Here is a 72,089-nt window from a genome sequence, read left to right on the forward strand (position 1 = left end):
TAATTTGATGAAATTTCAAATGGATTAAGAATCATCTCATTTAGACATCATTTGATTGCTCAAAAGTAAGCCCAAAATTAATATGGATTGACAATACTCATTGTGAATTGCCGGTACTCACTATGGATCGCCGGTCCCATGAAAACGATCATAATGTCATGTTACATGTTTGATTTAAGTGATTTTATACTTATTGGAAAGGTAATTTGATGAAATTTCAAATACCTTTAAAATTACCTTATTTGGATACCATTTGATTACCAAAAAATGGGCACAAATTACTTTGGATCGCCGATACTCACTATGGATTACAGATCCCAAAAAAATGGTCATCATTACATTTATCACCATATGAGATATCCAAATAGATGAACATTGGGGTCACTTTTGGGCAATAAAATAATATAAAAATGAGATAATTCTAAAGTCATTTGAAAGTTCATCAAATTAGATTTTCAACAAGTATAAAATAATCCAAATTATACGTATAATTAGGGAGTTACGATCGTTTTTATGAGATTTACGATCCACAATAATTTTAAGCCCACTTTTAGGCGATCAAATGGTGTTTAAGTGAGATAATTCTATAACCATTTAAATTTTCATTAAATTACCTTTCCAACGAGTATAAGATTACCAAAATCAGACATGTAACGAAAGAGTTATGACCGTTTTCGTGGCATTAACGATATAAAGTAATGTCCAAATGAGGTGATTTTAAATCCATTTGAAAGTTCATTAAATTACATTTCCAACAAGTAAAAGATCACCCAAATCAAACATGTAACATAAGAGTTATAACTGTTTTCATGTGATTAACGATCTACAGTAAGTATCGACGATGTACAGTGAGTATTAGCGATCAACGACAACTTTGGGCCTACTTTTGAGTAATATTCATCACATTCATATATTACAACATTCATTTTTTTCAAAATTCATTTATTACAACAATTTTCAATTACAAAATTCATCCATTTCTTAAACTCCTACCATTCATCCCATAAAAAAATTTATAAAGGGAACCACAACACTCTTCCTTTTCACAAACTCTCATAAATGATAAAAACAAAAACAAAAAAAACAAAACCCACCATTATCCTAACCAAACTTACCTTTGACGATTATGACTTTTTAAATCAGAGAGTGTGACATGAGATCTTAAAAAACAAAACTCAAAAGCTCGCTAAAATGGAGGGAATGACACCGAAGGCTCACTGGAGTAGGTCCCACGGAGGTGGCAATGGTCATAATTGCCAAATAGTTCTCATGTGAAAAAAAAAAAGCCGAAGAAGAAAAAGAAATAAAGTGTTAAATGATATTCCAGTGTAAAAACCACTTATTGAACCCATCCCACATCTTATATGGGGTTCATTGCATCGTTTCATAGTAGAGTTAAGATGTCCACATGAAATTAATTTTAATTTCATGCAATTTACCAAAGTTTAAGGGCAAAACTCATCATTGATGGACCATATTAGAGGAAACAATTCATAATTAACTCACAATGTTAATGTAGTTGTGGGCCATAGACAGCTCCAAATTTTTATGGAATGATCCTACTATGGGTTCACGACTGTTTGATTTAAGTGAACAAATCTGATCGGTTAAAGGGTGACATCAATCATTGATTTAGTGAGCCCACACTGCCATTCTTAAAAAGATCTTTTAACTTTCATGAAAAGTTGGACAGTGGGCAGAGAGGCATTATCGTCCTCCGAAAGTATAAAAAATACACAGACGGCTAAATAAATAATGGCCTTAGGGGGTGTTGCCTTACGCTTTTTTGTTTTCTCTCTATGTTTTTTTCTCTTTCTTTTAATACAATCAATGATTTTTCAATACTAATAATAATAATAATAACCTCAGATGCTGTGGACATTTTAACAGCGCATTTCAGTGCATGATCCAAAAACTGAAGTTGACCCAAATCTCAAATAAACCACACCATATCAACATTTGTGATTAATTCTATGTCATTAAAGACTTTATAAATTCCACCATAATATTTATTTGTCATTTAACCTATTGATAAGGTCACGGAAACTTAAATGAAGAGGTGAAACAAATATCATCTTGATACAAAGCTTATGTGCCCCACAACATGGCCCACAAAAAGCTTTTAATGGTTAATCACCACTATTTCATGTAGTATGCTACATCTGATATTTAGATTTGCTTCATTATTTTGGATTATACCTTAAAATGAGCTTTCAATACAGATGGACGGTGTGGATGTAGTCACATACATCAAGGTGGGCCCCATAGTCAGGCGTCCCGCCCACCTCGGTGGACACAGATATCCACCGAAGCCGCGGGCTATGCTAGAACACTTTCTTAACGGTCGAAGCTATAAATAGAGAGTTTAAATCGTCAACGTCACCGATACTTCATTGAGATAGTATGTATACGGAAATAGTGGCGCAGGTGTCGATGGATGGACTGTGAGGCCACTGTGATGTATATGCCTTAAATCCATTCCGTCCATTCATTTTTACAGATCATTTTATGGTATGTTAAAAAAGTGAAGTACATCCAAATCTCATGTGGGCCACACCACATGAAGCAGTGGTAATTGAACTCCCACCATTAACAACTTCTGGGGGCTACGAAAATTTTGGATGGAGTTGGTATTTGTATGATCCCTCCATCCAGTACTGTGTAGCCTTATCAACAGGTTGGATGGCAAATGAACATTTCGGTGGCCTCCAGGAAGGTTTTAACGGTTGACATTCAATCCCCAGATCCACGTAAAATTTGGATCTGCTTCAATTTGAGCGCAAGGCCGGGTTACAGCTTTGTGGATGAGGCCCTGACTTTGGGCCCACCTCGATGTATATACTTTATATCCATACTATCCATCCATTTTTACAGCTCATCTTAGGGCCTCATCCCAAAAATGAGTCAGATCCAAATCTTAGTTACACCACATCAAATGAAAACAGTCTTAATTGAATGCCAGCCTTTAAAAGCTTTGTAAAGCCCACTGTAATGTTTATTTGCCATTCAATCCATTGATAAGGTTATACATACATGGATGAATGGAAAAGTAAAAGTAGAAGCTTGATCTAAAAATTTCATATTCCCATAAGTTTTTAACGGTGGGAACTCAATCCCTTTGTGTGGTCCACTTGAGATTTGGATCTGCTTCATTTTTTGCACCATGTCCTGAAATGTGCTGGCAAAAAGGATGGACAGCCTGATATACAACATATACGTCCGGGTAGGCCCATGGTCAGGGCCTCACTCACTAACCTGTTAGCCTGCCCCACCTAATCCTCGTCCCTTCAATGTTGGGATCATGGCTTCAAATCAGTGGTAAAAACGGATGGACGGCGTGGATGTAAGGAACATACATCCCAGTGCCCCAGATACACGGACGTCGGTGGATCTGGGATTCATCTAAGCCGCGTACGGAAAACAGAAAACCAATGGTCTGGATCACACGGGCAAAACGGGTGTCCAGCGCAAAAAAATGCCGGGTACTACCATACAACTACTTAAACAAGAAGAACAGTCTCCCATGTAAGTTTAGAACCATTTTGAAAATGGTGGTGACTCATCCTTCTAAGTTTGGCAACAAGTACACCCATCCACACCATTAAAATTTTGGTTCACAGCTTGTCTGAATCGAATGTCTAAAATAACACTGATCAAATAATCTTAACCGTCCAAATGATGACCATTGATTAAAAGATTAAAAATAAAAAATTGAGTGGTCCAAATTAGATACGAAAAATCAGATGGACGATATTAACTTCCCATTGTAATGTTTTGGTTATCCCCCGTCCACGGATATCCGTAAATCCATCCAATGTCTACGGCTGAAGAGTCATCACCATTTATTAAATGGTGCAAAACTAACATATAATCAGACGAAAAAAAGGACAGTCCATCACGGATATGCTCGCCTCGGCTCCTCGCGTCTCCCTCGATGCCCTTTCCTTTTCTGTCTGTTTATCTTATTTCCTGTGTACTCTCTCTCTCTCTCTGAAATCTAGGGTTTCCATTTTCGTCATTCTCCCAAGACCGTGTTCCGACCTAGATCTATATGCAGTAAGTTATTCTTCAATGCTCGTATTTATATTGAATTCAATTGAAATCTAACGCTTTTGGAACGGAATTCTATTGTTTTTTTGTCTATCGGAATCGAATTCATCTGAAACCACGCAGTCGATCGTTGTTACCTCAGATCCGGCGTTCGGTGTAGCGAAATCCAGCATTAAAATAGGGCCTTTTCTCGTTTTAGTTTCGAAAATTCCGTATTTGATTTCGAGATCTTGATGATTACAGAGAAATGTGATTTTTTTTTTAAATTTTTTTTTGAAAAATTGTATATTTTAATATTTCCTAGGGTTTTGTTTTGGATAGTTTGATTTCTTCAAGATTTTTGTTTTTTTGGAGTTTTCGCCGACATTGGATTTTTATAGCACTGGCTGTGGTTAGTCTCTTTCATTGCTTTTCTGGTGAAATTTAATGCCTTGCGGTCGTCGGTGGGCAATGTTAGATTTCCTCATTTGTTTTGCTAACGTACACTTGCGGTGGGAGCTTAAATGGGGCCACCAAGTCCCAGTTTTAAAACCATGGCCTGATCGAGAAAAGTGTGATTTTCTGTACTGTACTAATTTCTACCTATGACCTTTTTTTCCCCCCTTCATTGAAGCTTATCGCATGATAATCTTATATTGATATTGAAGATTTCAGTTTTGGTGGTGGTTTTCTATCCGTATTGGGGTGGTTTTCTCATCATCTCCTCACGCTTTGATGTGTAGTTGCATCTATGTTTGGTAGATTTATAATGTTTTGATAGCCATCTGCTGTTTTCTCAGATATGCGCAGCTGATCCATTCCTGGCAATTGGTCGGGACTGGTGAGAAATGCTGGGGGGATCGAAGAGGCGCTCACTGCTTAGTTGCCAATGTGGCACATGGGTGCAAGATCTGGGTGCGAGCATATGCTTGCCCCAAAAGTAACTGATCCCCTTGTCAATATGTTGAATGTAGATAGTGGCCATTATTTTGACCACCGGGATTCGATGAGCGGGCCAGCCTGAATTTGGGCCAGGTGGCCAGATCTCTCGTGTGTGTGCCACCGATCACCTCTTCTATCATTCCCCATGTGAATTGCTTCATCCATCTCTCCTTGCTTGAATTGCCTAAGCATCTGTGTATGCTGTTTATTTGATTTAATTGGAACCGGACTTTGTTATTTCTATTTCTTTCTGAGTGTTCTAGTCTTGGTTAGTTGACAGAATGTGGGTTGGATTTTACAGGGTGGTGCTTCTATATGAGTAGTGCAAGTCTTTCTGGGATTCCCTTTTGAATTGTGCCTGGGAGGCAGAGTGTAAATTGTCAAATAAGCAGTTTTGTAAAGAGTTTTGTAGTTTCTTAGTGGCCATCTGCCACTGGTTAAGTTTTGGAAATGCTGTCCCCTTTTGTCTTCTTTTGAATGCTATAATAAAACTCAAACAGTAGCTTGGTTTGAATTTTGCGCCAAAATCATGAGGGGAAGATCAGATGGAGTCCAAAAGAAGCGATTGGTTGCTTCCTTGTGCCTTGTTGGGATTTTTCTTGCTTTTTTATTTGTATATTATGGGTCCTTTTTTGGCTCTCAACATGGTGGATCAGCCATGGATTATGGTAAAACTTTGAGAAAACTTGGGTCATCCTATTTGGGTGGTGACGAAGACGCTGAGCTTGGTGGAAAGCAAGATGACTCGTCCGCCAAGTTTGGACTGGAAGATGGAGATGATGATCTTGTGCCAAAAAGCTTTCCGGTTTGTCTTTTGACCTATCTGTTTCTGACTGAGATGATCTACGATTTTGTCATATCCTCATTGGTTCTTTCTGTTTCTGCCTCCAAAGGTTTGTGATGAACGGCATTCTGAGTTAATTCCCTGCCTAGACAGAAATCTTATATACCAACTGAGGTTGAAGCTGGATTTGTCTTTGATGGAGCACTATGAAAGGCACTGCCCTCCACCTGAAAGGCGCTACAATTGCCTGATCCCTCCACCACCAGGCTACAAGGTCATATTACCTTTATTTTTCTACCAGATACAAAATTGAACATTTTTTTTTTCCTTTTCTGGTCCCTGGTACCCACCATGTGTTTTGTTGCTGGTGCTGCAATGCTTGCTTCTAGCAGGTTCCGATTAAGTGGCCAAGGAGCAGAGATGAAGTATGGAAAGCAAATATACCTCACACTCACCTTGCACATGAGAAATCTGACCAGAATTGGATGGTAGTCAAAGGTGAACGGATTATATTTCCTGGGGGAGGCACGCATTTTCACTATGGAGCTGATAAATATATCAAGTCGCTTGCAAATGTAAGACCATGTTGCTCTCAAATGTTTTGGAAGAGAAAAGAAGGAAAATCCAGTACTATTCTTACCATGTTGCTCTTGAATGTTTTGGAAGAGAAAAGAAGGAAAATCCAGTACTGTTCTTTCTTGGTTGTTTGCTACACTTGAAAGTGCTTTCTTTTTGTGTGCAAGTAGTTTGAAATTTGAATGGTAACTTTATATAGGATTGTTAGCATGCTTTGTTGAACAACATTGCATCATTTCTGTCCCACTTGGATAATGCTGTATAGTCTATAAGTTGTAAATTTGTTGTTTACACGCTCTGGGGTTTCCTTCTTTTGCAAGGGATCTCAAGGCCTATGTTGTGTAGTGGCATTTGCTATCCATTAGCTAAAGGATAGTTGGTTTTATTTATTTATTTATTTTTAAATTTTTTTTTTAAAGGTCAAGGATAGTTGGTCTTTCCTTTTCTCTTCTCTAAGAAAGTCTGTTATGTATAAAAGTTGGTTAATTTCTTGTGCAGCATGGTTTGTTCTTGTTTTATTTATACATTTCTTGAATTTGGTTTTTTTTATTTTTTTAAGGTCAAGGATAGTTGGTCTTTCCTTTTCTCTTCTCTAAGAAAGTCTGTTATTTATAAAAGTTGGTTAATTTCTTGTGCAGCATGGTTTGTTCTTGTCTTATTTATACATGTCTTGAATTTGGTGAGTAAAATGATCAATATCGGTCCTGATTTGAATGTGCAGATGCTCAATTTCACAAACAGTAATTTAAACAATGAGGGGAGGATCCGAACGGTTCTTGATGTAGGCTGTGGAGTTGCAAGCTTTGGAGCTTATCTCCTATCATCTGACATAATCGCTATGTCTTTAGCACCGAATGATGTACATCAAAACCAGATCCAGTTTGCCCTGGAAAGGGGCATTCCTGCATTTCTCGGGGTGTTGGGGACAAAGAGGCTTCCTTACCCTAGCAGATCTTTTGAGCTTGCTCATTGTTCTCGTTGTAGGATTGATTGGCTACAAAGGGATGGGATTCTTTTGCTTGAGTTAGATAGAGTGCTTAGACCAGGAGGCTATTTTGCCTACTCGTCTCCTGAAGCATATGCACAGGATGAAGAATATCTCCGTATATGGAGAGAGATGAGTGCCCTTGTTGAACGCATGTGCTGGAAAATTGCTGCGAAAAGAAATCAAACGGTGATTTGGGTCAAACCTCTGACAAATGACTGTTACATGGAGAGAGAGCCTGGTACTCAACCTCCTCTGTGCAGATCTGATGATGATCCAGATGCTGTGTGGGGTGTGCCAATGGAAGCTTGCATCACTCCTTACTCTCAACGTGAGTTTGTATTTTGTAGTCCTTTATACCCATTTTTTGTGATATCTGTTGTTTTTTCTTTATTTTTTTTTCCAACCATTCAAAAGATTCTTGTTTATAATGCCAATGGTTTCTCTTTAGTTAATTCGACATTCACCATATTATATCTCAAATTCTAGGTACGCAGTCAACCAACGGTCTATTTTTCATTTGTTTGCAGTAAAGTTTTATATTTCCAAAAAAGTTTTACAGAATGATTTATGGTCAAGTTTTTTGTGTTAGGAGGAAATGCTCCTCAATTCTTGGTTGTCATAGTTTCTCTACATATTTTATTGAATTTACCCTCATATTTAGAGTACCTATCATATAACATGCTGTAAATCAAGATCATCATTGTCATCAAAGTTTGAATGACATAGAACAAGAAGTAAAAAATCATTCGCCGTTTGACCTATTCATTGTGATGCCTGATGTATCGAATGTCCATACACCCTAAAACTAAGAAATCATGAGTGATTTAGAAGTTCACGCTTTAGAATGTTGGGGTTGTGCCCTAGAAAACCAATGTTTAAGTGGCTCTTGGACCTAGGTATGCATGCACTTAGTTATGCATAGATCTTCATTCATACGTATGTCATGCTTATTGTATGTGGACATGTTTGTTATTCATCTAGGATTCTGAGGTGTAGCCCCCGAGTCCTTGGGCATCTTAGAGATTGGACACATCGACCAAGTGCCAAGGGAGAGATATGGTCCATGGATCTCAATGCGTAGGCCATGACCATAAAGGTACTAGGACTTGCCTTTGTTCTTCATTGATGGTCATTTGGTGTGAGGGGATCGACTTGGTATCAGGATGGACAGTCTCCAGCATTGGACCCGACTTGGTGTTTGTGTGCCTTTGCCCTACCCCACACAAGTGTGTATTTGTGAGCTGTGGATGATCAACTTGGTTGGATTGTTGGTCATTCACATTGGTAGGATCACTTGCAAATTTCTAGAATGGAAGGCCCATCATGTCCATACTAGAATAATACTTGCAGATTTGCACTAGCTTTGTCCATATTCTTAGACCTGAGGATATGTGGGCCAAGATGGCTTGATAGTAGGTGCTTTAGTTCACTTTATGAGGCCGCTACATGACCACTAGAAGTGGGTGATACTGGGTCTATTCATCAAGTTCGTTAAAGACCACACGATCCAACATGGGATTTACTTGGTTTACTTCTGATCTCATGTTTTTTTTTTTTTTTGAAAGATCACTGAATTATAATAAAGAAAACAAAGAAACAAAAGGAGAAGAAGGGAAGCTGGAAAGCAAGCCCATCTAAACTTCGAGAAACAAAAGATTGCAGCCCTTAACACTGTCTACACCAGTGGCCCATTCAATGATAGTGCGCTTGGCCTTACTAGCTACACTCTCAGCTGAGTGCTCCCTGTCCTGAAAACATCTTTCATTCCTTTCTTCCCAAACACACCACCAGATAGCAATTATGGCTATTCTCCAAATCCACATTTTCTGTTTATCAAATATGATCCCGTGCCAAGCTTTTAACAGGAGATCCATTGACTCCGAAAAACACCAGCTTGTTCCGAACCGAGAGAGAAAATCTGTCCAAATAAGGCTGATAAAAGGACAGTGAATGAGCAAATGGTCCACCGATTCCTCTTGTTTCATGCAATACAGGCATACATTCACCAAAGTCATGCCCCTTTTCTAAGATTGTCTACCGTAAGGATTTTCTTCCTACCCACCAACCACCCAAAAGTAACGAACTTGGGGGGAATCGACAGCTTCCAAATATGACTGATCAGAGGATCAGGGAGGGGAGAAGGGCTGCTAACCGGTTGATTGAATAAGGACTTTGCCGTGAATGCATTGGATTTATCTGGTCTCTAGATAATTTTATCATCCCTAGATAGGTCTGGCAATGCTCTGAAGATGCGATCCACGAGCGAAGCATACTTGTTGATTTCCCAGTCTTGAAGATTTCTTCTGCTGTCCACGAACCAAACAGTTTTGCCTCCTTGAGTCGAAAAGAAATTGTTCACTGTAGCAGATTGGCAAGGGCTGAGGAGATAAATGTTACAAAATTCATCTTTCAATGCCGTGTCCCCTATCCATAAGTCTTCCCAAAACCTGATTTTATCCCCTTTTCCTAGCTCATAACCGACCCCTTTAAAGACTATTCCTTTCCATATGGCCGAAGCCTTATATAAGGAAGAATCTTTGGTCCACCATCCTCCCTCTGAACAACCGTATTTACTTTTAATAATCTTGTTCCACATAGCCCCGTTCTCGAAAACTAACCTCCATATCCACTTACCTAGAAGAGCCCCGATTCATAATTTTGAGGCCCTTGATGCCAGCGCCACCCTCCTGATATTTTTTGCAAACCTGCTTCCAGTCAACTAGGCGGAACTTTTTTATTTTCCTCCTTACCTTGCCAAAGAAAATTTTGCCTTAGTTTTTCGAGTCATGTCAGCATTGAAGACGGGCATTTAAATAGAGACAAAGTATAGGGGAAGATTGGAAAGGGCGGCCTTGATGAGAGTGAGTCTTCCTCCCAACGATAAATATCTGTATTTCCAAGAGGCTAGATATTTTTCAAACCTTTCAATGACCTTGTCCCATAGATACTTAGGGGGTCTACCAATACACAGGGGGAGCCCAACAAAAGTGGTCGGCAAAGTAGCTGCAGAATATTCCAACTCTTCCGTGTAACTCCTCAACTCTTCTTCCTCCATGTTAACTCCGAGCATCGTAGATTTAGACATGTTAACTCTAAGGCCCGAGACAGCTTCAAAACAATGAATAGTAGTGCGAAGATTGTTAACCTTGACAATATTGGCTTAACTAAAAAGGAGAGTATTGTCCGCAAACTGGATATGAGAGATCGGCACGGCCATCCCTTGCACCATAATACCACTTAGGATTCCAACTTCTTGTCCTTTTTGGAGCATTCTTGAGAGGGCCTCGCTGACTATGAGTAATAACAAAGGAGAGAGAGGGTCTCCTTGCTGCAAGCCCCTAGAGCTTTTGAAGAAACCTTTTGTGAAACCATTTAGGAGGATTGAAAAGTAAGCCGTGCCCACACATTCTCGAATCCACCCTCTCCATTTGGCTCCGAACCCCATCCTCCTTAGCATATATTGCAAAAAGCCCCAATCCACATGATCGTAGGCCTTTTCAATATCCAACTTGCAGAAAATACCTTTATTCCTTGATATATGACTCGAATGCAAGCATTCATTAGCTATGAGAGCGCAGTCTAGAATCTGCCTTCCTTGGATAAACGCACTTTGATTTTCAGAAATTATCTTCTCCATAACTTCTTTAAGCAGGAGGCTAAAACCTTGGCCAGAATCTTGTAGGGCCTGCCTAAAACACTGATCGGACGAAAGTCTTTAAAAGAGGAAGCACCTGGAGTTTTTGGGATAAGAGCAATAAATGAGGCACCTAGACCTTTAGAAAGTCTACCTCTATCATAGAATTCCTTGAGAAAACTCATGACATCCCCTTGAATGATCTCCCAAAATTTTTGAAAGAAAATCATAGGGAAACCGTCAGGCCCAGGAGCCTTATCACCACTTAGAGAATCCATGGCCATCTTCACTTCATCGGGGCTAAAGGCGGCTTCCATTATGATAGCATCTTCAGCAGAAATGCTCTCCACATGGAGATTGTCCAGCTTAGGTCTCTTTCGCTCTTCTTTCTTTAGCAACGAGCTGAAGAATGATATTGCCTCTTCCACGGTTATCTCTTTATCCTCAGATATTACACCATTAACGACCATACTGCTTATCTTGTTGCATCTTGCCCTCATACTGACAATGGAGTGAAAAACTTGTGTTCCTGTCACCTTCCTTGATCCATTTGGCCCGAGATCTTTGTTTCCAATAGACTTCTTCTTGGAGGACCCTTGCTGACAGAGATTGAATGAGCTGGATTTGCCTGACGAGGATTTCAAAAGACATCGCCCCGCCCCCAGCTCCTGAATCAATCACTTGTAACTCAGCGAGAATAGAGTCAGTTTCTGCTTCTCTTAGGATTTGTTCTTGCTGTCTCCAAACTTTAATTTTTTACTTCAGAAATCTGACTTTACTACAAAGCTTGTAGCCAGCAAAACCATCTACCTGGCATTCATTCCACCAATCGATGATATTCTGTTGAAACCTGTCAATCTTTAGCCAAGAGATCTCAAACCTGAAAGGTTTCGGCCCCCAGTTCTGCTCCTTGACTGACAGACAAATTGGACAGTGGTCGGACGTCGTTCTCGGAAGGGCTGATTGAAGGGAGGACGGAAAGGCTTCCAGCCAGTTAGGGGAAACCAAGAACTGGTCCAATCTAGAGAAGCTTGGATTCATTCTACAGTTGGTCCAAGTGAATTTAGCGCCATGCAGGGGCAAATCCACCAGCTCTTGCTCATCTATCCACCTCGAGAAAGCTTGCATTCCTGAAGTAACTCTTCTGCCATTCGATTTTTCTTCAGCATATCTGGTTATGTTAAAATCTCCTGCAATACACCACGGCCCATTAAAATGTTGTCTGACACTATTCAACTCCTCCCAAAATACTTGCCTGTTGGCCGCAATAATTGGGCCATAAACAGAAGAAAATAGGCATGAAAAACCAGAAGATTTGTCTTCCAAAATTATCGAAATCGAATAATCGCCAACCCAACTATTCTGGAGCAACCACTGGGAAGATTTCCATGCTATAAGAATGCTTCCTGCATTACCTGTTGCTTCTCAGCAAACCCACTTAACATCTGAAGCTTTCCATAGGGATCCCAACAAAGAATCAGAAAAATGATTTACCTTAGTTTCCTGAAAACATACTATATCTTCCTTACTTTACCACAGGCATCCTTAATGAGCCTCCTTTTCTGTCTCGACCCCACCCCTCTAACATTCCAAGAGAGAACTTTCATTGAGGAACTGATCTGCCCCGATTACCCTGTCGCACTCTTTCTGCCTTTCTCTTTGTGAATGAACCTGAGCCGAGGGCCAGTCGTTGTAGCTCTTTGTTGCTGCATGGAGATGTCATGTTAGTGTGCTGATCTTAAGGTTTGAACCGTCCATTAGATGCTTTAAAGGGTGGCCAACAACCCTAACTATTTTTGTTTAATTAAGTTTTTTCAACCTTTAAATGATGAGTTTTAACTGTTGATGTGTTTTAAATCAACCCCGACGGACATCCAATGGCTAAAATCTAATGGGCAACACCTTGGGGTGGCATGGGATTTGCCTAAGAATGGACACCACAGATAGTAGAAGGAAATAGATGGGGTCCATGGATTAGGAAGGTAAACAAACCTCCTTCATGGTAGGGTATACAGAGGTCCTATGGGGTGGTGGAGTACCATAATATAATGCTCTCCTAAAATCTTAAATATCCTCCCATTTAAGATCATACTGTAGTAGGGATGGAGTGAGAAGCTTTGGACATCCACCCCCCCTTGGATGTCTTCCATTTGGAGAGAGCTTAGGGGATGTTTGGCACATGGAATTATATGGTATTAAGTGGGATGGAATTGCTTTTTTGCCATAAATGCACTTGTCTGTGGACTGTCTCTTAATGCCACGGGAGTGAGCTATTCGCTTTGGTGTTTGGATCATGTCGGATGTAGGGCTTATATACGTGTTTTGATTCATGTAGTGTTTGGTTGTACATGAAAAACAACTACCAATCTCGAAAATCGTGTTTGAAAACTACACTGAGAAGTAAGGTGGGGCCCACCTTGATGTTTGTGAGTAATCCATCCATTTGTTTTGTGAGATCATTTTAGGACATGCTACCAAAAGTCAAGCAGATCCAAAACTCAAGTAGGCCATACGAGAGGAAAGAGTGGGGAAAGAATTTCCTATTGTTGAAACCTTCCCGTGCTCCACCTTGATGTTTATATGCCATCCCAACCGTTTATAAATTCATTCCTGTCGGGATGAATTGGCAACATAGAAAACTTTATCGTGATACAAAACTTTTGTGCCCGTTGAATGTTTCAATGGTGGTCACTCAATCCCCACTATTTTCTCTTGTGTGGCCCACTTGAGTTTTAAATCTATCTCATTTTTCGTCGCTTACCCTAAAATGATCTTGTAAAATAGATGGATGGGGTGAATTCCTCACAAATATCAAGGTGGACCCCACCTCCCTTCGTAGTGAAAGAAAGTCCTAGCTTGTGCTTTTAGGAGGAAATCCATGTCTTCGTTGAATTGCAGAAAGCCCTTCCTATCCCTCCCTACTCCATGCACATGATCCAATGTTGGAAATCTATGATGAACCAAAAAGGGATGATTTTTCAAACCAAGGGATTTAAAGTTCCATCCCACTCAATACCATCTAATTCCATGCGCCAAACACCCCCTTGGAGAGTGATAGGAAAAGAGAGAAGTAGAGAAGAGTAGGTGTCCTCAATTCATCTCCTCCACATGTGCACATGTCTTGGCATGCATGGCCCACTCTTGGATATCTCTGGTTTATCCTCAGCCCCTACCAAATGAATCATCTTGGTTTCTCCTTATCCTAAACCCATAGTAGATTTGGTAGTGATGATTCACTCAGGTATAATCGTGTGATTATTTTATGTTTTTTTAAACATGGCTTGATTCATGGATGGTGATCCTTAATATCAAAATTGGCAAAAAGGTTTTTAAAATTTTATCTCTGTACGATTTATTGCCATTAAAAACCAACACAAAGAGCATCAGATTCTTTTTTAACATGATTTGCTTGAGGATCTGAAAATTTTGGAACTAGCGATACCTAGTGTAGGGTAATGCCACCAATAAGTAACTACATCCATATGACTCATCTCTTGAATCATCATAAGAAAGCTGGATAATGGATAGCATCCTGTTAGTTGTCTGTTCAGATTCTAAAACCACTCATCAGTGCCACATTTTCAGCCATGAGGTTCCAGTTTTTTTTATTTTTTTTTATTTTTTTTATGTTTCTTCGCTTCCTTCTTCTTCATGCTTTTCTTTCAATTAGTGGATTGGTGGAATTCTTTTATTATAGGATGCTATTCAATAGAAAACCCTTCCATGCCATTTGGATTATCTCCGTTACTTGTATGGTAACTTCTAATCTGTATCTTCCGTTTCATATTTATGATTTTATTGCTTGAAACAAAATTGAACAATGCAGTAACTAAATTCTTTATGGCTTTATCAGAGAACCAGAGAGCCAGAGGGAGTGGATTGGTTCCTTGGCCGGCTCGATTGACTGCTGGTCCTCCTCGTCTGGCCGATTTTGATTATACCAATGATATGTTTGAAAAGGACACGGTAATCCAAAAGCCCGTTGAGCTTACATTCCTGTTCCCATTCACATGATGCAAAACAGAAGAAGCAGTGTCTGATGCTTTTAACATGGTGCAGGATATTTGGCAACGGAGGGTAAAGAGTTACTGGAATCTGTTGCAGCCAAAGATTGAGCTGGACACTCTAAGGAACGTGATGGACATGAAGGCAAACTTAGGATCATTTGCAGCTGCCCTCAGAGATAAAAATGTTTGGGTGATGAATGTAGTGCCAGAAGATGGACCAAACACACTCAAGATAATATATGACAGAGGCCTGATAGGCACTGTCCATGACTGGTAAGCAGTCTATGGCCATGAATGTTACTCTCAAGTTTGAAAACCCTAATGGCCAATTTAAATTTACCACAAAAGGAGGCGGAGTTTTGGCCGCCAAATTTGTGGGTGGATCATGATTGATCCTATCCATCTTTATCTTAAGCATGGATTGCGGCCAAAATTGTTGCAGGGACAGCTTTGCTCATCCTGCAAATGGCATTTGGAGACTGGGACAAATGGCCCCGTTTCACCAAAATGCAGATAGGTGGGAACCAGGATCCTGCCATTCACCTTTGGGGTACATTAAAAAAGGTCCGTAGTGCACCAGTAAGAATTCTTTGGAAAGGGAACTGTTTCATTGTGAAGGTGGAAAGCCGTGGAAAAGAAATCAATTGCCTACTTTCCTCTGAGAGAAAAAAGTAGGCATGGAAATTGATTTCTGTTTCCAAGGTTTCCTGAAAAATGTGGACATCTGTTGCTTCCAAAAAGCATGTTAAATGTCGATGTCCATGGTTACAAGAGACAGGTGTAGCTGTTTGGCTGTTGAACTATTAACATTTGCATAGAATACAACATCCTAAACTAGACAATGGACTGGATATGCAGTTTTTCATTTCCTGAGGATTCCATAGGGTTTCTCCATGTCCATGTTTTGGATTCTCTCATTCACAGGCCTGTGCTCTTTGGACCATTTCAGCTTACTCCAAGAGGCCGTGGGACGGCCTGTTTGCCACCAAGTAGAAGGATTGGTTGCAGAGGCCAATCCACGTCTACTCCCTCTGCGTTGTGGGGCCAAAACTATGGATAGGACTAATATGCTTGTCCAGCAAACAGCATTTGGAGATTGGGACAAATGGTCTTGTTTGCCTAAAATGCAGATTGGTGCAAGTCAGCTTCTAATGATCCACGTTTAGCTATACATTAGTTCTTCTGTTTGTGAAATGCAGATAACAAATGTTTAGGCATTTTCTTTTTGATGGATAATGGTGAAAAATTCTTTGAAAACAAGAAAGATAACATAATGAGTTCCCAACATATACAAAGAGAGACGTTCTGACACCTCTTAGGTAAGAGCAATGTTTTAAATATCGACGATATCGGCCAATATATCCCATGATATATCTTGTATCCCACCTATGCGATGCGAAACGCATAGGTAGTGCCGATATATCCTACATGTTCGATTCGGTGAGCATTTTCAATTTCCAATCCCTTTTTTTGTTGAAATTATGTTAAATAAATGTCAAATGGTTACAAATCCATTTGTTCTTCATGTTCTCCATGTTTTTTTTCAAAAAAATTCCTTTGACCAACTATCAATTGAGATTAATTTTGAAGTATTTAAGAGTATTTGATGAAATGATTATCATAAACATTTTAATTTCGAAATTTGAGTGTCTGAGGGCTGATCCACTGATTTGTTAAGTCCTTGCCAATTTTTGGAAAATAAAAATCATTTTAAAAAAATCAATAAAAAATTATTAATATATATATATATATATATATATATTTGAAATTTCCGTTCAACAAACTGTTATTTGAGAATAATTTCAAAGTATTTAGGAGTGTTTGATGAAATGATCATCACGTACACTTTTAATGTTATGCATTCAATTTGAATATAGTTACATTGGTTCAGTCAGACAACACAGCTTAGGACCCTATACAAATGAAACTTATCATGTGCACTTCTTTTTTGAGATGTTATGATTTAAAAGTGTGTATTGAGGTTTTTATTTTTTAACAATCCGTGAAGTTTCATTGAAAATTTCAATAATTTTCCCAATGTTTCCCACAAAGTGCGATAAATTATCCGATACAAACGATATATACCGTACGATAACCAATACATATCTGTATCCCAAGGATGCAATACGTAACGCGATGCCGATATTTCAAACACTGGGTAAGAGTAATGACATCAACATTACCACCCAGAAGATGAAGGAGAACAAGGTGTTTTTAGCTTTAAGAAGAGCTTTTGTCACTTATTGAAAATAAAACCAAGTGTCCTAGGAAATGTTTTCCTTATCATTGGGGGGGGGGACCCTTTTATATTGCCTACAATAGTGTCAACCTGGAGTTAGGGCGAGTCATGAGGGAGGGAGGAATTGGTGTTAGGGTGAGTCTCTCCAAGGTGAGAGAGAGGGATGGTTCTAGGAGGCAATGTTTTCCATATCGTTATCGCGTAATGTATCACACTTGTGGGATATGGATACATATCGGTTATTGCATAGGTACATATCGTTTGTATCGCATAATGTATCGTTGTTGTTGGCAAACATGGGGAAACATTGGTCAAAATTTTCAATGAAACTTTAGGGATTGTTAAAAAAGACATCAATACTCACTTAGAAATCAAAACATTACAAAAAAAAAAAGTGCAGGTTTCCTTTTTATGAGGTCCTACAAAGAACACTTGTTCCTTTGTATGTGGTCCTACAAAAAACAAGAACACTCGTTTCTTCCACTCGTTCGCTAGTGCCCGGGCAAGGGAAAATAGGATCGGGTCTTTAAATATTGATGGTTCTAATACTTCTAATCAGAATAGAATCTCTGAATCTATTACTTCTTATTTTAGAAAACCACTTTTGGCTAAAAACTGGGGAAGACTGACCCTGGATCATGTTCGATTTAGGCAGATTTCGGAGGAAGCAATTGGGTACCTTGAGAAGCCCATTCTTGAAGGCGAGGTTTAAGTAGCTTTGCAATCGATGTGTGGGAAAAAAGCCTCTAGCCCTGATGGCTTCCCCATTTTGTTTTGTTTTGTTTTGTTTTTTTTTATTTTTTTTTATTTTTTTTATCCCAAAAATTCTGGCATGTCGTTGGGAAGAATGTGATGAACTTTTTATTGGATTTTTTGAGTGGGGTCACTTATCTGCCGAAATGGGAGCCACTTTCATCATCCTGATTCCTAAGCTCGAAGGAGCCGAGCAATTGAAAGATTATAGGTCGATTAGTCTCATTGAAGCGCCTTACAAGATTCTAGCTAAGATCTTGGCGTCTAGATTCAAGGAGGTTCTCTCCAATGTGATCTTTGACAATCAATGAGCTTTTGTTGCTGGCAGACAAATCCTCGATAGCGCACTGATAGCACATGAATGCATAAATGCAAGATTTAGAGAGAAGAAAAGCGGCCTAGTTTGCAAACTTGACATCGAAAAGGCCTAAGACCATGTGGATTGGGAATTCCTGGATTACATGCTTATGAGGTTGGGTTGCGGCCAGAAGTGGAGGCGCTGTATTAGGTCTTGTGTTCATTCTCCGTCTTTCTTCATTTTGGTGAATGGGTCGCCTAAAGGTTTTTTTCGGGCCTTTAGAGGATTGAGGCAGGGGGACCCTCTATCCCCTTATTTATTTGTGGTAGTTGAGGAAGCGCTTAGTGGCATGTTATGGAGAGGCGGGGAGTTTGGGCTATTCTAGGGATTCAAGGTAGCCAGCGATGGGCCTCAAATTTCTCACCTTCAATATGCAGATGATATTCTGTGAGGCAGAGGCAAGCGCAGTGGACAATATTCGGAAGTTGACCGTCTGTTTTGGGGTAGCATTGGGTTTGAAGATTAATGTAGCAAAATCAGAACTTCTTGGCATTCACGTCGCTGAGGAAGAGCTGCAGTCCTTAGCTGATATTTTTGGGTGTAAAGTCGGTTCCTTCCTATCCACCTATCTTGGTTTGCTCCTTTCTGTTGGAAAGCCTCCTATCCATCTTTGGGACAGTGATGGAGAGGATTGAAAAGTTAAGGAGAATATTTGTGGAATGGCGCTAGTGAGGGGAAGAAATTTCACCTCCTCAAGTGGGGGGAGAGGTGTGCAAGCCGATAATTGGTGCGGGGACCAACAATTGCAGGCTTTGTTCCCTAGGATTGCTCGTCTAGCTCCAGACATATTCATTTGTATTGCCGATTGTGTCTCTTTTAGGGGACGGGACGATTTGGATGCCGCCCTACCCAGAGATCTCTTGGACGTAGATATCGACGAATATACTAGCCTCCAAAAGCTGCTAAGGAATGTGAAATTCGATCCTTAAGACGACTCTTAGGTGTGGTGTAGAAGTGCTTCCGGGCAGTTTTTTGTTAAATCATTATTTGGTGTGGTTTCGGAGACTTCGCATAGTCTCCTTGGGCATCTGTTCCATCATTGTTTTTATGGGGCTCCTCGTGTGGCAGTGTTTGTGTGGCTGGTGTGTCAGAAGCGAATCCTTACGATAGATAATCTACAGAGAAGGTCGATGATTCTTCCGAACATTTGCTTCATGTGCATGAGTAATGAGGAGATGATTGACCACATCTTTATTCATTGCCCCATAGCCTATAAGGTGTGGAGCTATTTCCTCTCGTTGATTTACTTGTCCTGGGTGATGCCGAAGTCGGTGAATGGCCTCCTTTGGGCTTGGCAATGGGGAGGAGTTGGGAGGATTGTCAAATCTACGTCAAGGCTCCTTATTATGGCAATTTTCTAGGCTATTTGGAGAGCGAGGAATGGGTGTTGTTTCAACAATATTCAGGTGAGGGTTGAGGAGGTTATTAGTAGAACCTCTTTGTATTTAGAGTCTCGGGTGTGAGCGCCTTTTGGATTTGTATTTGTTGCTTGTCTTTGGTGAGTTTTCTTAATAAAAGTTTAGTTACTTCTTAAAAAAAAATCTATGCATTATCTAACTGAACCGATACAAATATATTCAAAGTCTATTTTATATAATTTATAAATTTAAGAAGACATGTATGGAAACACAAGCAATACATTAAAAGCAAAAGAAAAATCACTAGATCAAGTTACATACATGTTTGATTTTGTGTTTGGACACAGATTGCAACTGATTTGCGAGAAATTAAGAAAATTTGATTTTTTCCAATTTTACGCAACTCAGTCCATCTCCTTCAAATCTCAAAATCGAAGCTCCAAATCCATTATTTTTCATGCAAAACATGAAGAATATGGATTTATAACCATTTGACCTTGATTTAACATTATGTACCAAAAAAGAAAAAAGAAAGGAAAAGAAAAAAAGATTGAAAACAAAAAATGCTCATCAGATCGAACACATGGGATATATCGGTACTACTTGTGCGTTTTGTATCGCATAGGTGGGATACAAGATATATCGTGGGATATATCGACTGATATCATTGATACAGAGAAAATTGATATGAGGCATAAAAGATGAACTTATAGAATTATAGATTACAAGAAGAGGGTATAAAAGATCTATAATTTCTTAGATTATAAGATATAGTACATAAAACTAATAGGAATACTCTTGTAGTAATGGAAATTACAGACTTATAGGAGTATTCTTATGGTAAACATTAGCCCATAATAGAAGGATAAATTACACCACTATTTCTTAGTGATCCCAGTCCCTCTAAAATTGTAACAATCTCTTGCTAAACTATGCAACTTGGTTTTTTTTTTTTTTCCTTTTTAAAGGTAAATCTCATTGCTTGGATGATCACAACAGTTGAGTTCACCCCATGTGCTTGTGCAAGCCACCCCCGATACTCTTGCTTCTCCTTTTTTTTTTTTTTGGGTGGAGCTGATAAGGAGTTTCAACATGATTTTCACCAACTAGGGGCCCATCATCTCGGGCCCTATCTTTTGGGATGTCTTGGATGAGGGGTTGAACTCGAAGTCGTCATCACTTAATAAAGATCATCTTTGAATATCTCCCCTGGATTTTGCAACAATGGCCTCTTTGAGCTCTTGTGAGTAGGGATGAGATGTGCCCAGTTCATTTTGCATGATAGATGCAGATCATGTCAACTATCTATATGGAGGCTATGGTCCCACTACCCGTCACTCTCAGTTGTTGAGGTATGCACTAGAGGTCTGGAGCAAGTGATGCCAGCTTTTTAAAATTCAGAATCGACTCATCTAGGGCCACATTGTTGTTAATGTGGCTCTCTAGAGATCATCATGACGTTAGGAACTCTAGGATAATTTCTTACATGATTCTATCCAAAATGACCACCACATTCATTTTTTAAGGAGAAAATAAAGTAGAACTGTAGTTATTTTGCCAAAATCCCATAAAATTGCTGGCTTCACAACATGTGCTCCTTTGGTGGAAAGTCATTTTGGAATCTTATTGTTAGGCATAATTACATAGGATGTGAAGGTCAATTCTTTAATTGTATGGCCTGCAAATAAATCAAGCATAGGAATAGGATAGCCATAAAATGAGAGTAGTTTCATCATCTTCGGATGACACAGTGACACGGGGAGCTAAGACCATGAACGTGACTTGAGGAGCTTCGAGATTGAGGTGAGACACAACGACACAAATCAAGAGATGAGGAGGCTTGGGATGCACCATAAGATCGAGTCGTCATTCCTCCAGTAGGAGGTCTGAAATACGGAGAGAGAGCTCGAGCCATGGAATCTTGCGGCAAAGAGGTAGCCATCGATCAAGCGGGAGGTCCTCAGGAGGGAGTAGTCGTTATGCTATAGACCCTTCCTCGGGGAAGGTCGACCTCAGCACGAAGAGGAACAAGCTTTAGGAGGAAATCTGGGAGCAAGGAGATTCGAGAGAAATACATCAATGCGGATAAGAAAAGCTAAGGTAGGGTAAGGGTGACAAGGATTGCTAATAGAGGTTATCTCAGAAGCTCTAGGCATTAGGGCTGAGGCTGAAGGAGGGAAACTCGACGATAAGTAGGGAGAGGATGGGAAAGGAAAGAAGTCGAGGATGGTTGATAGGAAGAGGGGTGGACTTTAGTCCAAGGAAAAGACATCTAGAAAGGGAAGAAAGGGAGCTCCTCTTACGTCCGTTGGTCTTACCTGCTCTGTTTGTCATAGGGTACCTAGAGGGATGGACAGAGACAACTTCAGAAGAGTGTTTAGGAAAGAGGCTTCGGTCAAGGAGTTGGTAATGCAAAACTCAAAGGGCAAAGCAAAGGATTCACGTTTATCCGATTTGAGAAGGAAGATAAGCTCAAAGCAACAATCAAGATCTTTAAGAGAGCTTAGTATGGCCTTGATTCAATGAACTAGCAGGTGGCAAAGAAATAAGAGAAGAAGAGCAGTAGGATTGAGTTGGGGAAGGAGAACCATAGGGTAGGGAGCCTTTGGGCTCTGCTTATGCAGGTAGGGGGGAAATGGCTTGGGGAGGGGGAGTGAGGAAGGGGTTTAGGGATGCGATATAAGGGAAGAAGGTGAGGGAGACTCTTGATTCTTAGGCCAATCGGAAAAATATGAAGAGGGGAGAGGGCAAAGGGGGAGAGGAACTATGGTTAAGAAGGGATGTTGACGAAGCTGGTTTGGTCATGAGAATTCATCCAAAGGTCATTGAGCACACCTAGGATTCCCTTTGTTGGAGTGTGGCGATGCAGGTGGTGGATGGTTCTCCTTTGGCCAGCGTACGTCGATGGCTTGAGAACGACAGAGGGGTTACGATAGATCAATGTAATCTTGAGGTCTTGTTGCCGTTGGCTGTTTGGATTGCCCTTAGTCTGGAGGTGGAGGTGAAGGTGGAGAAGTCGCTTATGGCCAGTCAAGTGCATTTGCAGATGGGCTGACTGGACGTCGTTTGGATGGAAGGAAGCTTGGTTCTCTGTACACGAATTGTCGATGGAAACCTAGTTCATGGAGGCCTTTGCTATGGTGGGTTCGTTTGTGGGAGAAGTCATAGCAATAGATTTGGAGCCTCCTGTGCTTGTTGACGAGGAGGTTTGTCTGGCGATGATTTGTGTTTGGAGGATGAAGGGTATTCCTGCCACTAAGACAATGGTCATGACTATTGGGGAAGTCAAAGTCTCTGTCTTTTTAAGGAAGTTGGAGATGGTAATGGATGGAAGATGGAAGACCAGGCAAGCTCTTGACTCTAATTATGGCGACATGATAGTTTCTGTCGGTGGTGACCCCTCGAAGGAAGATGGAGTACGATTTGCGTGCTTTCACGGAGTCTTGGAGGATAGCAGAGGCACGTGGCGAGAGGAGATGATGCAAAGGATGACAGGTGATGGATCATCGCCTCTTTGTTTGACACTTGTTGAGGCAATTAATACCTCATGTACGTTGATGCTATCTTCTGGTGGTTCGGGAGACACGAGCTTGAGGCTTTGTTCAACGAATGGCTTGGAGATCTTAAAGAAAACGTGGTGAACAATTTTGAGGCTCAGGAACCCGAAGCTAGTCACAAAGCTATCATAGGACTGACATGTATTTTGAACCTAGGTTCGTTCGAAATGCCTCTGGAAGAGGCTCGTTTCAAAACATGTGCAGAATTATGTTTCTTCGAGGTTTGGCGCCCACTAATATCAGTTGCTCGTGTAAGGAACCTTTTCTCGTTGAAGTTGAGAGTTCAACTCTCTTTCCATAAACAATCGAAGACACCCACTCCTTTTTGCATCATCCGATGGAGATTTATTTGAAGCCGGCGGAGGACACGGAGATGGATTGTTCACACCCTCCATCTATTTTCTTAGATCCAGGAGTAGAGGAGCAAGGGTTGATTATCTTGCACATGGACAAGTGCCTTCAATTAGATGATGCGGTGTAGGAGCTAAGTTTACGGTGTCCTGGAGATGTTGGCTCGGCTTTTAAGGAGCCACTGGAGGTGGCCCCTCTTCGATTGACAACCACTTCAGACAGAATTCTCGATGGTATCCAAGCCCACGCTCAAAAGCCTGGAACCTCTGTGAGCTACGTACGACATTTACAAGTTGGAGATATTGAAAGGTGGGGGATGGATCAAAGAGGCATTATGCCATGTGGTCAAGTAGATTGGCATATCATTTGGGGATAGAGATGAGGGCTGCTTTGCTTTTTTCTAATTTATTAAGCAGGGTAGGCAACTACAACAATTAACATCGCTAAGGAAGAATCAACAAACATCAAAGGGCAAAAGAGTGCTGGTCAGTTTGGATCTTAAATCTTATGGCAAAAGTAGGGGTGGCTGATGGATGTTAGCGAAAGGATCGTGGGGGTTGCTCGGTTCCCAGATGAAGATTCTATCTTGGAATGTTAGGGTTTTGGGGTGTAGTCTTAAGAAGACCCAAGTGAGGGACATCTTCAACCGATCGAAACTTCAAATTATTACTCTCCAAGATACCAAAATGCAGTCAATTGATCGTAGGTTTTTGGATTCCATTTGGGGTGTGAAATCCACGGATTGGGTTTGCTTGAATGCTTCTTACAATTCTAGAAGGATTTTAGTAGCTTGGGATTCTAATGCAGGGGCATTTTCACACCGAGCTCGAGTGGGGTGGCCTGTGGTATGCAGGGACACACTCGGGGTGGGTGGCCCGTGTGAAGTATGTGGCTCGTGTGAGGTGGCCCCACCCATGTGAAGCAAGTGGCTCGTGTGAAGCAATACCCATGTGAAGTGGGGACCACGAGGGGGGTTTGGTGGAGGTTCTAACCCATGCGATGTCGGGCCAGGGCTATGAGATAAAAGGGATTAATTCTCCATGCTCTAGCAGTTTGAGCTTTTAGAGCAAGCGGTTAATTGTCCTGCATCAGATTTGGCTTAGTGGACGAAAGAGGCGGAGGAAATTGAAGTATTTAGTGTTTTTGTGGTGCTAGTTAGTGTGGCTGATGGTTTTCATTGGACATTGTCTGCAGTTTATGGTCCAAACATGCTGACCAACAAGCTTGCTTTGTGGGAAGAATTGTTGAAGGCGCGTAATAAACTTGGAGGGTAGTGGTGCGTTGGAGGTGATGTTAACGTCACCAGGTTTGTTGGGGAAAAATCTGGGGGGGGGAACTAGCATCGTGAGGGCATTTTCTACTTGGGACACCAATGTAATGTTCTTTTCTCAAGACTGGACTGTTTTCTCCTTTCTCTAGAGTGGATGGATAGGATTTCTTTGGTGTCTCAGTGCGCCTTGCCAAGACCTATTTTAGACCATTGCCCTAATGTTCTTGAAGTGGAGGAAGAAAATTGTGGTCCTAAATCTTTTAGGTTCGAGTTATCATGGCTTAGGGTTGAAGGCTTTCCCTCCTTGGTGAGATCTTGCGGATATGGATTCTGTGTTATGTGCTATGCATGAACTTGACCTAAAAGTAGAAGGGGCAAAACTCTTCGAGGAGGAGAAGTCTTTGCAGTCTAAGTCAGCTACGGATTACACTAATTGGCTAAAAGAGGAGGAAATAAAATGGTGGAAGAGATTCCACGCTACGTGGCTTAAAGAGGGGGGAACAAAAACAATAGTTTCTATTCTACCACAACATTGCTAGTGCGGGAGCCAGAAATAACAAGATCAATAGCATAGTGGTGAACAACGAAAGGATAGAGGAGAAAGACAAGGTGTGTAAGGAAGTGGTTAACTTCCACCAAGCCCTGTTGAAAAAGGGAAATTGGAAGAGGCCTACACTGGACAATGTTCAATTCAGTTGTCTCTTGAATGAGGAATCGTCTTTGTTTGAGTGTCCCTTCGCGGAGGAAGAAGTGAAAGTTGTTTTCTCTTCGGGCCTTGACGGCTTCCCACTTGCCTTCTATTAGTTTTTTGGGGACACAATCAAAGAAGATTGAATGAACTTTATGCGCGAGTTTCTTGCTAGGGGGTGTGCCTCTCCTTCAAGATGTGTGCTTCCTTTATAGCGATTATCCATAAGATCCCGAAGTCAGAAAGACTTAAGGTTTTTTGTCCGATTAGTCTTATTCGTGGTCCTTATAAAATTCTTGCTAAAGTTCTTACTTCAAGATTTCAGTAATGTGGTTTCTAAGTATTAGGATACCTTTATTGAAGGGAGACAAATCTTGAATTGTGCCCTTGTCGCTCACGAGTGCATAGATTCAAGACATAAGGAAGACTTAAAAGAGGTGGTATGGAAAGTGGACCGAGAAAGCTTATGATCATGTGGATTGTGGCTTTTTGGATTATATGCGTGGTAGGATTGGATGCGGGGTTGCGTGGAGAGGATGGATGAAGGAATACATTAGTTTTACTAGATTCTTGGTTCTAGTAAATGGCTCCTCCAGAGGCTACATTAAAGCTTGAGAGGTATTAGACAATACCTTGTTTCTCTTTATTGTTATAGTGGAAGCTTTGGGTTGTATGCTATGCAAAGGGCACGAGGTGCATTTATTCAATGGTTTTCGAGTGGATCGAGTGAATCCCTTGATCTCCCACAATCAATTCGTGGACAATGCACTTATTTTTTGTGAGGCCGTAGTGACAAAGATCGTCAATTTGAGTGCGATCCATCGGCGTTTGGAGGCGGCTTTGGGGCAAAAGGTTAATATCAAATGTGAAATGCTAGGTGTTCACTTGGATAGGGATAAAATCGTGAGCCTTGCGGAGTCTCTCGGGTACAAGGCAGGAACTTTGTCTTATTCGGGCCTTCCTCTTTGGATTGGAAAGCCGGCCAGGCACCTTTGGAACATGATGGTGGAAAGATTCAAGAGGAAATTGGTGAGATGGTTAGGGAGGTATTTGCCGCTTGGAGGGTGGATCACACTCACAAAAATGGCTTTGTCCAATCTGCCCCTTTATTTCATGTCGCTATTCAAATGCCCAAAAGCGGTTCTTGCTCGTCTAGAGAAGCATAGATGGGATTTTCTTTGGGGCGACTTGCCTGAAAAGAAAAAGCTCCACTTGTTGGAGAAGATTGAGGTTTGCAAACCTTATGAGGAGGGAGGGGCTAATATTCTTAATCTGGATATGATGAATGAGGCCCTTTTGTTTAAATGGCGGCGGCGGTTTGGGACAGAAAGGGGAGCTCTTTGGAGAGACATTATTGCTAGTAAATATGGATGGTCGGAAGGAGGATGGTGGATGAAGGAATCATCTAACTACATAGAGTTAGCGGTATGAAAAGGCTTTTCTAGCATGAGAGATAAGTTTAGGGAAGGTTTCGCTTTCTATTTGGGCAATAGGGAGAGGATATGATTTTGGGAAGACGTGTGGAGGGGTGATTTGCCCCTTCTAACTTTAAATTCTCGGCTATAGCTGGTTTGGCTCCGGACCACTATATTATGATTGATAGATGTTATGAGCTCTGTGGTGAGACGGTTGTGTGGGCTGCACCCTGTCGCTGCTTCCTTTGACATGAGGAGGTGGATGAGTATGCAACTCTCTTAGAGTTGTTGCAGTCCTGTAGCCCTTTGGTTGGTGAAAGTGACAGAATGGGATGGATGAGAGTCCAATCAAGCTGCTTTTCGGTTAGATCCTTGTACTTCTTGCTTTGGAAAGGAGGGGGAATAGTGAAAAAACGTCTCTCATGGGGCACTATGGTGCCCCACCTAAGGTTGGGGCTTTTGGATGGCTGACGATTGACAATCTCCAAAAGTGTTCCATGATCATCCCAAATATTTGCCTTATGTGCATGTCTATTGCCGAGTTGGTTAACCATCTTTTTATCCACTGCCCCTTTGCCAGTCAATCGTGGGCTTCTCTTCTTGGGAGATTCAATTTGGCCTGGTATATGCCCTTTGATATTGGTGACCTCTTCTTGGTGTGGCATGGGGTTTCTCTTTGGAAAAAAGCTCAAGTAGTCTGGAGGCTGTGTATCCCTGTAGGTTTATGGTCCACTGGGGAGAAAGGAATGGCAGATGCTTTCATGGTGTTAGCTGAAGCATCGAGTGGTTTGTTAATAATGTCTGGGAAATTGTTATAGAATGGGCGTTAAGGGCAATGTTTTAAATATCAACGATATCGGCCGATATATTGCATGATATATCTTGTATCCCACCTGTGCGATATGAAATGCACAGGTAATGCCAATATATCCCACATGTTCAATCCGGTGAAAAATTTCAATTTCTGATCCCTTTTTTGTTGAAATTATGTTAAATAATTGTCAATGGTTATAAATCCATTGGTTCTTCATGTTTTACATGAAAAATCATAGAGTTGGAGCTTTGATTTTGATATCCATTAGTTTTTCACGTTCTCCATTTTTTTTTTCAAAAATTTCTTTCAACCAATTATCAATTGAGACTAATTTTGCAGTATTTAGAGTATTTGATGAAATGATCATCACATACACTCTAATTTTGAAATTTGAGTGTAGGTGGTCTGATTTGGGAAAATTTCAAAATTTCCCCAATTTCTCCCAAATTGCTTGCAATGTTGCACTCCAAACATGAAATCAAGCATGTATGAGGGCTGATCTACTGGTTTGTTAAGTCCTTGTCAATTTTTAGAGTATTTAGGAGTGTTTGATGAAATGATCATCACATACGCTCTAAATGTTATGCATTCAATTTGAATATAGTTGCATTAGTTCAGTCAGATAACGCATAGCTTAAGACCCTATACAAAGAAAGCCCATTATGTGCACTTCTTTTTTGAGATGTTATGAAGGCTGTAACGGTTTTTATGGGTCATTTTTTTTCCCTAATGGGCCATTAGGGCCTTTACGACCGTGTAAGGGGTGCCACCGCTACCTTTATGTAACGGTCTTTAGGGCACACAGTGATTGGGAATGGCATATACTTTCTATTTTTTTAAATGTTAATTTCTATTATTATTTAACGTAGTTTATAATTCCTGTACTGTTATTGATTTTGCAGTATGTAAATGCAAATGTTTATTAAAATCCATACTATATAGGAAATTTGCATCTATAATAATACAATGGTCCAAGTGTAATTTCAAAACTAAATGGACAACCCATGGCAAGGTTTGGAAATTTTGATGTCAACTCAGTCTGGTTCAACCAGTGGGATGTGACTGAAACCTTCGAAGAGCTCATTGTCATGGCCTGAATGCTCCCCTAAGCACAGACCATTCACTTATGCACACAAAATGGCAAGTCCATGGAAGAGTCCCTCCAAAATTTCCGGGCAGTACATGACATCCTGAAGATTTGTTTTTAACTTGAAACCTAGGTCAAGAACTAGGTTCGACTCGGTTGAAGAAGCCCTTCTTCGAGTTAACCCTGTCCAATTCAAGGTAAAGGTATATTTTGTACTTATTATGCAGCCTTGCTCAGAAATCCTTCAAGGGTTTGCCAGTGAGATCAAACAGCTTAGACGTTCGTTTTCTCCCGTTCTCTTGCTCTGCTGGTTGGAACTTCAGGTTTTTATGTCCTCAAAGATACTGTTTTTTCAAATGTGACTGGTTGGAACTTTAGGCTCTCATGTCCTCAAAGGCGCTGTTTTTCAAATGTGAGACCAACCGAATGCTTTGGTTTCTTCCATCTACAGGTGTGAAGCCTTCTCGACATACCCCCGAACATATGATCTCCTCCATGCTTGGACTGTCTTCTCGGACATTGAGAAGAAAGGCTGCAGTGGCGAGGACCTGCTAATCGAGATGGACCGCATACTCAGGCCGACTGGTTTTGTGATCATCCGTGACAAGCGGCCAGCTGTGGAGTTTGTCAAGAAGTATTTGACAGCGTTGCACTGGGAACTGGTGGCGTTGGCAGATGCTGATGGATCAGAAATGGATGGGGATGAGAAGGTGTTTGTGATCCAAAAGAAGTTGTGGATCCCGAGTGGAGACCACAAGGATTCGATCTAAAGGTCATGCTGTTTTCTTTGGCTGGGATTGTTTCCTTCTCAGCAAAAAGGCCTAGGAAGGCGGGCCCAGGTGCTTGAGTTTTATTTATTTTTCTTAATTTTCCACGCCCTATTTATCTAGGCGTCAGCAATTGTCTGTGGCATTTTAGATAATTATATTTCTGTGTATTCTCCTCCACTAATTTTGGTATTTTAGATATTCCTTTTTTTGTTTTTTTGGTCTTTTTTCTTTTCTTTTCTTCTCTCGCCTTTTAAATGTGAAGGATATATTTAAATGTGAAGGATACTCGACAGCTGGAGTAAATAAGAATGTAGGCTTATTTAATTTTAAGATTCAAAGAAGCATTTCTTGTGTTCGGAGGTCCTACATCCAATGCAACTAGTTGCACTACAAGTTATCGTCCAGTTACTCCACAAGTACTTATTACGTAGAACTGTGTAAAAGTCCAAGTGCGAGAGGTTTGGCCCCACCACCAACAACCTGGTTCAAAAATCTCTCTGATCCGCTCATCATGCGGCCGCACTATAGAGAGTGATTGACAACAATACATCTGATTCCAAATAGCATGTTTGGGCCACTTAATGAGTTGATCGGTATGGCTTTGATCACAGCTTTACTCAAAAAGAAAAAAGAAAGTAAAAATCTGGTTAAAATTTCTACGTAAGATTTGTTCTGATGATTGTATCACGCTGGTACTCAAAGAAATTGTGCACCACCATACCTCCTTCATTAAACTGTTGGTCCCATTTGGGACAATCTCAAAATCATATTCTTTCAAGTTGTAATCTCTACCTAAGGACACCGTGTTGAGTAAAATAGGGACGGTGGATATTTTGACCTCCATTTCGACGGATCCAATAAAATTCTATTCATGGAGGGAGGGAGGGAGTCAAGACCAATGGCGATCCATTGATTTTCAACGTGATGGCCCACCTGGCAAGCGGACCAGGCTGATTTCTACCCCAGGTGGTCTTTACGATGCGGCCCATGTACCATTCAAATGATACTTGCAGGAAAGGAATTGTATTGTATGTGATGGTTTCTTGCAAACAAAATATGGGAATTTCGTGCCTCGAGTCTTCGTCAGATCTCTGCAAGTAATTTGACTATTCCGACCTCTCGCTGGGACTGTTAGTCTGGTGGGGTTCAGGTCAGTTCCTAGATTACCCCTATTTGGCAAACCTGAATTGATTGCTAAATAATTAGTATATATTTAAAATATTTATAATCTTACAATTAAAATTAACAAGACCCAAATCCGAACCTCACTATACGGGTGCACATGGAACCCATAGAACCGGTAAATTGGACCAGAACCGACCAAACTGCCCGGTTTGGTTTGGTTATGAAGTGCATCGGTTCTGAAAATCAAAGAACCGATTAGTTTGGTTCTCGGTTTGAGGTTATGTAGAACCAAACCGGACCGTACAACTGAACCTGAAACTGGACCCAACCGAACCGTGTGCACCCCTACCCACCAATCTCTCTCTCTCTCTCTCTCTCTCTCTCTCTCTCTCTCCATCTCTATTTTTCACATCACTGATTTCTTTTTATCTCTTTTGTCTCGTTGTGAACTTCAACAATTGCTTTGTCATCATTCTCTGTGATGGTAATTATTAATTTTGTTGATTTTTGGTAAATATTTTATGGAATATTAAGTGCTTTATTGATTTTTGGTAATTATTTTATTGTTTTTGTGTTTTTTTTATTAGATGTCAAGTACTGGAGAGACAAATAATCCTCAGGAGCCCACTATTACTAATTCTCCCTCTTATACAAAGGTATGTCCTTCTAAAGAAAATAGTTGTAAATCTAACATTTGTGATCATTTTACCAAAATTGTAAATGAAGAGGATGGAAAAGCGAAAGGTGGTAAATGTAACTATTGTAATTCAGCTTATGCATGATCGAGTGAGAATGAGACTAGATCTTTGAGAAAACATATTTGAAAGTGTCCAAAGATTTTCCACAATAAAGACAAGAAACAAAGATTTTTGTCAATGTTATCAATATCAGAAGATGGTGGTAGTATTCTTGGTGTTTGGAAATTTGACCAAGATCTATATAGAGAAGCACTTGCAAAATTGATAATCGTAGATGAGTTGCCTTTTAAGTTTGTTAAGCATGAAGGTTTTCGTTATTTTTATAACGTGATACAACCTAATTTCAAAATAGTGTCACATACAACAATGGCAATGGATTGTATGGCATTGTATGTGAGTGAGAAAAAAAATGAAGGATTTGTTAATAAACTCAAATCAAAGACTGTCTCACTATGGATTCATGGACCTCAGTGCAGAACATTTCTTACATGTGCCTTACAACTCATTTTATTGATAGAGAGTGGAAATTGCATAAAAGAATTTTAAACTTTTGTATGATTTATAGTCACAAAGGTGAGGAAATTGGTCGAGCGGTGGAAGCATGTTTGATGGAATAGGGTATAGAGAAACTATGCATGCTTACTATGGATAATGTAAGTTCCAATGATGTTGATATTACATATTTGAAGAGAAAGACGCCTAAGAAGAGTGACACTTTCATTTTAGGCGGTGAATTCTTTCACATGAGGTGTTATGCATATATTCTTAATTTAATTGTGAAAGATGGGTTAATTGAATTAAAAGATTCATTAACTTGAATTTGTGGGGTAGTGAAGTATGCTAGGAGTTCTCCACAAAGAGAACAACGCTTCAAGGCACGTGTAGAGAAGAAGAGGATAACATATAAAAGTTCTTCATACCTAGATGTTCAAACTAGGTAGAACTCTACATATCTCATGCTAGATACTGCAACAAAGTTTCAAAAAGCATTTGAGAGATTAGAAGAGGAAGATCCACATTTTAATATAGAACTTCATGATGGACCTCTTATCACTAGTGATTGGGATAATGCTCAGATTTTTTACAAAATTTTTCATAAATTCTATGATGCCACTGTTTGCATGTCTGGTTTTTTATCTGTCACTTATAATTCGTTTTTTCATGAAGTTTGTGGCATTAAAAGTTTCTTATTTGAATGGTCAATTAGTTTGGATTCTATTTTAAATACCATGGCTAAGAAAATGAAGGTTAAATTTGAGAAGTATTAGGGAAATATTGAAAAGTGAATATGATGTTATTGATTGCCGTTGTGTTGGATCCCCGTTATAAATTGAAATATGTGAAGTTTTGTTATTATAAAGTTTACGAACTTGCTATGGTGATTGAGCTCACTAAAAAGGTAAGAGAGGCATTCGATCGTATTTATGATGAGTATCAAAAGCTTCAGTCAGTTGATTCTTCTTCAAGTCAAATCGTTAATGATATGGAGGTTGATCGACCAATCAAGTATTAGTATAAGTGAGTAATTAATTAATCTCAAATTGAAGTTTTAAAAATATTTGGAAGAAGAAGAGACTAATAGAGGCAAGTCAGAAGTAAACAAATATTTAGAGGAATTTTGTGAAAAGAATGATTCAAACTTTAAAATTTTGAGTTGGTGGAAGCTGAATAGTTCAAAGTATCGAGTTCTTTCTCAAGTTACAAGGGATATTTTAGCTATTCCGATATCTACCGTTGCTTTTGAGTCCACTTTTAGTATTGGAGGTCATGTCCTAAATCAATTTCGTAGTTCTCTTACCCCTAAGCTTGTGGAATACTTAATACCTTAAAAAAAAAAAAAAAAAAAGAAGCTTGTGGAATGCTAAATTTGTGCACAAGATTGGTTATGTGCTTCACCTCTGTCACGCCCCAAATCGTAGTTCTCTTACCCCTAAGCTTGTGGAATACTTAATACCTTTAAAAAAAAAAAAAAAAAAAGAAGCTTGTGGAATGCTAAATTTGTGCACAAGATTGGTTATGTGCTTCACCTCTGTCACGCCCCAAACTCGGAAACCGGGCTCACAAAATTTTCGATCGCCGAATCCGGCGCCGATAGCCTTCGTAGAACCCCATTCTCGGCTCCCAGCGCTCATTCGCCAGGTTCCGATCCTGGAATGCTACAAGGAGGATTTTCAACATCAGTTTGATTCGTAATAAGCATAACCAAAGGCATAACCCACAAACAACAACCAAAAACTCCATCACATTTCCACTATGATAAAAAACTTTACAAGTACAATGAGCATAAAGAGAAATACAATGAAGATGAACAAAAGCTCCAAAAATGATCTGCCGCGTGTCCAAGCCTCAGCGTTGCTGCGATCCAACGTCACCTGCACGCAACGGTCGTGCATAAGCTTATAAAAAGCTTAGAGGGTGGTGAAAGTGTATGCTCAAGGTGGTAATGCAGTTATGCAGTATCAGAGTAATGCGAAACATGCTGATGAATGCCAAGAATACCATTAGTTGTACCAAGGCCATGCGGTGCAAAGAATAATGTCGACCATACTAAGGCCATGCAATGCGAAATGTAACTCAAGCATACAAATCCTCATCTAAGTCCACATATCGATACAGCTCAAAATCTGAAATATCACCGGGGTCTAGTACACTCCAAGCCAGATTGTCGCCCCATCGCGCACAATAAGGTGAGTGAAAAAGACCTCACTATCCGCCTATCAAAATCGAGCTCGGCTCGTCAATAGCGGACCCATTCCTCGAGTTGGTCAGACTCAGCCTAGCTTTGCCCCCTACTCTCGGGCGGGTAAGGCCGCACCCCCTTCCAACCGACCACGACACAGTGAAAAGCGCAATCGTCTGATAATCAGCACTCAGCGCTCATGCACCTACTCGGTCTAGACGTTGGAGCAACCTCTTGGTACCATAAGGGTTTAGAGACTTTCACCCAGGGATATCTATCGCACCCCATATAGAACAGTATTTTCGGTATCCAATCCTTCCAACCACGATACGTCTGTGGAGGCTACGGCCCTGATGTTGCTAGGGCGTATAGTAACCATATCACACAATGCGAATGCATGAATCACACTATTCAGTCATGCAGCAATCCTGCGCGTATCATGCGCTCATGTAGGGCAACACCCCCTGTACGGGAGCCCCTAAACAATCTGCCCAAAGGCATATGCTATGATCAGTCATTTCTCATATCAAGCATACGTATGATGCATATGATCATGAATCATGGAACTAAACATGTTATATGGGATGGATGATGTTCATAATGAAGATGGGCCTAGACGGCCTACACATAACACGTACGGGCCTATAATGAGCCCTAGGGTGAGTCATAATGCGGACATTTAACCAACACTATACTTGCAATGTGGACGTCAAACCACCATTGCTCCCAAGGCATAGCCCGACGTAAACATCATTACATAACCCATGTTGGGATCACACATTGCAATGGACCTTAGGTACATCCCATTGAGCCTTAAATACATCAAATGGGCCAAATCACATGGGCCTTATATTCATTAAGTGGGCCACATCGATGGGCCGCACCAATGGGCCTTATGTACATTGCAATGGGTTATAACCCGTGGGCCTAGAATGCATCAAATGGGCCTAATCTTATGGGCCTTATGTGTATCAAATGGGCCTCGCCAATTGGGCTCCATATGTACATCAAATGGGCTTCAACCCATTGGCCCCGGTACATCCTAATGGGCCTTAACCCATGGGCCCCTAATACATCAAATGGGCCTTGACCCATGGGCCTCTAATACATTAAATGGGCCTTACATATATATATATATATATATATCAAAGTGGGCCTCAACCATGGGCCATAAGTAAATTGAGATGGGCCTCCCACCACCAATATATTAAATATGATATAATATAATATATATATATATATATATATATATATATATATATAGTACATATAATATTATATATATATATACACACACACACACGCACACACCACACACACATGCAACAGGCCCACTGTCCCTGGACGGTGGGGATATAACACAAACACCACAGCGGCCTCCACTGTCTAGGCGGCCGGTGGCAATAAAACACTCACATCACTGTAGGCTCCATGTGGGGCCCACCATAATGTTTATATTCTGTCCAACCCGTTGATAAGGTCACATAGACCTAGATGAAGGGTGAACACAAATTCCACCCTGATCCAAAACTTCTGTGGGCCCAAAAAGGGTTTCAAAGGTAAAGGTTCAATCCCACTGTTTCCTACGATGTGGGTCACCAGAGCCTTGGATGGACCCGAAATTTGGAGGGGGCCCACTACTGAGAGTGGCCCACCTCATGAACGGGTTAGATGATAAATACACATCAAGGTGGGGCCCACAGCTGGAGCCGTGGGATCCAGTCTACTCGCCCGTCCGCTGGACGCTGTGCGCAGGCAGCGCCTGCTGCCGTCTGACACAGCAGCAACAGCTGCTGTGTTTGTATTTTTTTTTATTTCAGTTTTTTGCTGTGGTTTTTGCAGGTGGGGTCCACATCTAAACAATCTACTCCATCCAACGGCCTTCCATGGCTCCAGATAAGTAAAACAAGCCCAATATTGGGTTTGTTTCGGTGTATAGAAACAACAGGGAATAATTCAATGGTAAACCCGTTGTTTGCCGTGCCATGACCCGCTTGAAAGTCTGATTGGTCCCATCTTTCCGCTCAACGCCTAAAACAAGCTTGGGGAAGGAATGGACGGCATGGATTTAATACATACATCAAGGTGGGACCCATATGAGTGGGCCACCCATATCCTTTGAAACAAGGTGATATTTGTGATTTCCAACAAACGTCCAGCGTCCAGGGACGCTGGACTGTCTGGCCATGCAAGTGGGCCTGCTCAGGTGGGCCACCAATGATGGGTAGTGTGGGTACTACAACACGAAGTGGGTCCCACTTAGGCGACTTAGACAAAATACATACTTCATAGTGGGGTCCATTCAAGTGGGCCACACAACCTCATTATCATCACAAAAAAAGGGAGAGAAATAGAGAGTGAGACCCGCGTGATGGAAGGACCCCGGCACTATAGGCCCTCCCTTGCATTAAATCATACATCAAGTGGGTCCCATTACATGTGGGCCCATTAAAATTAAATCCAACGGTGGAGATCCCTTCTCCACTAAATTAGACGGTCTAGATGACCATAAATATGCAAGAAAGTAAACATCATGATGGGGTCCATGGAGAATGGCCCCATCATGGAATGATCATGATGATCCAAGTGGGCCATTGGCCACATCTTAGGGTCCAAAGTGAGATCCAAACCTATCCTATCAAGGCACCCACCGCTTGATCTTCTTGCTCCCTTGGCTTTCTTAGTTCCTTGTGCTTCTCTTTGATGGAGGAAGATGAGAAATGGATGGTTGAGATGAGAGATGAAGGGGTAGGAAAGGTGGGCCACACTTGAAGCTTGGGAGATATGGGGAGAGGCTTATACGTATGGGATTTTTTTGCTTGGGAAAGTTTGAAAATGAGAGAGAGACTTGTAAGGGAGAGAGAGAGGGAGTGATGGGTGATGGAGTGATGGATGGGAGAGAGGGATGGGTGTAAGAGCTTCTTTTTGACTTTTGTGGCAAAAGTTGTAAGAGAGGTAAGGCTTGTGTAAGAACTTTTTGACTTTGGGGCTTGCTTGGGAAAAAGTGAAAGATGATGTGTACTTGACATGATGGGATTGATGGGTTGATTGATTGATGTGACACCTTGTAGAGATTCCCTCGAAATTCATACGCGCTGCGTTTTCCTAGCACCGAACGCTGGCCCACATCTCTCAACCAGGGTATCGCCTCAGCGCGCGAGTCGCGGCGACGACGCGGTCGCTAAGGTATAAGTCCTGAGTTGAGTCGACTCGGGTTGACGGCATGAGAATCAGGGTCGCGCGCAAATACCAGTTAAGGGTCGAAGGTTGCCGGAATTCGATCGGGAAGACCGCGGAAGCCTATGGAACGGTACGGTCTAGGATACTGGGCTTACAGCTCTCCCCTCCTAATAGAAATTTCCTCCTAATAGAAATTTCATCCTCGAAATTTACACAATGAACGTAACTAAGCAGAACTCACAAGGAAGAAGAAACATACTCATCATCTTATAACATAAGAGATAACCTACAAAATACAACACAATCAATCAACAAAAAGATGGGGATAGTGCTCTCGAATCTCGGCCTCGCGCTCCCAAGAAGCCTCCTCAATAGAATGGTGACCTCATTGAACCTTCACCAATGGAATGACCTTAGTCCGGAGGACCTGCTCCTTCCGATCAAGGATACGGACTGGTTGCTCAATATAGGAATTGTCCTCACGAACCTCTAACGGCTGCCAATCGATAACAGGAACGATGTCTGACCCACACTTTCTCAACATGGAGACATGAAAAACGTTGTGAATGCCAGATAATTGAGATGGCAAGGTAAGCCGATAGGCCACGGCGCCAACGCGTCCAGTGATCTCAAAAGGTTCTATGAATCTCGGGGCAAGCTTGCCCTTCATTCCAAATCGAACTATGCCCTTCATGGGCGAGACCTTGAGATACACATGGTCCCCTACATCAAACTCCAAGGGACGACGCCGACGATCAGCAAAACTCTTCTGCCGGCTCTGAGCTGTGCGCATCCTCTGCCTGATGATATCAATAGCCTCTGACATCTCCTGCACAAGCTCGGGACCTAGGAGACGACGTTCTCCAACCTCAGTCTAACAACTCAGTGATCTGCATGGTCTGTCATATAATGCCTCAAAAGGAGCCATGCCGATGGTCGCCTGATAGCTGTTATTGTATGAGAACTGAGCCAATCACAGATGCTCATCCCAGCTACCTCCGAAATCAATCACGTAGGCCCGAAGCATATCCTCAAGGATCTGGTTGACCCTCTTGGTCTGGCCATCGGTCTGCGGATGGTACGCGGTGCTGAGCTGCAAATCAGAACCTATCGCTCTTTGGAAGCTCCCCCAAAACTGAGACGTGAACCTCGAGTCTCGATCAGAAACGATCAAGACTGGAACGCCATGCAGTCTCACAATATCCTCGATGAATAATCTCGCAAGCCGGTCCAAAGGCCAAGTCAAACGTATCGCAATAAAATGTGCCGACTTCGTCAGACGATCAACGACAACCCAGATAGCGTCATGACCGCGCTGAATCCTCGGCAAGCCCATAATGAAATTTATCGACATGTGCTCCCACTTCCACATCGGGACACTCAACGGCTGTAATAAACCAGGGGGTCTCTGATGATCGGCCTTGACACGCTGGCATGTGTCACACTCGGCCACAAAACTAGCCATCTGGCGCTTCATCCCCGCCCAAAAATACTGTCGCCTCATATCGCGGTACATCTTCGTCGAGCCAGGGTGGATAGAAAACCGTGATCGATGTGCCTCGGTCATAAGATCTCTACGTAACTCAGGAATATCCGGGACACATAATTGGCCTCTGAAGCGAAGTCCACCATCAGAACCAATTTGCCAATCTGTCTGACTCTCAGATGCTACCTCTGCTCGGTAATCCTGTAACGACTCGTCTGCCTGCTGAGCCTCGATCACCCTTGCGACAAGAGAGGGTTGAATCGACAGGCTCGATAACTGCACAATAGAAGACTGCAAGCTAAACTCAAAGTCGTACTTTGCTATATCCTCGAGCATCCGCCACTCCTGAATCATCATATGCGCCACCAAGCCGCGTGGCTAGCGGCTGAGGGTATCCGCCACCACATTCGCCTTACCCGGGTGGTACTGGAGATCGAAATCATAGTCCTTCAGGAGTTCCATCCAGCGCCTCTGCCTCATGTTCAACTCAGACTGTGAGAAGAGGTACTTCAAGCTCTTGTGGTCAGAAAAGAGCTCGAACCTAACCCTATAGAGATAGTGTCTCCACACTTTCAGTGCGAAAACAACTGCAGCCAACTCTAAATCATGCGTGGGGTAGTTCAGCTTATGGACCTTGAGCTGGCGAGATGCGAAGGCCACTGGTCTCCCGTGTTGCATCAGGACAGCACCCAAACTAATATACGAGGCATCAGTAAATACAATAAATCCGTCACTCCCAAAGGGAAAAGTGAGGACAAGAGCGGACGTCAGACGGTCCTTCAACTCAATAAATGCTCGCTCGCAGGCGTCACTCCAAATAAACTCTGCGCCCTTCCGGGTCAACTTAGTCAACGGGGCTGCAATACGAGAGAAGCCCTCAATGAAACGCCGATAGTAGCCTGCTAATCCAAGGAAACTACGGATCTCGGATGCAGTCGTGGGCTGGCCCCACTGACGCACTGCCTCAACCTTTGAGGGGTCCACTGCGACACCCTCCCTCGTCACCACGTGACCGAGGAACTTCACCTCCTCCTACCAAAACTTGCACTTCTCCAGCTTCGTATACAACTGGTGTGCGCGAAGGTTCTGCAACGTAACCTCCAAATGCTGTTCGTGCTCCTCACGGGTCCTTGAATAGATCAGAATGTCGTCGATGAAGACTACAACAAACTGATCGAGATAAGGGCGAAAGACCTCGTTCATCAACTGCATGAAGACCGCGGGTGCATTGGTCAGTCCGAAGGACATGACATGAAACTCGAAATGACCATAACGCGTCCTGAATGCTGTCTTCGGAATATCCTCCTCTCGGACCAGAATTTGATGATAACCGGAACGCAAGTCAATCTTTGAGAAGAACTGTGCACCCTGCAGCTGATCGAACAAATCATCAATCCTCGGGAGCGGGTATTTGTTCTTGATCGTGACCTTGTTGAGCTCGCGGTAATCTACGCAGAGCCTCAACGAGCCATCCTTCTTCTTCACGAAGAGTACCGGCGCTCCCCACGGTGAACTGCTCGGACGGATAAAGCCTAACTCGCGCAACTCATCCAACTGCTTCTGCAGTTCCCGCAACTCCAATGGTGTCATACGATACAGGGCCTTCGAAATAGGCGTGGTATCAGGCACGAGATCAATCTAAAACTCGGTGAGTCGACAGGCAGTAATCTCGAAATCTCCTGAAACACATCGAAAAAATCGCAAACCACAAGCAACTGGTCGATGCTCACTGTTATGGGCTCCTCTATGGCATATGACATCAAACAAGACAACGGCTCTCCTCTGCGCTCTGCAATGAACTGGAAATGCGGTACGCTGGGTATATAGAATGTGACTGTCCTCACGGAATAGTCCAATATGACGTAGTACTTGGTAAGCCAATCCATACTCAAGATGACATCGAACTCGGACATCGACAAAGCAAACAAATCGGCAGGCAAAAAGGTATCCCCAACTAGAATGGGGCAAGACGAAAAAAATTGGCCCAACACTCCAATCTTTCCCAAGGGAGTTGATACTGTCAACCCCTCACGAGCAGACTCCAATGGCAAACCAGCCGATCGGTAAAAACTCTCCACCACAAAAGAATGAGATGCACCAGAATTAAACAACACACGTGCAATGTATGCAGATAGTGGAAGTATACCCTCAACGACTCCTCCAGATGATTGAGGATCTTGCTGGGCCACATAAAATCGAGCCTGAGCCGGCTGGGGAGGTGCCTGCCCCCTCCGAGTGTGCTGTTGCTACTACTGTCGCTGAGGCGGTTGAAAATGCTGCCTCGGCTGCTGTGGTCTCGAAGGCTGGTGCTGATGCTGCTGCTGAGGTGGCCTCGATGGTGGGGGCTGCTGTCGCTGCGGCTGGAGGAGTCTCTACTGCTGCTGTGGGGGTCTCTGCTGCTGCTGCGGTGGTGGGCGGACTCGTGGCCTCTGCTGCGGTCGAACCTGCTGGGTATCACTGGAAGGAGCCTGCCTCTTCCGGTCCCTCCTCTGACCGCGATCAGACTGAGAACCGTCCCACTTAGCCTCAAAAATCTGGGCCTTCCTCACCACTTCCTCGAAGGTCGGGAGCTCATGCCCAATAACATGGCCTCGAAGACCGTAACGTAAGCCACCCTCAAATTGGCGGGCTCTCCGCTCCTCATCATCCACTAAGTATGGTGCAAATCGGGACTGCTACAAAACGAGCGGCATACTAAGCCACTTTCATATCGCCCTGCACCAAGGCCTCAAACTTTAACGTTCGCTGTCGTCGGATGTGATCAGAAAAATACTGTCGGTCAAACCGATCCACAAAATCCTCCCAAGTCCATACAAAGTCAGCGCCCGCTGCTCGGGAGACTGACGCCCACCAGTGCTCAGCCTCACCATGAAGGAGAAATACGGCTAATCGGACTCGCCGCTCAGTCGTGCATCCCATCGTCTCAAATATCTTCTCTACATCGGCACGCCATCTCTCAACCACGGTCGGGTCTGGCTCACCCTGGAAATGCGGGGGATCGATTCGTCGGAACTCTCGAAGGAGGGCACTCGCACGCTCCTGCTCTACCTGCGCTGGTGAAATAACAGGGTGTCTACTCTGCCCCTGAAGTGCGGCCGTCACAACCTGCAGCATCTGCTGTAACTGGGAAGTACTCACGGATATGGTCGGCTCCGCACCGGTCTCTGGTGGAGGAGCTGCATCCATAGGCTAGGCAGCATGAATCCCTGGTAGAGGAGCGACATCCTCAAGCTGGGCGGTAGGAATCTCTGTTGGTGGAGCAGGGATCGTAGGTGGTAGTGCGGGAGCCGCAGGTGGTGGAGTCGGAGTCGATCTAGTCACTCTCCTACGCGGCGGCATGTCCTACAGAAAAAAGCGAAGGCACCTATCAACTTTGAAAACTCTCGAAGGCACGTTCGTTAAGGGTAAGTAATAAAAGATCGCTAGGCTATCCGAACTAAGGACTTAAATCATTCATAGTAGATATGTAATATTGTACTTGGTTATTCCTGAGTTATGCTCTGATACCAACTTCTGTCACGCCCTAAACTCAGAAACCGGGCTCACAAAATTTTCGATTGCCAAATCCGGCGCCGACAGCCTCCGTAGAACCCCATTCTCGGCTCCTAGCGCCCATTCGCCAGGTTCCGATCCTGGGATGCTACAAGGAGGATTTTCAACATCAGTTTGATTCGTAATAAGCATAACCAAAGGCATAACCCACAAACAACAACCAAAAACTCCATCACATTTCCACTATGATAAAAAACTTTACAAGTACAATGAGCATAAAGGGAAATACAATGAAGATGAACAAAAACTCCAAAAATGATCTACCACGCGTCCAAGCCTCAGCGCTGCTGCGATCCAACGTCACCTGCACGCAACGGTCGTGCATAAGCTTATAGAAAGCTTAGAGGGTGGTGAAAGTGTATGCTCAAGGTGGTAATGCAGCTATGCAGTATCAGAGTAATGCGAAACATGTTGATGAATGCCAAGAATACCATTAGCCATACCAAGGCCATGCGGTGCAAAGAATGATGTCGACCATACTAAGGCCATGCAATGCGAAATGCAACCCAAGCATACAAATCCTCATCTAAGTCCACATATCGATACAGCTCAAAATTTGGAATATCACCTGGGTCTAGTACACTCCAAGCCAGATTGCCGCCCCATCCCGCACAATAAGGTAAGTGAAAAAGACCTCACTATCCGCTTGCCAAAATCGGGCTCGGCTCGTCAATAGCGGACCCATTCCTCGAGCTGGTCAGACTCAGCCTAGCTTTGCCCCCTAATCTCGGGCGGGTAAGGCCGCACCCCCTTCCAACCGACCACGACACAGTGGAAAGCGCAACCGTCTGGTAATCGGCACTCAGCGCTCATGCACCCACTCGGTCTAGACGTTGGAGCAACCTCTTGGTACCATAAGGGTTTAGGGACTTTCACCCAGGGATATCTATCGCACCCTATGTAGAACAGTATTTTCGGTATCTAATCCTGCTAACCACGATACGTCTGTGGAGGCTATGACCCTGATGTCGCTAGGGCGTACAGTAACCATATCAAACAATGCGAATGCATGAATCACACTATTCAGTCATGCAACAATCCTGCGCGTATCATCGCTCATGTAGGGCAACACCCCCTGTACGGGAGCCCCTAAACAATCTGCCAAAAGGCATATGCTATGATCAGTCATTTCTCATATTAAGCATACGTATGATGCATATGATCATGAATCATGGAACTAAACATGTTATATGGGATGGATGATGTTCATAATGAAGATGGGCCTAGACGGCCTACACATAACACGTACGGGCCTATAATGAGCCCTAGGGTGAGTCATAATGCGGACATTTAACCAACACTATACTTGTAATGTGGACGTCAAACTACCATTGCTCCCAAGGCATAGCCCGACATAAACATCATTACATAACCCATGTTGGGATCACACATTGCAATGGACCTTAGGTACATCCCATTGAGCCTTAAATACATCAAATGGGCCAAATCACATGAGCCTTATATTCATTAAGTGGGCCACATCGATGGGCCGCACCAATGGGCCTTATGTACATTGCAATGGGCTATAACCCGTGGGCCTAGAATGCATCAAATGGGCCTAATCTTATGGGCCTTATGTGTATCAAATGGGCCTTGCCAATTGGGCCCCATATGTACATCAAATGGGCCTCAACCCATTGGCCCCGGTACATCCTAATGGGCCTTAACCCATGGGCCCCTAATACATCAAATGGGCCTCGACCCATGGGCCTCTAATACATTAAATGGGCCTTACATATATATCAAAGTGGGCCTCAACCATGGGCCATAAGTAAATTGAGATGGGCCTCCCACCACCAGTATATTAAATATGATATAATATATAATATATATAGTACATATAATATTATATATAATATAATATTATATATATATATATATATATATATATATATATATATAAATATACACACACGCACACACCACACACACATGCAACAGGCCCACCGTCCCTGGACGGTGGGGATATAACACAAACACCACAGCGGCCTCCACCGTCCAGGCGGACGGTGGCAATAAAACACTCACATCACTGTGGGCTCCATGTGGGGCCCACCATAATGTTTATATTCCATCCAACCCGTTGATAAGGCCACGTAGACCTAGATGAAGGGTGAACACAAATTCCACCCTGATCCAAAACTTCTGTGGGCCCAAAAAGGGTTTCAAAGGTAAAGGTTCAATCCCACTGTTTCCTACGATGTGGGTCACCAGAGCCTTGGATGGACCCGAAATTTGGAGGGGGCCCACTACTGAGAGTGGCCCACCTCATGAACGGGTTGGATGATAAATACACATCAAGGTGGGGCCCACGGCTGGAGCCGTGGGATCCAGTCTGCTCGCCCGTCCGCTGGACGCTGTGCGCAGGCAGCGCCTGCTGCCGTCTGACACAGCAGCAGCAGCTGCTGTGTTTGTATTTTTTTTTATTTCAGTTTTGCTGTGGTTTTTGCAGGTGGGGTCCACATCTAAACAATCTACTCCGTCCAACGGCCTTCCATGGCTCCAGACAAGTAAAACAAGCCCAATATTGGGCCTGTTTCGGCGTATAGAAACAACAGGGAATAATTCAATGGTAAACCCGTTGTTTGCCGTGCCATGGCCCGCCTGAAAGTCTGATTGGTCCCATCTTTCGGCTCAACGCCTAAAACAAGCTTGGGGAAGGAATGGACAGCATGGATTTAATACATACATCAAGGTGGGACCCATATGAGTGGGCCACCCATATCCTTTGAAACAAGGTGATATTTGTGATTTCCAACAAACGTCCAGCGTCCAGGGACGCTGGACTGTCTGGCCATGCAAGTGGGCCTGCTCAGGTGGGCCACCAATGATGGGTAGTGTGGGTACTACAACATGAAGTGGGTCCCACTTAGGCGACTTAGACAAAATACATACTTCATAGTGGGGTCCATTCAAGTGGGCCACACAACCTCATTATCATCACAAAAAAATAAAAAATAAAAGGGAGAGAGATAGAGAGTGAGACCCGCGTGATGTAGGGACCCTGGCACTATGGGCCCTCCCTTGCACTAAATCATACATCAAGTGGGTCCCATTACATGTGGGCCCATTAAAATTAAATCCAACGGTGGAGATCCCTTCTCCACTAAATTAGACGGTCTAGATGACCCTAAATATGCAAGAAAGTAAACATCATGATGGGGTCCATGGAGAATGGCCCCATCATGGAATGATCATGATGATCCAAGTGGGCCATTGGCCACATCTTAGGGTCCAAAGTGAGATCCAAACCATTGATCGGTTGGCCTCACTTGGCCCATCTTAAAAACATCAAAAACTACCCTATCAAGGCACCCACCGCTTGATCTTCTTGCTCCCTTAGCTTCCTTAGTTCCTTGTGCTTCTCTTTGATGGAGGAAGATGAGAAATGGATGGTTGAGATGAGAGATGAAGGGGTAGGAAAGGTGGGCCACACTTGAAGCTTGGGAGATATGGGGAGAGGCTCATACGTATGTGATTTTTTTGCTTGGGAAAGTTTAAAAATGAGAGAGAGACTTGTAAGGGAGAGAGAGAGGGAGTGATGGGTGATGGAGTGATGGATGGGAGAGAGGGATGGGTGTAAGAGCTTCTTTTTAACTTTTGTGGCAAAAGTTGTAAGAGAGGTAAGGCTTGTGTAAGAACTTTTTGACTTTGGGGCTTGCTTGGGAAAAAGTGAAAGGTGATGTGTACTTGACATGATGGGATTGATGGGTTGATTGATTGATGTGACACCTTGTAGAGATTCCCTCGGAATTCGCACGCGCAGCGTTTTTCTCGCACCGAACGCTAGTTCATATCTCCCAACTAGGGTATCGCCTCGGTGCGCGAGTCGCGGCATCGGAACCGCGGCGACAACGCGGTCGCTAAGGTATAAGTCCTGAGTTGAGTCGACTCGGGTTGACGGCACGAGAATCAGGGTCGCGCGCAAATAGCGGTTAAGGGTCGAAGGTTGCCGAAATTCGACCGGGAAGACCGCGGAAGCCTATGGAATAGTACGGTCTAGGATACGGGGCTTACAACCTCTCCCAATTGTAGTTAAAGAAAATATGTCTGAAATCGAAGCTCTTGTATTAGGTAAATATTCATTTGATCAATTTGATTTTGTCATATAATTTACTTTTAGGTATTGTGTTCTTCTTGATTTTAATAAATGATTATATTTTTTTAGCCCTAACTTCTATTTGAAGACTTCCATATCGAGTTTACATTTTGCTTAGTTTGTTATTCTGCTACGAGGTATATTATCATGCTTAATTGGACTTGTCTTATAGCTATTTTATGAGTTTATAATATATTTTAGTTGTCTATTTGACTCATTATTTATGATTTACAATGCGCCCTTTGATTGTTTTCGTAAATGTCTTTTTGCACAACTTACATATGTAACAACCCATTTTTTTTGGGAACTAACCCCACCGTCCACTTGCGTGTGGCCCACCTGAGTTTTAGATTGGCCTCATTTTTTTGCCTCATGTCCTCTCGTGGCCAGGCCAAGATGATAGACGAAGTAGATTTATAACATTATTAGTGGGACCTACTACATCTAAAAAAAAGAAAAATAAATTATTTACTTCCACATGTCACTGCCGGAACCAACCCACTCCTCGACTTTCTCCATTCTTCCTTCTTTTTTTATGGTAATGGGCACCAAACCCTCCCATTAAATAAAACTGTCCACATTCCCCACTCTTCCATTTCATTACTCACCTCTTTAAAAAAAAAAAAGAAAAAAGAAAAGAAAGAAACGAAAGAAACAATCAAATTAGAGAGAGAGAGAGAGAGAGAGAGAGAGAACTCTATAGATCGAGAGAGAGGAGAGAGAAATTGGAGTAGGGCCGGATCATCAGATTTTTTTTAAAGGTAGGTGATCTTTTACGAATCTGGAATTTTATATTTCTATGTTTTTAAATTTGAATTTTCATATAATTTTATTTATAATTAATTAATTAAAATCCATATAATAGGCTACTTAATCCTTTAATTTTTAAATAAATTATTCTGTATTCTTGATGTGATTTTAACTCATATATAAAAATTTTATATGCTTTTGTCTATTAAATTTTTGTTATAAAAATTGATATATAATTAATTTAAAATATAAAATTCTTAAGAATTATTAATTTTAAACTATTACAAAAAAAATGTTCACGTGAATTTATGGTTTCAATTTGTTGTAATTTATAGATTCATTTGAATTAAATTATTTTACCATCAATAATATAAAACCCACTTTAAATTTATGGATTTATTAATTAATTGAAATTCCTTTATATCTTGGCTTGGCCATGAGAGGACATGAGGCGAAAAATGAGGCTGATCTAAATTAATCCAAAAAATTGTAGAAAAATAAAAAAATAAAATTTATGTTATAAATTAATTAACTTAAATACAAATTATAAAAAAAAAATTGATGTATATATATTAAATTAGTAGCATAAATCCTTTTGAAAATTTTAAAATTTTAATTTGATGTATGATAACATTTTGGAATAATTAATTTAATAAATCTAACATATACAAATATAGATATAGCATTTTAGATTAGTTGATTTATTAACCTAAATCAAGAATTACCTTAAAATGTTTAATTGAGTTATAAGTTTATATTATAATTTGATTTGTAGTTACTATTTATAAAAATTGATAATAATTACGCTAACTTGGAATATGAATTCAATTCAAATATTAAAAACTAAATCTATTGAAATTAATTAAATGAGATTAAGATTATTTATGAAATTGTTGAGAATAATAGAATTTGGTGTTTAACGATTAATATAAACTTTAGTATATATGGTTAAATAATTATTTAAGTTAGAATTTTGATATTATAATTTTATATTATTTCAAAATTTTAAAAATTAATTATTTATATCAATATATAAAATATAAAAAGAAAATCACAAATTAAGATCTCAAATAAAATTTTCAGAAAAAGTCAAGGACTTTGGCATAATTTTCACACTATTATGAAACATGGCCTGCACCTAGAAAATCCAAATTTACTTACGGTTACAGTAAACAGTATTTTTTTTAATATACAATTTTAGGGACTAAATTTTTATCAACATTAAATTTATGCACCTTGTATAGATTCTACATGGTAATGTAGAAATTAGATTTATTAAATTATTTTATTGCTGATTTTAGAATTGTTCATGCCATTTCTGCTCTTCTATTTTTATTGAATTTAAAAAAAGGGAGCAAGAAAGAAAGAAATTATATTTGTATCAGCGAGTAGGGCAATTGTGTCCCTTAGGTGAGATACCCTAAAGCCAATAAGTAGGGCAATTGTGTCCCTTGGGTGAGAGACCCTAAAGCCAGCAATTAGGGCAATCGTGTCCCTTGGGCGAAGGACCCTAGAACCCGTTGGATCCTTTGAAGTCTCCTTTATATACAGCGTATGAGTCCAATTGTGTGCGTGGACATACGTCAGAAGTACAACTGGAGTAGTCTGACCAGCTAACGTATAAATGAATCCCTCACCACGAGGTACCGGTGCATGGGCGTTAATGCAACGTGGCTATATGCTGTGTACGGTGTTGTAATTAATCCTGGATGTTTATTTAATTAATTACGTTGAATCATCAAGTAGTATTGCATGTATATAATTTTTACATTCATTTTACTTGATGTTAGCATAAGTTCTGTTGTTATGTTTATTCCAAATATACTACTTAAATACATAAGAAATTTAGAACTTCAGATTTGTGTTTGAGACGATCTTACTGAGTTGTTGTACTCACGTTAAATTTACACCATACATGTGCCGAGTTGGAATATTTCGAGGCCTTTATTATTAGCTGCATTAGGTTTAGTTTGAAATTTCAATATTAATTTAATAAGTTAAGTTACTTAATTTAATTAGTTGTTTTAGTTATGGATGTATGAAAAATGTTGTTTAATTAAGTTAAAAAATTTGTAGTTGTCCTCCTTTATTTTATATGCACAAAGCCTTGTGGGATTGAGTATTTACTTGTGCATTAATGATAACATATAAATTGTACCTCACGTGCTTGGAATTTGGGTATGGAATAGTGTAATGCCCCGAAATTCAAGGGCCAAGCAGGAACTCGGCTCTCGAATTCCCAAGTGCCACATATGCCCTAACGGGCCTCATATGTGATTATATGTAAAGTATCCTATGGGCAATGGAGAGTTAAGCAAGACATAAAGCGTAAATAAATCATATGGAAACGTCAAATGCTACTAATCATACGAGTATCCATACACAAGTCCTAAAGAAATCCAAATAACATCCAAACAAGGAACTAGTCCTATCCATACACATAACCCAAAATGACTAGGGTCTTGGCCCAATCCCGCGATCGCCAAACCCAAACTAGAAAGACCCACCGAAGGTCTGGAAGTACGCTCGCTCCTCCTTGTCGTCCACGCCAGCATCCTCCAGCGCATCCTACTCCATCATCCCTACAACTATGACAGGTTCTGGTTGGTGTTTTAAAACACTGTCTCAGAGTGGGAGTGAGTAGCTAACTCAGTGGTACCATTAATAATAATTTACATAAATTATCATCCACAAGAGTAAATTTAGTGAAAAGCATACATTCACAGAATCTTAGATACTCTGGTTAATGTAATGCATGGTTTAATGATGCATGCACTTTCTACCAACACTCCCTCAAGCGACAACATCTAGCGATCGTGAATGACCAACACTCACTCAATGCGACCACAACTGCCAAGTTGCCAAAAGTGATCGATGCAATGTTATGTAAATGTTAGCCGAGTTGATTATTATGTCCATTCATCCAACAGGTTGGGGAAATCGAGATACCCTGATGGATCGTTGCCCTAATTCGATCACGCGACTCTAATGACCGTGGCCGTATGACACTCGCGATCCTTAGCCCTTGTGGGTTCGCCAATTCCATAGCTTTTAAGCTTATATGAAAATAATTAGGACTCCAGGGTCCTGCTCACGGTCACTAAGGGGAGGTTGTCACCCCAACATAGGCCGACAGCTCGTGTATAGTGTCCCATACCACCATACTTGGCTCACGAGTCTTTGGTGCTCACTGGTCACTACGAGGAGACTCGTCACTCCAGCGTATACCGACAACACGGGCATAGTATCCCATACCACCATTCTCGACTTATGAGTCTTGTGGGCTGTAAATTATGATTATTAGTGGGTGCAAGGGTCACAGGGTCCCTTAGGTTTAATCAGGTGTGGACAATCATGGTTAACATACAAGGATGACCAACCAGTGGGCTAATATGCCCCCACGAGACGAACCACAAACTGTATGACTTGAGAACAATGTCTCGTGTAGTCCAACTACAGCCGAAAATTCGCGGTTTGACTAGTCGGGTCAAACTTGCTCGTAGGCTCACCCAACGGAAAGGTTGCCCAAGGAATTCCGGTTAGTTGGCTAATCCATAAAGGGATATGTGTGCAAGTATGTAGCATTTATTCAGCAATACCAAATACAATTTCAGCAAGTGATGTGCATGTTTCGGAATCTCAACAATGTAACAGCAATACACTAGTTTCCACCGAAACATCCGCATGTGAAGAAGGCAATCTTACAAATTCAATAACAATGGAGATCAAGTTCAACACATACCATCAATTCAGCAAAATGGACAACCATACACCCACTCACATCAATTCAATTGCATATACCAACAAAAGACATATAAACCAGCAATACAACAAAGTCAAGTGCAACAATTTTAGCTATTCAACAGGTAGACAACAATTCACACATCAGGAAATTCTCAGGACTTAAATCTCTTTATTAATTTTAGGGAATTTCTACGTATATATCCTAAATCAAGCAATACATGAGGAAATTCTCGGGACTTAAATCTCTTTATTAATTTTAGGGAATTTCTACGTATATATCCTAAATCAAGCAATACATGAAATTCAACAACATGCATACACATTTATCACCTAAAATCACTACGATTTACACTAGGCACGATAATCGGCCACTTAGAGGTAATGGTCCGCACCTATAGTCGATCATGGGTCCTTGGAGTCACTTTAGCGCTGACAGGTCTGTAAACTTGATGCGTCGGAACTCCGTGTCACACGAATTCCGTTATAAGGTGCATGCATGTAGTTTTTAGCTAGGGAGAGATGGATGAGAGTTCAGATTTTTACCTTGGACTGAACGTAGCTCATTCTTACGGTGTTCAAGTCGAAGTTCCGGACAATGTGGAGATGATTGTGTGGGGAATTTCGGACCCCAAGCACAACATGCACCCACACTACTCTCTTTCCTTTCTCTCTCTCTTCCCTCTCCACGCTCCCCCTCTTAGCTGCTGGATTTTTGTGGGAGTGAAAGAGGTCTCAGTGTTTTATGCTCTAGAATTAAATCATTTGGCCCTGGGTTCCATTAATTGCTTCCAACGGCCTTGTGGGGCCCATTTTTGTCTGTTGGGGCCGCCCTGATGGACCTCTGGCCTATCTAATTCATGGAACAGGTACCCCATGGCCTGATGAAGGGCTGGGAAAAGTTTGACAGCAAACGGATGCGGGGTTTTATCGCAATGGTCTGATTTGCAATCAGCAGTCACCGATCCTCGATCAAGGGTTGGATTCTTTAGGCGAGAGTAGGGAAATATCTCTGGCATTCGATGGAAATTTAGAAGAGATCTGACGGCTGAAATGCCCTGATTCATTAATCCAAGCAACGGGGCCATTTGATTTAAAATTCTAGATTTCTATCCCAGAGTCAGGGCGATTTACATTTTACAAGTGCCGACAGGACTGTGAATTGTCCATTTCTGGGTGTCGTTTGATCAGTTTTCTGTGATGGACCACAAGCCAAGTGAGGCCCATGGCCTCCTAGAGTTTCAAAGTTTTCCGTCCTACCTTGGGCGATGCACAACCCGTACAGGCAATTGCCAAGTATAATATGGTTGATCGGCTTTACGGCCCGTGTTCGGCCCAGACATAATTCGATTCAATCACATTAGTGGCCTAATCTAGATTAATTTATTGGTAATAAATCCACATGTGATCAAATCATACGGTCCTGCGTCAATTCGCACATGTGCGCCTCAGGACACTGTTCCGATTTGGGCCGGGTGTTATAATCTACTCCCCTTATAAATAAATTTCATCCTCGAAATTTGTACCTGTTCATACTGCTTGAGCAGGTTTGGGTAGTGTTTACGAATTTCAGCTTCAATCTCCCAGGTGGCTTCTTCTTCTCCATGATGTGTCCACAACACTTTAACTAGCCGAATCACCTTGTTCCGCAACACTTGTTCCTTCTTGTCTAAAATCTGAGTGGGTCTGAGGATATACGTGGCATTGTCCTTGAGTTTCACGTGCTCCCTCGAGATGACGTGAGTAGGGTCGGGGACGTACTTCTTAAGCATGGAAATGTGGAATACATTATGCACTCCGGTAAGTGGAGTGGGTAAGGCTAAGCGATATGCAACCGGCCCTATGCGGTCAAGGATTTGGAAAGGCCCAATATATCGCGGGGCGAGTTTCCCCTTCTTGCCAAAGCATAGGACTCCTTTCATTGATGAAATTTTTAAAAATACATGGTCCCCTGCTTCAAACTCTAGGTCCCTCCGTCTCGTATCCGCATAGCTTTTTTGTTTACTTTGGACTGTTAAGAGATGACGCCTAATGATTTCAATATTTTTGGTGGTTGTCGCACCAAATTAGGCCCTATTAGGCTCTTCTCACCAATCTCTGCCCAACAATGAGGAGCTCGACATGGGCGCCCATATAAGCCTCGTAAGGCACCATGCCAATTCTAGCTTGGAAGCTATTGTTGTAGGCGAACTTAGCATAGGGAAGGCACTCATCCCAGTTATCTAGGAAATCCAGGGCACATGCCCTTAGCATATCTTCTAGTATTTGATTCACTCGTTCCGTCTGTCCATTTGTCTGTGGGTGGAAAGAGATGCTGAACTTCAACTTTACTCCCATAGCCTCCTGTATTCGGGTCTGGAACATCGAAGTGAATCGTGTATCCCGATCTGACACGATCTCCAAAGGAACGCCATGGAGCCGAATTATTTCCTTAATGTATAATCTGGCCAAATTGCCAGCCGAGTAAGAAGCTCGAATCGGAAGGAAATGAGCTGATTTTGTCAATCGGGCCACAATCACCCAGATTGAATCGTGTCCTTTCTTTGTCCTGGGCAAACCCAAAATGAAGTCTATAAATATAAAGTCCCATATCTATTCGTCAAGTGGCATGGGCTGCAAGAGGCCTGGTGGTTGGCGATGCTCGGCTTTGACTTGCTGATAGGCGAGGCATCAAGACACATAGTCGGCTATTTCCCTCTTCATGTTATCTCACCAATAATTCCGCTTGAGGTCCTGGTACATCTTTGTGCTTCTGTGATGCATTGCCAACTTGGAGTTGTGGGCATCAGTTAGCAATTCTTGTTTCAGTTTAGGATGGTTTGGGACACAAAGGCGACCTTGGAATCATAGGCCACCATCAGAGTTGATCCTCAATTCGGAGTTACTGTAGACTTCTTAAATTCTCTCATCTTTCTTAGCAATTCGTCGCCCCTTTGGGCCTCCATGATTTGACTATCAATCATAGGCTGAGCGTGGACGTGAGCGACGACCTCGTATGGCTCTTCCATCTTCAATTTCAATTCAAAATCACGTATAAACTCCACCATGCTCCACTCTCCTACCATCAATGATGCCGCAAATTCCAATGCCTTCTTTTGGCTCAACGCATCGGCTACTAAGTTAGCTTTGCCAGGATGATAGGAGACTTCGAACTTAAAATCTTTCAACGTCTCCATCCAACGACGTTGCCTCTTTGGGTGAAGATGTATTTGAGACTCTTGTGATCGCAAAAGAGCTCAAATTCCTCTCTGTAGAGGTAATGTCTCCATAGCTTCAAGGATAAAATAACTGACACTAATTCGAGGTCATGGGTAGGGTAATTCTCTTTATGCTTCCTCAATTGTTAAGAGGCATAGGCAATGATCTTGTCCTTCTGCATAAGAACGCAACCCAATCCCACACGGGATGCATTTGTGTAGATAGTGTACTTGACTCATTGCTCAGGTAAAATGAGCACTGGGGCCAAAGTCAACTCCTCTTTCAGTTCTAGGAAGGTTGCTTCCGCCCTCTCATTCTAGGCGAACTGGATATCATTCCTAGTGAGCTAGGATAAAGGTCGGGTTATTTTTGAGAAATCCTTGATGAACCGGCGGTAATATCCCGTCAATCCTAGGAAACTCCTGACTTTGGTAACCGAACCTGGACGTTTCCAGTCTTGTACCGTTGCCACCTTAGCTAGATCTACTGAGATGCCTTCCTTAGATACTACGTGACCCAAGAACTTGACTTCTTCCTTTCAGCAGTCGCACTTCCAGAACTGAGCGAACAACTTGTTCCGCTTGAGTGTTTCTAAGACCGCTCGCAGGTGTTCTTCATGCTCCCTACGACTCTTAGAGTATATTAGGATGTCATCTATGAATACAATGACGAACCGGTAAAGGAAGGGTCTGAAAACTTTGTTCATTAAGTCCATGAACATAGTTGGCACATTCGTGAGTCTGAAAGGCATGACTAGGAACTCACAGTGCCCAAAGTTGGTTTTGAATGCCGTTTTGGCACATCTTCTGCCCTAACCCATAGTTGATGGTATCCATATTGTAAGTCGATCTTCGAGAAGTATTGGGCACCTCTCAATTGATCGAACAGGTCGTCAATTCTAGGCAGCGGATATTTATTTCTCACGATGACTTGGTTTAATCTTTGGTAATCAATGCATAATTATAAGGTGCCGTCCTTCTTCCTCACAAACATGACTGGGGCTCCCCAAGGTGACACACTAGGTCGAATGAAGCCCGAGTCTAAGAGATCGTCAATATGGATTCAAAGTTCCTCCATTTCGCACGGAGGCATATGGTAAGTTGGAAGGGAGATGGGCGTGGTACCTAGCACCAAATCTATGATGAAATCAATCTCCCTTCGGGGAGGGAGTCCCGGCATATGCTTGAACACATTAACGTATTCCCAAACAATAGGTGTGCGTGTTAAGAAAAGTTCTTCGCCGCCCTCTTCTAATGAAGCATAACAACGGACTCGTTGTGGATAGCTAACAAGAACTGAGAATGTAAAGGACGAGCTATCATCTTGATCGGGACGGGGAGCTCTTCTGGCTGTCTATACCCAAAATTATGGGCGATCTTATAGATCAACCGGCCAAATGGGAGTGTTAGTGTTCTCTCAAGGGGATTGCACAACTTTCACAATTTGGGTTAGCACGAGTGTAGGTAGGCAAACCTTCTCTCCCTGCCCCACTCGTTAGGGGAAGTCTATCACGAATCTGGTGCATTCTGTGCGGTTGCTCGTCGTGCCTCCACTCAACCAGTTGGCAGCACAAGTGGTGTGTGTAGCAGTCCCTTATTCGTTTTTCTGACACGTTATCTTCACTGGCATGAACGACCTCACGCTCTACCCCGAGAATGCGTGCAATCATGTCCATGTCGACTCGAGCCTCCTGTCTACCCAGACTAATAGAGAATCCAAGTGGCTCAAGAGAGGACTTCCGCATGTGCGCATAGAAGGTCTGCACTAGACCTGTATTGGCTCGATACTTCCCTTCGAACATCAGGCCCTAACCATTCTCGAGAAGGTAATCGAGTAGTTGATGCTCGCCAAATAGTTTTTCGTCTACATGCGCCTAGAACACCACTTTGCGGTTTCTAAACTTACTGAGCTTGATGCCCGATGGTAGCACTCTCGTAGGTGGGGCTAGGGGATTGAGGTCTTATTTCAACCTCCATTCAGCGCTTGGGCCCGCGCCGACGTCTTGCTTCTTCTTAGATATTCTCTCTTGGCTCTGCCCAGCTTCATCGGGGGCCCCCCGTTTCTTCCCCATAGGCGACAAGAGCATGAAGATGGAGAAGATTGATGTTACTACCTCAAAGAAAGCCATAAGATGGAAGTTCTTAGAGAAAATGGTTGCTAGGTGATGGATTTGAGGGAATGTGGGTTGTGAGTCCCTTAGTGGAGGGGTTTTGTTCTCAAATGGGTAAGATTAAGTGAGCATAAGGATGATTTGGGATGATTGGGGATTAAAATAGGTTGGAGATGGTGCATGCAAGCAAGATGGATTTTGGAACTTGGAAATGGAGATTTGAAAGAGAAGAAGGGTTTGGGAGGGGTTTATGAGGTAAGAAATGGCTTGGGGGAGGGGTCCCCAAGCTTTTAAAGAGGTGGAAACGGAATAGAGGGAGTCCCCACACGTGGGAGGGCCGTACATGATCATCGGACTGGCGGAGCGCCGCTGTCCTCTGGTCCCAGCGGTGGCGCGTCACCGATCTGGCGGTGCTGCCGCCGACCTCTGGTGGGTCCGGCGGTGGCCTGCCACCCTCGGGTCTCCTTTAAAGCTCGTGGGGCCTCGTCGGCCCCCTTCTATGTACTTGTTAGGCCCCCCAATGATCGGGTTCGCTCATCGCGGCCCCAAGGTCGCTTCTTGCATTGGTGGGGATCTCTCGGGCTTGAAAAACTCCTTACACGATGGCCAAGGTGGGCTTGAAGCCCTTTAGATTCGAGGCGGAGACGTTCTGTCTCGCTAATACTTGAAATAGAGTGAATCCAATGTCAGATAGGACTGTCGGACCTATACACTAGACATTTGGGATCACGTAAGCTACTCGTGTAGCTTGATCCTACCATATTAAGGTCGGGTCAACTCAAATCGTCGGACTTTCCAATTAAAAGTGATTTGGATCACTTCGCATAGCCTAGGTCTTTCTACTCGCAAACCCTAGGCTAGCGTTCAAGTTTTGGACTTGCCAAATGGCATAGTCCCGGGATCCTATTAATGTCTCTAAGTTCAATTGCTCCCTTCTAAGCCTGAGATGCGTCTTGATAGACCCATCACCCTAGGCCCGGCTTAACTTGAATCATACTCTGAAACCAAGTTGTAATGCCCTAAAATTCAATGGCCAAGCAGGAAATCAGCTCCCGAATTCCCGAGTGCCACATATGCCCTAACGGGCCTCGTATGCGATTATATGTAAAGTATCCTATGGGCAATGGAGAGTTAAGCAAGACATAAAGCATAAATAAATCATATGAAAACGTCAAATGCTACTAATCATACAAGTATCCATACACAAGTCCCAAAAGAAATCCAAATAACATCCAAACAGGGAAATAGTCCCATCCATACACATAACCCAAAATGACTAGGGCCTTGGCCTAATCCCGCGATCGCCAAACCCAAACTAGAAAGGCCCACCGAAGGTCTGGAAGTATGCTCACTCCTCCTCATCATCCACGCCGGCATCCTCCAGTACATCCTGCTCCATCATCCCTACATCTATGACAGGTTTTGGTTGGTGTTTTAAAACATCATCCTAGCATGGGAGTGAGTAGGTAACTCAGTGGTACCATTAACAATAAGTTACATAAATTATCATCCACAAGAGTAAATTTAGTGAAAAGCATACATTCACAGAATCCTAAATACTCTGTTTAATGCAATGCATGGTTTAATGATATGATGCATGCACTTTCTACCAACACTTCCTTGAGCAACAACATCTAACAATCACAAATGACCAACACTTCCTCAATGCGACCACAATTGCCAAATCGCCAAAAGTGACCGATGTAATGTCATGTAAATGTTAGATTATGTCCATTCATCCAACAGGTTGGGGAAACCAAATACCCTGACGGATCATTGCTCTAATCCGATCACGCGACTCTAATGATCGTGGCCGTATGACACTCGCGATCCTTAGCCCTTGTGGGTTCGTCAATCCCATAGCTCTTAATCTCATACGAAAATAATTAGGACTCCAAGGTCCTGCTCGCGGTCACTATAGGAAAGTCATCACCCCAGCATAGGTCGACAACTCGGCTATAGTGTCCCATACCACCACACCCGGCTCAAGAGTATTTGGTACTCATTGGTCACTACAGGGAGTCTCGTCACCCTAGCGTAGGCCGACATCACGGGCATAGTGTCCCATACCACGATCCCCGGCTTATGAGTCTTGTGGGCCATAAATTATGATTATTAGTAGGCGCAAGGGTCATAAGGTATCTCATGTTCAATCAGGCGTGTACAAGGATGGCTAACCAGTGGGCTAATATGTCCTCACGAGACGAACCACAGACTATACGGCCTGAGAACAACGTCTCGTGTAGTTCAACTATATCCGAAAATTTGCGGTTTAACTAGTTGGGCTAAACTTGCCCGTAGGCGCACCCAATGGAAAGGTTGCCAAGGAATTCTGGTTGGTTGGCCGATCTATAAAGGGATACGTGTGCAAGTATGTAGCATTTATTCAGCAATACCAGAAACAATTTTAGCAAGTGACGTGCATGTTTCGAAATCTCAACAATGTAACAGCAATACACCAGTTTCCACCGAAACATTTGTATGTGAAGAAGGCAATCTTACAAATTCAGTAACAATGGAGGTCAGGTTCAACACATGCCAGCAATTCAGCAAAATGGACAGCCATACACCCACTCACATCAATTCAATTGCATGTACCTATAAAAGACATACAAACCAGTAATACAACGGAAGTCAAGTGCAACAATTTCAACAATTCAACAGGTAGACAACAATTCACACATTAGGAAATTCTCAGGACTTAAATCCCTCTACCAAATTAAGGAAATTTCTACATACATATCCTAAATCAAGCAACACATGAAATTCAGTAACATGCATACACATTTATCACCCAAAATCACTACGATTTACACTGAGCACAATAATCGCCACCTAGAGGTAATGGTCCGCACCTATAGTCGATTGGGGGTCCTTGGAGTCACTCTAGCGCCAATGGGTCCGTAAACTTGACGTTTCGGAACCCTGTGTCATACGAATTCTGCTATAGGGTGCATGCATATAGTTTATAACTAGGGAGAGATGGGTGGGAGTTCATATTTTTACCTTGGACTAATTGTAGCCCGTTCCTACGACGATCAAGTCGAAGTTCCCGACAATGTGGAGATGATTGTGCAGGGAATTCCAGTTCCCAAGCACAACATGCACCCACATACTACTCTCTCTCCCTCTCTCTTTCCTTTCTCTCTCTCTTCCCACTCCTCTCTCCCCCTCTCAGCAGTTGGATTTTTGTGGGAGTGAGAGAGGTTTAAGTGTTTTATACCCTGGAATTAAATCATTTGGCTCTGGGTTCCATTAATTGCTTCCAATGGCCTTGTGGGCCCCATTTCTGGCTGTTGGGGCCGTCCTGATGGCCCCTTGACCCATCTAATTTGTGGAACAGGTACCCCATGCTCCGTTGAAAGGCTGGGTAAAGTTTGACAGCAAACGGATGCGGGGTTTTGTCGCAATGGTCCGATTTGTGATTATTGGTCACCAATCCTCGATCAAGGGTCAACTTCTTTGGGTGAGTGCAGAGAAATATCTCTAGCCTTCAATGGAAATTTAGAAGAGATCTGATGGTTGAAATGCCCTGATTCATTGATTTAAGTAGCGGGGCCATTTGATTTAAAATTCCAAATTTCTATCCCAGAGTTAGGGCTACTTGCATTTTACAAGTACCGAAAGGATAGTGCGAATTGTCCATTTTTGGGTGTCGTCCGAGTCAATTGTCTGTGATGGACCACAAGCCTAGTGAGGCCCATGGCCTCCTAGAGTTTCGAATATTTCCATCCTACCTTGGGCGATGCACGACCCATACAGGCAGTCGCCAAGTACAATTTGGCTGATCGACTCTACGGCCCGTGTTCGGCTCGGACATAATTGGATTCAATCGCATTAATGGCCTAATCCAGATTAATTTATCGATAATAAATCCACACGTGTGATCAAATCATACGGTCATACGTCAATTCGCACATGGGCGCATCAGGACACTGTTCTAATTTAGGCCAGGTGTTACAATTAGCCCTACTCGGGTACTCAAATTTTAGGGCGTGACAGTTTGGTATCAAAGCCAAGTTTAAGATTAAAAATTGTAGACCTATAGTTGTCTTTCAAATTATTATTGTCCCAAACACCAATCTCTTTGCTTTTATGATAGAAAAAAATAGAAATATAAACTTAGGGATTATTTACATTTATGTTGACATCAAATATAATCTTATTTAGGCTTGACATTGAACTAACAACCCAAATCTGGACCCTAAGAAATTTTTAAGAATTTTTAGCATACTACAGTAAATTGGATAGCAATAGTAATGAGAAAATACTTAACTTATAAAAATCATAACTAATTAATTACAACTCTGTATAAGTCGATTCAAAATCCTAATCATAGATTGACAAGTGTAGTTTTAGTTAAAAATAATTCAAAAATATAAACCTAGGTTTATCCTATACCAATATTAAATATTAAGTTATGTATATACTAGTTAGAAATCATTTGTTTCTGGACAGACCTAATTATCCGAAATTTTGAATTTTCTGTAAACTTTGTATTAGGCTGAAATTTTAGAGAATTATAGTAGACTCATAGATTTATCCCCATAAAATTTTTTAGATCAATCTGACACCTGTAAGTACCAGAAAAATTAGCAAGAATAATATCCTAAGAATCTGAATTTTCTGCACTACAACCTTAATACATGTCACTACTTGAAATCTCTTAACCTTCATGTATAATCCTTTAGACTATTTAATCTTTCTTGCAATCCAATAAATTTTCCATGCTCCTAGAGACCTTAAATAATATGTACTCCCTTAATGATACTTATAATTCAATTTAATTACTACAATCTACCTTAGTTGTCACACACTAAAGCTTACATGTTTAATCAATCATAAATTATGGCGGATCACAACACTAATGTCAGAGCCTCATCAGGAGCTCCTGGTTCCGATATCACTGAAAATGGGACACTTATGGGTAGAATTATTAGAGCCATAGGAGATCTTACAGCTCTTGTGGGCTATCAGATAAGACAAACTCAAGCGTAAGGTCAAACCCAAACCGTTCATGTAGCTAACGAAGAGATAGAAACTTTATTGGAAAGGTTCAAAAGACAGAGGATGCCTGTAATTAAGGGTGGGCCTGACTTAACTGAGGCCGAAGTGTGGAAGAAATAGATTGATAAGATTTTCATGGTTATGAGGTGCAATGATTACCAAAAAGCATAATTAACTATTTATATGCTAGAAGGAGAGGCATACCATTAGTGGGACTCAGTCATTAGGATGAACTCGAGAGTTGAAGCCTGGACCTGGGCCCAGTTTTGTGAGAAGTTTGACGATAAATATTTTCTTTATATATGAAAAATCAAAAGGCGAGAGAATTTATGAAATTAGAGAAGGGTGACATGATAGTACGCCAGTATGATGCTAAGTTCATAGAGCTATTGCAATTTGTAACTTTTCTGGTGTACGATGAAACCTGTAAGACACAAAAATTTGAGGAAGATTTGAGAGCCTCCATTCATAGTTGATTAGCCCCTTTTGTACAGATGACATGCTGAAGTGTTGGAGTGTGCCTTAGCAGTGGAGAAAGACATTAACAAATATTAGAAGAATCGTGATCAGAAGAAGGACATAAAGAGTGGTGCTAGAACTACTACACATATATCTTCAGTCCAACAAGATGCAGCTAAGAGGCAGAGAACAACACCGACATCGATGGCCAGACCGATGACAACACTTCTTGCACCACGATTTTCAGAATTTTTCTATAATTGTGGACTTGAGGGCCACACTTCTTGTTTCTGTTCTAGACCACAGCGTACTCAATATCCACAAATGTCAGGACCATGATATCAGTCTTTCAGGCCTCCCCAGCAACATGCGCTACCGCTTATGTCCCAGCGACCTCCACTACATTCTTCCGCATCATAGCCTTCCTCGAGACCACCTTAGCCATATCCACAGAGGTAGCTACAGTCGTACTCGACGCCACCACAGTAAGGACCTTCGTCGGTATATCAGAGACCACCTCAGCAGCCACAGCCATAGGTTAGACCTCAACAATACTAGCAGTCGAGGCAGGGAGGTCAGGCGCCATGACCACAAGCTCAAGACCGAGTCTACGCCCTAGTACAGTCAGGAGATGACACAGTGTAGGCGTACGAGAACTTGACGCAATAAAATGAGGGCCCAATTTAGAGTTATGATGTTCCAGCACAGCTTGAGGATGAAGTGACCCAGACTTATGATGATGCCACACCCTTATATGAGGATCCAGCACTGCCAACAGATGACATTATTCAGCCTGACATCGAGGCCACCAGTGATATAGTCAAAGGTACCTCGTCATTTATTCATCTTTATCTAGAGCGTTATTTGACTCTGGAGCATCGCATTCATTTATTTCTTACTGTCTCTTATGCTTGCTTGGGTTATCACTTACTCCATTAGATAACAAGTTAACAGTAGCAAACCCCCTTAATAATTCAGTAGACCTAAGTCAAATTTGTAAATCCTGTCCGATCATGATCGATAACGTAAATTTACCAGCTAATTTTATAGTTATGCCGATGCGAGAATACGATATTATATTGGGGATGGATTGGTTATCTTTCTATCGGGCCAAAATCTATTATTTTAGAAAGATAGTCATATTGAATATCCATGAGTGAGCACCGTTATAATTCCATGGGATGCGAAGGGAGTACCGGTTAGTTTGTCAACCATCTCGGAAGTTGAACCCCAAGGAGTAGAACAAATTCCGATTGTTAATGAATTTTCAGAAGTATTTTAAGATATTCCTAGATTACCTCTAAAGAGAGATATTGATTTCACAATCGATTTGGTACCTGGGACTGCACCAATCTTTAGAGCACCATACCGTATGACATCTGTTGAATTGAGAGAATTAAGGGAGCAACTTCAGCAGCTCTAAGACGAAGGCTTCATTAAGGCTAGTACGTCGTTGTGGGGTACACCAGTATTATTTGTAAGAAAGAATGATGGGTCTTTGAGGCTATGTATCGATTACCGTCAACTTAATAAGGCGACTGTCAAGAACAAATACCCGCTGTCGATGATAAATGATTTATTCGATCAGTTGAAGGGAAGTAAATACTTTTCAAAGATAGACGTACGGTCTGGATATCATCAGTTGAAGATTAGAGATGAAGATGTACCCAAGACTACCTTTAGGACTCGATATGGGCATTATAAATTTCTAGTGATGCACTTCGGACTAACGAATGTTCCAGCAATATTCATGGACCTCATTTACAGGGCTTTAAACCGTATTTGGATCGATTCATGATAGTGTTCATAGATGATATTTTAATTTACTTTAAGACGTAAGAGGATTATGCTTAACACCTTTGAATAGCTCTTCAGACTCTAAATGAAAATCAATTGTATACCAAAGCTTCAAAATGTGACTTTTGGAAGAATGAAGTTTTTGGGACACGTGGTATCAAAAAAAAGAGTGTCGGTAGATCCATCGAAAGTCGAAGCAGTGTTAAATTGGGAGCAACCCACCAATGTGACAGAAGTGCACAGTTTTCTCAGATTAGCTAGTTATTATAGAAGGTTCATGATGGATTCTCTAAGATAGCAAGGCCATTGACTGACTTGACTAAGAAGGGCATTTCTTTTAAATAGAATAAAAATTGCAAGCAGGCTTTCTCTGAATTGAAGTAGCGATTAATGGAAGCCCCAGTACTTTCTTTACCAACCAAAGGGGAAAGATTTGTGGTATATACTGATGCATCTTATCAAGGGTTGGGATGCGTGCTGATGCAAAGTGGTAAAGTAATAACATTCGCATCAAGGCAGTTGAAACCTCATGAGCAAAATTATCCCACTCACGACTTAGAGCTTGCAGCTGTAGTGTTTGCCTTAAAAATTTGGAGGCATTATCTTTATGGTGAGCAGTTTGAACTGTACTTGGATCACAAGAGTTTAAAGTATCTTTTAATCAAAATGACTCAAAATATGCGGCATAGGAGATGGATGGAATTCATGAAGGATTATCGTTTCGACATCTATTATCATCCAGGCAAGGTGAACGTTGTAGCCAACACGTTAAGCAGTAAGACACGTAAGCTGGTGGCAAGTTTAATGATTAAAGAATGGGAGATGCTTTATATAGTTAAAAAATTTGATGTCAGACTTCATATCGATGAACCTTAAGCTTATATCGGTAATTTAGTGGTGCAGCCCACTCTGGTAAGTAATATCTTAATTATCCATTTAGATTAGCCCTTTAATTCTTATATTAAGATGTAGTTATTCAAGATTTTCTTTTCTAGGTGCGACGAATAATAAAAGCGCAGAAGAATGATGCATGATTACAAAAGAAAATAACAGAAGAAGCAGGAAAGGACAACTCGGAGTGGCGAGTAGGCTCTGATGGTGGGATTAGATTGCGAGGGAAGTTATGTGTTCCAAACATATCTGAATTGAGACAAGAAGTCTTAGATGAGGTGCACTATACAAAATTCACCATCCACCTAGGAGGAACTAAGATGTACTGTGATGTACGACGTCAATATTGGTGGAGTAATATGAAGAGGGAGATAGTCAACTACGTTGCAAGGTGTCTTACCTGTCAGCAGGTTAAAGTGGAGCATCAGAAGCCGTCGGTACAACCACTACGGGTCACAGAGTAGAAGTGGGAGCATATATTGATAGATTTTATTGTCGGACTACCGAAAATAAGCCGTCATCATGATGATGTGATATGGGTGATAGTTGATAGGCTAACAAATTGAACACATTTCCTTCCTATACGTATTTCTTCATCCCTAGACGAGTTAAGCAAGCGGTATATCAAGGAAATCGTTAGGCTTCATGGCATTCCTGTGTCCATTGTATCCGATTGAGAACCCAGGTTTACATCACGCTTTTGTAAGTTTTCAGAAGGCCTTGGGAACGACGCTAGACTACAGCATGACTTTTCATCCGCAGACCGATGGACAAACAGCGGGTAAATCAAATCTTAGAAGACATGCTTCGCAGCTGCATTCTTGACTTCAAGGAAAATTAGGACGACCACCTCTATTTAGTAGAATTCGCCTATAGCAATAGTTTCCAGTCCGGTATTGACATGGCGCCATTCGAAGCTTTATACAGAAGACCATGTAGATCACCAAGTTGTTGGACCGAAGTGGGTGAAAGAACATTGTTGGGACTGGAACTAGAGCAAGAGACATCTGAGAAGATTGCTGTTATCAAAGAACGTCTACGTACCGCTTAGAGTCGCCAGAAGAGCTACGCCGACAATCGTCGAAGGAACTTGGAGTTCGCCATAGGACATCATGTGTTCCTGAAGGTATCCCCGATGAAAGGAGTTATGCGATTCAGGAAGAAAGGAAAATTGACACCATACTACATCGGACAATTCGAGATCTTGCATAGAGTAGGCCTCATAGCCTATAGACTAGCCTTACCTCTCAACTTTTTGGCGTCCACAACATATTTCATGTATCTATGCTTTGAAAGTACGAGAGAGACGCATCACATATTATTGACTGGGAGCCTTCAAAAATTCGGGAGGACGTCTTATACATAGAGCAACTGATTCGCATCCTCGATAAGGAGCAAGTACTTCGAACAAAAACAATACCACTCGTGAAGGTTTAGCGGGGGCATCATGGCGAGGACGAAGCTTCGTGGGAGCGAGAGGATCAAATCCGAAAGTACCCTCATCTCTTCATATGATCGGTACATTAAATTTTGGGGATTAAATTTTTGTTAAGGGGGGTAGAATGTAACAACCTATTTTTTTGTGGGAACCAAACCCACTGTCTGCTTACGTGTGGCCCACCTGAGTTTTGGATCAGCCTCATTTTTGGCCTCATGTCCTCTAAAGGCCAGGCCAAGATGATGGACGGAGTGGATTTATAACATTATTAGTGGGACCTACCACATCTAAAAAAAAGAAAAAAGAAATTATTTACTTCTGCACGTCACCACTGGAACCAACCTACTTCTTAACTTTCTCCATTTTTCGTTCTTTTTTGTACAATAATTGTTACACCCCAAACCCGAAAATCAGATTCACAGGAATCCTGATCGCCGAATTCGGTGCCAACAGCCTCCGTAGTACCCCATTCTCAGCTCTCAGCGCCCATATACCAGGTTCCGATCCTAGGATCCTACAAGGAGAATTTTTCAACGTACATTTATCTCGTAAGAAGCATAACTACAAGTTTACCCAAATCACAAATGCAACATCATCATCACATATCCACTAATATAAACATTTGAATACAATGCTAAAAGGGAAATACATATGTCAAAATCCAAGCTCCAGAAGTTAGTTACATGCTCCAAGCTCCACGCTACTGCAACCTAACATTACCTGCACGCATCTATCGTGCATAAGCTTATAGAAAGCTTAGAGGGTGGTGTAAGTGTGTGCATAAGGTAAGTGTCAAGTATTCAATATAATGTCATAATCATATAATATCAGAAATACTGGTAAGATCATGAATCATATGATATCAGAGTAAGCAGAAATACTGACAAGTCCGTAAAGATATCATCAACCTTATCTAGGATATGCGATGAAAAGGCATAGCAGCCAATGTCATATACTGAGAAAGTAATGTAAATCAGCTATGTAATGTGGAAACATAATGAACCAGATATCAGATATCGAGGATGCAATACAATATGCAATTCGGAGGAGCTACGAATACCATCAACCTCATTTAGGTCATATAAATGCAGAAACATAGCAACCCAGAATGTTATATGGCGAGGATGTAATGCAATATGCAATATGTGATGCGAATGAAATGAACAAGCTTCAGTGTGAATTCGGGATGGAAGTACGTGGTATCGTAGGCTATGAGGCCCATCACAAAGGACTTCTATCCAAACCAGTCCCATACCTAAATTTGGATAGATAAACTCAATGTGGTAATTTCACGCCCCAAACTCGGAAACTGGGCTCACAAAATTTTCGATCGCCCAATCCGGCACCCACAGCCTCCGTAGTGCCCCATTCTCGGATTCCAGCACTCATATGCCAGATTCCTATCCTGGGATCCTACAAGGAGGATTTTCCAACGTACTTTTTTTTGTAAGAAGCATAACCACAAGTTTACCCAAATCACAAAGGCAACATCATCATCACATATCCACTAATATAAATATTTGGATACAATGCTGAAAGGTATATATATATATATATATATATATATATATATATATATATATATATATATATATATATATATATCGAAATCAAAGCTCCAGAGGACCGCTGCACACTCCAAGCTTAACCCTGCTGCAACCTAACGTCACCTGCACGTATCTATCATGCATAAGCTTACAAAAGCTTAGAGGGTGATGAAAGTGTGTGCCCAAGATAAGTGTCAAGTATACCATAAAACCCATAAATCATACATCATCAGAATAAGTGAAAATACTGACAAGATCATGTATCGTACGATATCAGAGTAAGCAAAAATATATTGGTAAGTCCATGAGTGCTATCAGTCGTACCAAGGCTATGCGATGCAAAACATAATAAGACAATAACAGATGCTGAGGATGTAATGCAATATGCAAATCCTGACGAGCCACGAACACCATCAACCTCATGCAAAAACATAGTAACCCAAAAATGCTAAGTACTGAGATTGCAATGTAATATGCGGTGCGAATGAAATGGCCATGCTGGAATGTGAAGTCAGGATGATAGTACATAGTATCGCAGGCTATGGGGTCCACCACAAGGGACTTCTATCCAAACCAGTCCCATACCTAAATTTGGATAGTCAGACACAATGTGGTAAACTCCTGATCTCAGGTTAGTCGCGCGCCCAACCGAAATCCTGGCCATGCAATGGTACACGTAACAAATAGTTACGCACCACCAGCCCGAGTGGATAGTGAATGAATGAATGAATGGATATGCAATTCCTGCTCAATAAGTCCACATATCAGTACGGTTGCTCTTTGGAGAAATCACCGGGGTCTATTACACTCGACACCGACTGCCTCCTCCCTAGCTGCACAGCCCAGCGAGCTGAATAGACCTCACTATCCCCCTAACCGGTAGTCTGCCAATACCTTACCGGCTCGTCGATAGCGGACCCATTTACGAGTTGGTCATACTCAGCCTAGCTTATAGCCCCCTCACTCGGGCGGATAAGGCCACACCCCCTCCCAACCGACCACGACACAGTGGGAGACGCGGCCTACTGGTATTCGGTACTCGGGCGCTCATGTTCCACTCGGTCTAGACGTTGGGGCTACTCATGGCCTCGGAGGTTCTGAAATTTTCACCCAAGGACATTCTAAGTGCCCATAATGCTAGAACCAAATATTTACGGTGTCCCCTACGACCATCCACGATGTGCCTATGGAGGCCACGACCCCGATGTCACTAGGGCGTGCAGTGAATCACGACACAATGCGAAATGCATGAGTCACACCGTCAGTCATGTAGCAATCTCGCGCATACCAAGCGCTCATGTGAGGCACTCCGTCTCATAAGGAGTTCCGTAAATGTCTCAGCCCAACGGCTTATGCTATGATCTAACATCCCTCATATTAAGCATACATATGATGCGTATGCGCATGAATCATGGAAGTGTACTAAGCATGTTATAAAGTAATGAACTATCCTTACACCGAAGATGGGCCTAGATGGCCTACACGTAATCAGTATGGGCCTATTAATGGGCCCTAAGGAGAGTGATAATGCGGACATTTAACCAACATTCATCTTACAATGTGGACGTTAAACCAACATTGCTCCCAAGGCATGGCCCGCCATAAATGTCATTACATAACCCATGGTGGAATCACACAATGCAATAGACCTTGTATACATCCCATTGGGCCTCGACCTATGGGCCTTCGATACATCAATTGGGCCCCAACCCATGGGCCCTAATACATCACAATGGGCCCTAAATACATCCTAATGGGCCTCAACCCATGGGCCCTAACACATGACAATGGGCATCAACCTATGAGCCCTAATACATCACAATGGGCCTTAATACACGGGCCTCAAATACATAACAGGTGGGTCTTGCACCTAGGCCTCAAAACACGTAACAGGTGGGCCCTGCTCATGGGTCAAAGATACATTCTGATGAGTCACATGTATACCAAAGTGGGCCTCTCGATTAGGCCACAAAATAAATCAAAGTGGACCTGACGGATGGGCCATAAAGTACATCAAGGTGGGCCTCAACAACGGCCTCATACACCTCAAGGTGGGCCTCAACAACGGGCCATAAATATGACAAGATGGACCTAATCACTTGGGCCTTATATATATACCAAGGTGGGCCTCAATGGACGGCCACAAATAAATCAAAATGGCCCTCATACATATACCAAGGTGGGCCTCAATGGATGGCCATAAATAAATCAAGATGGGCCCCATATGTATACTAAGGTGGGGTCCACTTGAACTATAGATCTATCTTATTTTTTTAGTCTTAAGCTTGTAATACAAGCTTGCCAAAATGGTTGGACAGATTGGATGCAACACATGCATCATGGTGGGGGTCCACATGAAGGCCCACCATCATGTATATTATATATAATATAATATATAATCTATATATAATAAATACAATATTATATATAATATAATACAATATTATATCTAATATATTATATATATACACACACACACACACTGCACACACACACTGTCCCACACGAGGGGGAGGGTCCTACCGTCCAGGTGTGGATGGTGTGGATAAAACACATAATCATGGTGGGGTTCACCGTCCACTGCCGTGGATGGTGTGGAGAGAACACATACACCAGGTGGGTTCCACTGTCCCGTACTGGGGACGGTGTGAATAAAACACATACATCAATGTGGGTCCCACGTGGGGCCCACCATCATGCCTATATGCCATCCAATCCATTGATAAGGTCACACGTACCTGGCTGAAAGGGAAAAACAAATTTCATCTTGATCCAAAACTTCTGTGGCCCAGAAAAGGGTTTCAAAGGTAGCCATTCAATCTCACCGTTTCCTATGATGTGGGCCACCTGATCCTCAGATAGGGCTGATTTTTGGAGGGCTTACTGCCATAAGGGGCCCTGACAAAATGCACGGTGTAGATGCTCCACATACATCATGGTGGGGCCCACGTTTGGTGACCACGGTCGGCCAGGGACCGTCCTAACGCCCTGATAAGCCAGCAACAGCAGCGCCTGCTGCTGCTCTCTCTCTCTCTCTTATTTTTATTTTTTAAAGAAAATAGTAATTCCACGATTTTTCATATGTGGAGCCCACATCCGGAGAATCCGACCTAACCGTTGGATTCCATGGCTCAAGATCGACCAAACAAGCCTAATATTCAATATGTTTTGGGGGTGTAGAAAGATCAGAGTGCCTTTTAACTGTGAAACTCACTGTTTTCTAAGCTATGCCCCATCAGATAGTCGGATTGACTTCATTTTTCGGCTCAACGCCTAAAATGATATTGGGAATGGAATGGACGACGTGGATTAAACTTATACATCGAGATGGGGCCTACATGAGCGACCCATTCCAAGGCTTGAACCAAGCCAATATATTTGGATTTTCATTCCACGTCCAGCGTCTCTGGACGCTGGACGGCTTGGCCATATAACATGCATTTAAGGTGGGCCTTGCTCAAGTGGGCCACCAAATGCACGGATGTTGTGGACACAACATAAATATAAAGTGGGCCCCACCTACAAATGGATTAGATCCAATACATGCTTCATGGTGGGGTCCATCCAAGTGGGCCACATGGCCACCTCATCACACATAAAAAATAAATAAATAAAAAGAGAGGGAGAGAGAGAGAAAGATAGAGGGACACGTGTGATGGAGGGACCCCGGCACTATGGGCCCTCCATTTTAAGCATCCAATCATACACCAAGTGGGTCCCATTGCATGTGGGCCCACCAAATCAAAGATCAACGATGGAGCTCCCTTCTCCACCAAGATGTAAGGTCTAGATGACCACCTTTTAGACTAGAAAGTAAACATCATGATGGGGTCCATGGAGAATGGCCCCATCATGGAATGATAATAAAATCAAGATGGGCCATCGGCCACATTTAGGGTCCCAAGTGAGATCCATACCATCAATCGGTAGGCCTCACTTGACCCATCATCAAAACATGAAAAATCTAGCCTAATGAGCACCCACCGTTCGATCTTCTCGGTTCATTGGAACGTCGGTCTCCTTGTGCTTCACTTTGATGGTGGAAGATGAGAGTTGAATGGCTAGGATGATGGATTTGGGATGAGAAAGTGGGCTATACACATGCACTTTCTCTCTCTTAGAAAACCATGGACGTCCACTCTTTTACTTGAGATTTTTGTTGCTTGGAATTTGTGTTGAGAAAGAGAGAGAGAGAATGGGTGGTTGAAAGAGAAGTAATGGGAGATGGGTGATGGATGTGAGTGATGGGTGAGGTGTTGGATTGGTTGACTTGAGTTTGCTTGACTTGTGGAGAAAGAAAGTATGGGTTGCTTTGTACTTGACATGAGGTGATTGATGGGATTGATTTGACATGTTGTAAAGATTCTCTTGGGATTGTAAATGTGCATCGTTTCTTCGAAATAAACGCCGGCCCGCATCTTCCTGCCAGGGTATCGGATCGGTGCATAAGACGCGGCGTTGGAACCGCGGCGATGGTGCGGTCGCAATGGTACAAGTCTCAAGTTGAGTCGACTCTGATATACGGGACATGACTCAAGATCACGCGCAACTGCTATCTACGCGTTGCAGGTCACCGAAATTCTACCAGGAGGACCGCGGAAGCCTACGGAATAGTATGGGCTAGGATATGGGTCTTATAGGTAAGCTCCTAATCTCAAGTTAGTCGCGCGCCCCAATCGAAATCCTGACCATTGCGAACGTACACATAATG

At 42.2% G+C, this 72,089-nt stretch overlaps 1 protein-coding gene across 2 annotated transcripts; it reads left to right on the plus strand.

The window, feature by feature from the left end:
• Nucleotides 1–3,904: 3,904 nt before the first annotated feature.
• Nucleotides 3,905–29,833, plus strand: LOC131245867 (probable methyltransferase PMT3). 2 transcript variants are annotated; one of them, XM_058245607.1, is made up of 8 exons: nt 3,905–4,056; nt 5,273–5,776; nt 5,865–6,029; nt 6,148–6,330; nt 7,053–7,647; nt 14,807–14,919; nt 15,013–15,233; nt 29,302–29,833. In XM_058245607.1, exons 2-8 carry the CDS (start codon nt 5,501–5,503, stop codon nt 29,618–29,620), a joined length of 1,872 nt encoding a protein of 623 aa, XP_058101590.1. In that variant the 5' UTR covers nt 3,905–4,056; nt 5,273–5,500; the 3' UTR covers nt 29,621–29,833. The 2 variants fall into 2 exon arrangements, with proteins under 2 accessions (XP_058101590.1, XP_058101591.1); XM_058245608.1 differs by lacking the exon at nt 3,905–4,056 and adding an exon at nt 4,959–5,118.
• The last annotated feature ends 42,256 nt before the right edge of the window (nt 29,834–72,089 follow it).

The sequence above is a fragment of the Magnolia sinica genome, chromosome 5, assembly GCF_029962835.1.
Source record: "Magnolia sinica isolate HGM2019 chromosome 5, MsV1, whole genome shotgun sequence".
NCBI lineage: Eukaryota > Viridiplantae > Streptophyta > Magnoliopsida > Magnoliales > Magnoliaceae > Magnolia > Magnolia sinica.

Bases quoted from the DNA above. Each gene is read 5' to 3' on its own strand.
- LOC131245867 (XM_058245607.1), top strand. From the start codon at position 5,501: ATGAGGGGAAGATCAGATGGAGTCCAAAAGAAGCGATTGGTTGCTTCC. The intron at 6,331-7,052 runs GTAAGACCATGT...TTGAATGTGCAG, and splicing joins ATATCAAGTCGCTTGCAAAT to ATGCTCAATTTCACAAACAG. The intron at 15,234-29,301 runs GTAAGCAGTCTA...TTCCATCTACAG, and splicing joins ATAGGCACTGTCCATGACTG to GTGTGAAGCCTTCTCGACAT.